This window comes from Chrysoperla carnea, chromosome 3 (genome assembly GCF_905475395.1).
Source record: "Chrysoperla carnea chromosome 3, inChrCarn1.1, whole genome shotgun sequence".
In the NCBI taxonomy this organism is placed as follows: domain Eukaryota; kingdom Metazoa; phylum Arthropoda; class Insecta; order Neuroptera; family Chrysopidae; genus Chrysoperla; species Chrysoperla carnea.
In genome coordinates this window covers 45,617,257-45,689,345 of record NC_058339.1, presented here as the reverse complement: position 1 = coordinate 45,689,345, position 72,089 = coordinate 45,617,257, and the positions used below count along the sequence as shown (strand labels likewise).

Below are 72,089 nucleotides of genomic sequence, written 5' to 3'. Positions count from 1 at the left end.
CAATTAGGCCATTCGAAAGTGTCTAGAGTTGAAAAAATTGCACTCTGTGTCTAGAGCTTCAATGGCCCAATTGATAGGGCGCTTGGTATGAATCCAAGAAGTCCCAGTTTGAGCCCTGGTTCGAGTTTTCAATTCTCTTTATTTAAGTAAACAAATTAAATTCGCAATTAAACTGTTGGATTTCTTGTGGACTATTTGATTTGTTTATCAGTGCAGCCTAGCGATTCTAAATACACCATATTTCAAGCCATCCATAGATCTCACAAGTTGACCAATGGTAAAAATTTGTTGGTATGTTTTTCTAGCGTAGATGTATTTACGATGAAATAATAGATTAGATCGAACACAAATCATCTATCAGCTGTAAAATTGACTACTGCTAAAAATAGTGCAGTCATGTGTCGTTTTTCCATCATGCGTACTTAATCTTCATTTTCGCTATCCTTAGTATTCTAGCCAAAATTGTATTTAAACAAAAATGGCATCAAATTAGCTATTCAAAGAACCCAATAACATGGTGATTGATTTTATTTTAATGTGTTTAATCTCGATTTAAAGCTTATAACTTAGTAAAAAACAACCTTTAGTACTTCAGACTTAGTTGGTCATTTTTTGTTAATTCCCGAAAAAACTGAAGGTAGTATTGGTTTGAATCGTCTGTTTTTCTGGTTATGTTTCTGTGCATTCATGTTTCGGCTTTTAATCAGGGTTTGAGAAAAAAATAGTTGGCACTATTTGAAAGAACATAAAAAACATGCAATTTAAAAAAAAGTTAAAATGCGATGATTTGCCAGAACTGTACGAACTGTTGAAATTTTTCAGAAAATTCGTTTTTCTCAAAATCGAGTTTATGTATCGGGCTAAAATTTACCACCCTATTTTATGATCATAAATTATATATTTTTTCCGAAACTCAACTCATTTACTTTATTTTTTGAAAAGTTATCAGAGAAAGTTGCAAATATAAGATTACACCGGTTTTCTTGAGATTTTGAGATTATTTTGCTATAATCACCAAAGAAAACAATTTAGCAAAATTTTCCGAATTGATGATCAAAAAACGGTATATTTACCCAACTAAGACTCATTTAAAAAAAAATTGTTTGATATTATTATTTGGTGTATTCTTATGTTAGTACTCCCTTGCGCTTCCACCAAATGTTATATGTAGGAAATGCTTCTCGTTCTCAAAATACAATTATTTTCAAATGCGATTCCTTATCACATTGTTAAAAAACTTGTGTGTAGTTTCCTCGAAGATGAAAGTACGACGTTGGAAAATAAAAATCAAGTGACCGGGATGCATTAGCAGACAGTTGAAAAGTTTACTTGCATGTTTGAATTTTCGGATCAACTTTGGCAGTAATAGTAAAACACATCAAGAGTAGGTATTGTGTTCAAAGAAAGCTAGCTATACGGTACAGAAGAGACTCACAGAAGAGAACGATGCGATGATGAAGATGACGATGATGATGTCCTCCTCCTTGTATCTTGTATACCAGTAAAGTGAGTATGTATTTTCTTCTTCTTCTTCTTGTCTATTTACACAGTTAAGAGCTAATATATAATAAGATTCCATTAAGACGAAGGAACGAAGGAAAATAACGTATATATTCAAATGGAGTAGTAAAGGCAGTTTTACTCCTATAATTTCCTGTTAGATGACAAGTTCATTTACTTGATGTACGATTTTACAAATTATCTAATGTATTTTATTATATTAGAGAGAATGATTGTGGGTGCTAGTGGGTGATTGGTGTGAGAATTTGAAAGTATGTATGACAATTGACAAATGATTTTGATATTCTGTATGAAACTAATTCTCTATACTACTATGGCAATTAAATTTGATTTTCTATTTTACAATGTGATGCTAATATATTACAGTAGAACCAAATTCTGTGTTTTAACAGCAAAAACCGTAGACTCCTATCTAAAGTACTAGTCATTCGAAAAAAGGAAGAATGGTTCGATTAAATCCTTAAATGTTTACCGGAAATTTTACTCAGGTGGGGCTATAATAAAATGCTACATATAGTACTTGCAAAATTGAAGACCAAATATGTAAACAAAATATTTAAGCGAAGCCACATTGAATTATGTTAAATAGATTTGGCTTAAAAAATAAGGAAAAATATTTATTTTAAATATAAGCAAAATATTATTTACAGATTATATATTGGTTTGTTATTATTTGTTATAATATTTCGGATTTAGTCACCATACTCACGATAAAGTCGATAAACCAGTGTATACTAATTTTATTTTGTCAATTTCCAAACGATGGTTATACTTCTAAGCTCAAAATATTTATACATTTTCATGTAGGTAATGGCGTATAATAAACTTTGGTATATTTTATTCACGTCTATTTCTACTATTTTTTTAGATATAAACATTTTAATTTTTTATTTAAAAGTGCACTATTTGCATTTTCTGCTATACAAATTGTCTTATAGGCCAAATAATATGTTTTAATTAAAAAATAAATAAATGAAAATAAATCAAAAACCCGACTGCGTAAAATAAAATCTGAAGAGAAAGAAGCAAGTGCAGTAGTTTACATAGCAACTTTAACAGTCGGGGCCCATTACAGGGAAGATTTGAATCGTTATAGAATTTAATAGGCCCCGACCGTTAAAGTCGCTGCTAAGTATGTAAACTACTGGAATAGTTTCTTTTTTTCTGATTTTATTTAACGAAATAGGGTTTTTGATTTTTTGAATTATTTATTTTATTTTCGACTTTTTCCAGCACTAAAAACCATCTTTATACTATATTAAAACTTTAAAGCCAATTTATTATTCCTAATTATAAAACAGATAATTTATATATATTTTTATAATCCCCTTTAAATTTCCTTTAATTTGAGACCATACTCGAAAGGTTTTGTTAATTTGTTTTATTAACGTAATACTATTTCGCTCCAAACTTACAAAAATCCTCCTTTCTTTCAAACACCTATCTAAGAAAACTTGGATTTTTGAGATAAATATAATGATACCTTAAATATTGAAATCCATTGAGCCGTTTGGAAGGTACGAGGTTATATTGAAATTACCAAATATACTTACATACATACAAGATCCTCACGGAAAACAGAACCAATCCATGACAGTCGAGTAAAAAGAGAAATAACCAATATGACTATGTATAATGGGTAAAATATTTTGTATATATCAGATGGGAAATCAAATTATGATTCTAGAAAAAATTTTTTTGTTTTGAAGTTTCCTATAAATGCTCAAGACTTTTGCTCTTGACTTGTAGAATTTTTGAAATGCTCTACTAGACCATTTTGCTGTACACGATTGAAAATAAGAAGGATGGTGATGTGTGATTTTTGTGTCGAGAATTTGAATTGAATTATCACAATCAGACTCTGAGCTTTGTAATGATGATAATAAACTTCTGTGAAGTGACGATGTCAAACGGAATTTTGGAATGCATGGCAAGATGTAATAACTGCGGAAATCTTAACATGATTTCATTAACTTTTATTTACAAGATTTTACTGTAATAATTTTCTAGACGTAAATTAGATATGTGTACTCGTTTGTTTTCGATGGAAAGTTTAAACTTGTTAAGAATAATTTTTTTCAATCAAACAAATTTTGAACAAATTTTTGAAGATGATGAAGGTATTATATATAATATTTTAAAATAATAATGTAATGTTATTTCTCTATTGACGCCTTTTTGTTGTCAAATAATAATTTAGATTGAAAATAAACTTAATCGTAAATTTAATCATTCTATTTAATGAAGACATTTTTTCTCATTGTGCAGCTTCGTAGTTGGTAGGCTTGAAGGAGCTCAATAGATCCGATGATGTTGAATACAGTATTGTTGAATTACGCGGGCGACAAAATGCTAATAATTAAGACATTGTATTTTCTTCGCCTAGACTTCTTCTATCATGCTATTTTAGCAGCAAGTGAAAAGTTTTGATGCCGGAATCGGATGCTTTTTGCGCTAAAAAGTAATGCTCATATAAATCGGACTTACCAGACGTCAATCGATAGGATTTTTGAGATCTATAACTTTCCCATTTAATATTTTTGCATTGGATTTCAACTTTTATTTTATCGCAAGAAAACCGTTTTTTTGACTTTAGCAATTTTTTTGGGTTATATACAGTGTGTTAGGTTCTCGATTGCTTATAGAGATATCAATGTTGAAAGGCCGGAGCCTTTGGGCTGTTATTAGAGTACTAAAAATTAAATATAGAATTTGAGTATACAGCAACGCTTCGAGTTATACTTCGTCTACATGGGAATCATAATTTTTTAAAGATTGGAACCTTAATATTTCTTCGTTAGATTAAATATATCAGATGCAATCAATGTATGTTTTAGTTACTAAATTTGTTTTAAATTGAGACATTTTGGAATATGGGTGTTTGAAAGTGTTTAAAAAAAATTAATATACTAATCGTGAACCATGTTTTCAGTTTATTTACAAAAACAGTAAAGTTGGATTTTTTGTTATCTAGACAGGCTGAATCTGAGTATTTTAACTACAGACTTTTTAGAGATACACTATAAACTTAATTAACTTTTTGCAAAACATGGAAATAAAACTCTATAATCAATCGAAAAGTGAACGTACAGTATATGATACTATGATTGTCTTATCCTGTGGATATCCTGTGTATATCATATTATATCCTGTGTATCTATCATATAATGAATGAACTTTGTATGTGTATGTACACACTATGTGACAATTAGTTCACTCGCAATAATCTATGGATTATCCACATTATTATATAATCATAATTGCTATAGATGTTATATGTACACAAACAGTATTCAATATCAACACCCATATGAATGAATGCCTTGTTATAAGTTCATTATTTTTATTTTCATATTATTTCACTGGAACATAAATTAATAATAAACAACGTTTAATGCGTGGTGTCCCACGTTATGATGTATGTCTACCTGTTATCATAACGCAACTCGATAACATTAAATTAAAAAGTTAAAGAAACCTCTGATATTACATTATGTCTGGTCGATTTTTTTGTGACTCTGTAGATCCTAAACAAACGAAACGATTTTGATTTTTTTAAGGAAATTTATTTGAGAGTGTTTCTAGCTATGTTTCCTACTCAACCGCTAAAAGATCATCGCCTCTTTTCTAGTTATTTCCTGTATGGAACACGAAACTGGCATTTGAACAGTGGCGTGCATTACATATAGACAGAAAGATACTGTCTACCCTGGATAATTCAGAAAAATATAATTTTGCTCTGATATTTAATATTATTTATCTACGAGTACTATCAATAAACACAAAATCTTAACGGGTATCATCTATAACACTATACGGCATAATCTATATGCCAACTCGTTCAACGAATTAAGGAACATCGCATTGCACTGCACTAGCGCTTCTGAGTGTCTCCAGGAAAAGACACGAACTATTATTGTCTTAATCTTTATGTGTATGTGTGCATTCATAGGCATACGTGTACTGTGTGCGTTCGTATAAATACAATAAAATGCCACTCATACGAACGCGAACGCTTAAAAGACATTGTCTTTTACAACACGACAAATTACGACATTTATCGAAGTAGCTTCGTTTCTTTTTCATTTAATTACATCTATACTACAAGTTTGATTGGTCAGTTGACCACCTTAATTTATGTAACGATTAGTGATCTACGCACAAAGAGCACTATTACTTTTTCGTATCTAAGAACACCGCCGAATAAATTATTTTCAAACAAGTGAAATTTACAAAATTTTAAAGACCGCCGATAAATATTTCGGGTACGGAGCCCTGAACTTCCACTTGAAACGTACCTAAAACACTCTTCATTAAATTACCTTTGTACTTAGAGCCTTCTTCAAATTGAACCGATTTTAACGATCATAGTGTTTCACTATTTACACTTAGTCTTTGTTAAATGATTGATGCATACTTGAAACTTCGTTAGTGGCTTCCTTTTGACGCGTCTATCAGAATTTCTCTCTACAATTTTACTCGAAAGTTTTTCGTTTTCAAATAAGTATGATAACGACATATTTAAGTTATCTGTCTGAAAAAAAGTAGCAGGGAATTTGTCGGACACTATGACCACTTGATAAAATTATTAATTGGTCTCTATTCCACCCTATATATTTATTACAAAATATTGTTTAAAAGACAATCTGAATTCCTCGCTCATTTAATAAAAAACAAAATAAAATTCCAACATAAAATAGGTAATAACTCTGACAAACATTCATTGAATATTTGAACCTTTGATGTTATGTTGTTTTTCATCCTAAATTTGTTTCTATCCCATATAATAATAATAACTTCAAATATGAAGAAGATATACACATTCAGCCATCTTTTAAGTAGAAAATAACAATCAAGCGAAGTTTGTAAGTCTTCAATAAACTGACGAACATGATCACGAGCTAACCATTTAGTTATCCTTTTTCAAGGATTTTCTTACAGAGTAAGTATTTTTATAGTTCACGGATATTGTTGCTACAACACTAACTTATGGATTGCACAGAGAGATAGATACTTCTGTTTGAAAATTTTTTTTCTTTGACCCCCATCTGTACTTTTTAAGGATAAAAACGGTAAAAATGGTAAAGGAAAATTTTGTTACTTGTTTTTTGTTTAAAAATAAGAATTACTTTGTGAAATTAATCAAAAATTTTCTTGCTGGGTATTTTTAACTTGAAAAAAAGTTCGTAGCGCCGGAGCTACGTTAGCTAAGCGAATTCCCTCAGAGATTGAAAAAATGACATATTTCTCTCAAAGTCGAATATTGCATTTTTAATTTTTCTAGAATTTTTATTTCGAACTTTTTTCGAGTACTTTTTTGCTTTAAACTGAACAAAAATACAAAAATATTTTCAAAAATTAAAAACTTTGTACTTTGCACGGCTAATATCTGAAATCAGTTATCAAAAACTGATATCTAGGAGAAAAAAATTTTTAACAAAAACCATGGCCTTATAAAAATAACTAAATAGTATATTTTTGTTTCCCCTTTATTGTCAAGTCCGTTTCCGAAAAGTAGGGTTGGAGAATAAAAATCACCCTGCGTCTATTCTCAATAAACCACTTCTTTTACTGGCAATATTTTGGAACAATCTTTGATATAACTTACATTTCCTCATAGATGTAAAAGGTAAAGAAAACTTACTTTATTTGTTTTACTGAATTTATAGACAATACATATAATTTCACAGATCTACGTTTTATTCTGTTGCTAGTTCAATGGCTTATATTCGATTATAATATTCTCAAAATCATATATAATCAAGAAAATTACAATATATAAATATTTGTATTTATTTCATTATTTCGGTTAAAAAACCAAATCGCGAGTTTATTTTTCATCAATTTCCAAATTGTAGTCAGGAAATAAAAGTTTCCCACACAAAAACTATATGAAAAATTTGTATACATTTAACTTAAAATTTTTAAATTCAAAATGTAAATAAAAAACAATTTTAAAATTTAGCGTCCTTTTTATATAACAAAACTAACGACAAAGTTTATATAAAAAGTAAGAAAACTATCTACAAAAGATTCGGGGACCAAATTTGGCACAGTACATTTAGATGTATACTGAAGTAGGCATCTTTAGTCTTTTAATTCAATGAAAAAATTAGCTGAGGGTTTAGAGTATGGTTTACATTTTTTATATACGTGGCGCTGAAATCTTAGCGTTAAGATAAAAATTTTGATATTTTGAACTGTTTATATTTTTTCAGCTCTTCAAATTGAATTTTTAAAACACAAAAGCATGCTTAGACGTCTTCTTAGGTTTCATTTTCATAACATGTGATGAAGTCTATTCCATGATACTCAATGGGTCAACAAAAAGATATTGTTGATTTTTCATCTGGTTCTCTTTTCACTTCTCTCATTTGCAATATATCTTCGAACGCTATTTAATAAAAACTGTCGCTGTTATCAAAACATCGTATAAATTTTCTTCTTACAAAGTAAAGAAGTACATTTGTTGATGGTAACCTCGTTCGCTAGTATTCGTTGTGTGCGTAGTCATGGTAGGGATAATAAAATCGATGCCAGCGCTTTAAGTGAAAAATTTTGGAGATAAAGTGGGCTGTTATGACTAATTTGCAATTCTTTACATGTTAATGATATAGAAACTGTCAAATTAAAATTATTGAAAAACACTAATTAATTAAACTTAATGCATTAAAAATTGTGAAAATAAGAAATCAAATTGTACAAATATTATTTTTCAAATGTTAATTATCGTAATTATTTATTTAAATTTGTGAAACAAGAATATTAAATTTTAAATGTAAGTTTTCAATGCAATCCACACAATTATATATGCATCCATTAATTCTATAATTAAAGTAGTGTATCGTTGTCATGGAAACGAAATTCACGCTCGGAGCGAATATGACAATATGTACACTGTACTGTACAACTTGTTACTTAACTAACTTGTTGGGTCCACACTCGTACATACATTTTCTAGTAACTAGTACTACAAACATATATCTGTTGTATATTAAATAAGATTTATGTAATAAGTTACCGTCCAAAATACACAACAAACATTCATACATGAAAAAGAAGTTGGGAAATGTGAGTTTTAGAGGCCAAAGTCCCACCAACTTTCTGATAATATAAATATTGATGGTACGGGACGAGTGTATTCGCACCGTGCGTGAGTTTTTTTGGAGGCGTTTCCATGGTAGCGACACACTACTTTAATTATAGAATTGTATGGATGCATACATAATTGTATGGATTGCATTTATGACTTACCTTGAAAATTTAATATTATTGTCTCTCAAATTTAAATAAATAATTATGATAATTTACATTTGAAAAATAATATTTGTGCAATTTGATTTCTTATTTTCACAATTTTTAATGCATTAAGTTTACTTAATTAGTGTTTTTCAGGAATTTTAATTTGACATTTTCTACAACATTAACATGTAAGAACTGCAAATTATCATAACAGCGTCCTTTATCGCCAAAATTTTTCACTGGAAGCGCTAGTATCGATTTTATTGTCCCTACCATGACTACGCACACAACGAATAGCAGGTCTGATGTATGTATTAGTTTAGACTCACTATAGTTAATAATTTTTTTTGCACCACAGCAACTAAAAAGTCAGTTTAAACACTTCTTAAATTAGTAGAAACTATAGAAAAAATTACATAAATGTCAAACTGTTTTGTGCTTACAGAATTTCTACATTTGAATAATCTAATTGTACAGCTGTAGAGTATCAGAGAAAATTCTCATCATTTTTCTCTAGAGTATTGAAAGTCAGGATTTTAATTTCCATCTCGTAAATCTCGTAGGTTTTTTGTTGTTTTTTTTTCTCTTATCTATTGCGGAATCACTATTTTCTACGATTTTGAAATTTTTCTTATGGTCAACATTTCGCTTTACTAATTTAAGCTTAGAAATTGTAAATTTTATGCTTTAGAACATTCCAATCGTAATTGTGTAAATGTTATCTCATAAATGTATGTATCTGTAAATCGTATCGTTAAATTTATTTTCGACAATTTTGCTAATCGTAATAATATTTCCATTTGATTTACATGGATCGAGAAACTTCAAGTTTTCGTAAATATTCCGGTAAACATTAAGCTTACAAAAAAAACAAATAATAAATCGAGTACTTATTGTAGTATTCATTTTTGACAGCCTTGTTTATGATCAAACTATACTCAACAAAAGTATTAAAGAATAATTTATTCCACAACAAAATTTTACTGAAAATTCAAATAAAAAAGTGTGTCGGAATAATTTATATGTCCCACTTTTTTTACAAAATGGAGGTCATTGCTGAAAAAATGTATTATTTTTAATTTTAAAATAGGAAACCAATCTTCACATCTTCAAGTATATTTTTTTATGTACCTACAATATTTTTAACCCCCGAACTAAAAAAACGGGTGTTATAAGTTTGACCGCTATGTGTGTGTGTCTGTCTGTGGCATCGTAGCGCCTAAGCGGATGAACCGATTTTAATTTTTTTGTTTTTTTTGAAAGGAAATTTAACAGAGAGTGTTTTGAGCTATAAAGCTATTACCTGAGCTATTCCAGTGCAAGTTTAGGGTTCAATACCCGAAACAAAAATTTGTGACGGAAATGTTTTAAGGAAAAGGGTAATTTTATGGAAAGTGTTCTTATATATGTTTCAAGTGCAATTTGAGGGTTCCGTACCAAAATTTGTACTCTTTTGACTCATATATTCAGCTTATAATATTGTCTTGAATCTTTACTATCCTTAATGAAATTCAGCATAAAACCTTGAAACGTAACGATGTATTCAAATCTATGTTATTTTTAGTGTGTACGTTTTCGATTTTCGGTGGTAACACAATAATTTTGTGTGGAGTAACCTAAATTTGTGAAAATGTTTTATAACATGAAACAAAACACACATATAAATTAAATGAAAATGTTTTATACAACATCCTATAATTTTACTTAAACACATGTTGGCATCACATACAGTTTCTTGAATTAATGTCGTACAACGAAAACCATGTTCGAAAATAAAAATAATAAAAAGACAGTGCCATGTTAGAATGCAGTGCTGTGCAATTATATTTGCAATATTTACCTTTCTATATCACTGTTATTGTAGAAACGTTAGTCAAGTCAACAAGTTCAAATTGGTGAAATATAGAAAAACTGGTTAAAAAAATTCGTCTGATAGCTCGTTGGATTCGGAACGATGTTTAGAAAAATGTGCCAGCATCGTTTTTCAAGACATAAAAAATTGCTAAAGTTATAAACAATTAAAGGTGAGAAAAATAGTATTTCGTTTTTCGCCAATACTCCATAAAATATTAAATATTTAAGAATTAAAAAAAAAAAGATTTTAAAAGCGCAGAAAATTTCCAATAAAATTTCGTACTGCCTAAACTCTATCTTCATTATTTTTAATTTAACGCTGAAAGTAGGTCTTTTTACGTAATTTTTAATCAAGAACGAGTATCTCACACTAAATAGTTTTTTGGACATTAAAAATTAATTTAAAAATTTGAAAAAATTATGGTTGCTTCTGAATACTTGAAGGAATTTATTTTTCCCTAATATAATTGTTTCCAAACCTTCTTAAGACTATTACGAACATATTAATAAAGAATTATTCGAACCGGTCAAGCCGTTTTTAGAGTATTAGCCAGAAAACGAACAGGTGAATATTTTTATATATATATAGATTTAAAATTATCAAAATTATTTTGATTATAATTAAATCATTACTCAATATAGTAGAAGCATTTATTTATTAAAAAAAAAATGGATACTCTACCCTGAGTTCGAACAATCACATTCTACCTAAATCGCTCTTTATTGGTGGGTATTTTGTTCTGCTATATAGTAAATAAGCAAGATGGTAAAGTTTTAAAAGACACACCTTCATGCAAATCTCAAATGCGATAATTGCTTTTGTAATACGATTAATTAGGTAACTTTACTAAAAATTTAATATGTTCTAAAATCGGCATCTTATTTGGTAATGTGCTCTCATGCTTAATATGAATAGCCTGAATAGGCTACATTCAAAAATTTTTAACTCTTTCAAAGAATCTGTGGTTCTGAAATCAATATAATTATATATATAAAAAAAAAAAGTTAAGTAATCTAAGATGAGTGCTTTAAAGAGTGACCTAATTACGATAGTATATGAAAACAAACCTTGTTTAACATAGGATGGATGTGTATTTCAGTTCAATGAGCTTTATGTATGTATATGCCCATATACTTCTATTATTATTAAATGATCTCATAAAAGAGTTTGGAGAATATTTATAACGCAGAATAATAATTGTACATTGTACATAGTTTGTTATATAACTCTATGAATAATTTAGTATTAACATAACAAAAACGTTTTAATTTATATATTATGTTGTTATACATATAATATTCAACCGCCGAAAACAGTCATGAACTTGTTAAAAGTGACAGCAATACGTTAAGACATAAAACTAATATTTAATACACTTGACAAATGAGTTACTTCAGTGTTTACCGTAAACGGTTAAATACACGGTTAAAAACAGGCAGAGGTGACGTGTGTTAACGTTGTAAGAAAACTCTCAAGAAAATTTTTGAAGTTATACTTCTTTTGGCGCGTTTGGATGAGAGTGAATTTGTGAGCTGCGCGCGCACGAACGACATGATGAAGTTAGCCACAGAATTGAAATAATAAAAAAATATATCAACACTGAATATAGTTACAGTACAGTGTATAGTTACAGTGTTTTCAAATATTAGAGGTTAATTTTGTAAGTATAATATATAGATATATTTCTAAAGAACTTATTATTTTTCTAACAAATAATCAAATAATAATAAAATTTAATTATTTATTATTTATTATTTATTACTTTAGATAATAATATTTTATCATTTTGTGAATCGAATCGAATAATTTTAATCATCTCTTTTTAATTTATATTACAGATTACTTGACAAATCTTTAACAAAATCTTTTTGATTGATTTTAATATTTATTGTCGATTACTACTGCATTTGAGTTATTTTAAATTTTTTTCATACGCCAAAGAAGTATAACTTCTAACGCGTGTACATAAGTACACACACTCTTTTTTTTTTTTTACTTTCTGAAATTTTTTAGAAAAATTTGTTTTTCTCAAAATTGAGGTTATATATTGGGTTAAATATTTACCAAACTTTTTTATTATCAAAGTTACACCTTTTTCTAGCATTTCACCTGAATTATTTCATTTTTGAAAAGTTATCTGAAAAAGCTGAAAATATGAGGTTACTGCAGTTCTCTTGAGATTTTGAGATTATTTATTATATTCAGGGTTCGATACAATGGAAGGTCGAAGCAAAAATTCATAAACCAAACAATTCTATTTTTTATTCGTCTCAATCCGATTAATAGAAGCAGAGATATTCAAGAAAACGTCACCAAAGAAAATAACGTAAAGATAGACTGTCTAAAAACCACGTGCAGAAGGTCGTGCGGAACGTTGCGGAACCAGAAAACTCTTTTTCTCTGTTTTTTACAACGAAAGAAACAATTCCTCTCGGCCGGTGTCTTGTTAATCCTGTCAATCACAACATTGGGTTAAAACAATGTTTCTCTCTTGAAATTTTTCTTTTTCTCGTATGAAATATGCTCGGCAACTTTATTGAAAGTCAAGAAACAGGTACTTTCATCTTGGTAAGACCCTAAAACCTTATTGTCTTCTTTAAATTATTTAATCTGAAAATAATCTACCTGTTTTGTGCATTTATGTCATGGTTTGTTATTTTCGGGATTATATGTGTATAATATACCATAGGCTTTGTGTATGATGCACTAGTTTTAATAATAATTCATAGAGCTTTTATTAAATTATAAAAAAAAGTACCTACCTACATAAAAAAAAAGCGTAATTTATTCTCAGATTACGTTTGACAAATATAACAAAATTATTTTCAGTCAGTAAACCAGTAGATCGTACTATCCAAACCCAAAGTTTTATTATTTTCAACTTCAATCTGACAAGTATGAATTACAAAATCTTAATAATTCTCTTAGCTGTTGGCTTTTTGTTGCTAAGTTTGTAAGTTTGTGTAGATTTTTGTTAATAATTTGGAGACCATAAGTCAGAAAAATAATAATGTTTAGCTAATTCTCTGATGATTACATTTCAGTTAAAACGCATGTTACAGGAAAAGTTGACTCTCCTTTGGTAAAGTGGAATGTTACTGGTATTTTCAGTAAAAGGTTATTCAAGTCGAAAAGTATTGAAATTTAAACAACATGTTCTAGTCAGAGTTGACTATAGAAAGGTAAAGTATACTCTTACTGACTTGAGGCAGTAAAAGTTTAGTTTTTGCAAGGAAACGGTCTACTTAGGTTTCAATTTTTAAATACAAGGTCCGTCACTATTGCTAAGAAGATATCGATCAAAACAAACGCTTATTCACCAAACAAAATATGTCTCTGTCGAACTTCCAAGCGAATCAACTATTACTAAGCCACAGCAGGAATAGTTATGATATAATCATCTTAAGGTTCCATCTCGGAATCTAACGGAATAAGAAGTGTGCTCACTTATTTTCAATTAACTGTTATTGATGTTCTTAGTAAGAGTTTGCTCTGCCTAGGCCAAAGCCAACTCTTACCATCAATCGACTTTTCCTGTAACATATATAAAACAATGTGTATGTAATATGACATTATACTACAATATAATATTATTATTATGCATTTAAACACATACTTATAATAACATATTTAATTACATAATATGAATATATGGTGTTGTCAAATAAAGTGTTTATATCTCCACATAAATTATGATAATTATGAAAAATTAACTAACATTATTTAATATTATCATAGATGATATTACGGGTGTTCAAAAACTTCTACACTACCCTGAATTTTAGAAAATAATCTTAGAAATAAATGACCAACACAAAAGTTGTAGGATTTGAAGGTACAATATAATGGCACTATGTAATCATTTTTAACTCCCCGAACTAAAAAAATTAGTGTTATAAGTTTGTACACTATGTGTGTGTCTCTGTCTGTCTGCCTGTGACATCGTTTGAAAGGTAATTTAATGGACAGTGTTCTTAGTTATTTAGATATTTAGTTAGAGTTTAAGATATTAATAAATCCCTCAATGCTCGATTTACAATAAGATATTTTTAGTTTCACATTCAATTGTTTTAGATACTCGATGGGATGTAAACGTAACCTGAAACACTCGGTAGTATATATGCAGATTAATATAGATGACTCTCATATAATTAAATTTATTAGTGGGTACTTATTTTATTTAATGAATATTATTTTATTTGTTTATGAAATACCAGCTTTTAGCCCATTACTTCCTTCTCGTGCACTAGTTCACACACTTTATTCAGTTTAAACGAAAATCCAAATCGAAATCGACGTAGAGAGACCTAGCCTATATAGACATAGCATATATAGTCTTGGTTTCAGTCTTGCGATTGTAACCTAGCCTTGGTCTTGCAAAAGTCTTGATCTTAAATGCAATCATAAATGAAACTTTGTTGTTCGACTTTAGACGTTCACTGATGTCTTTAGAAATCAGTACATATTTTTGAAACTGCATTGTATACACAATATGCCTCATAAGTACTTGGTCACTCTTTAATAAGATATGGTATTCAACTACAAATATTTAATAGGACAAGAGTGAAATTTAAATTTAAATTTTCCTTTTTACATTCCATAAAAATATAATTATTTTTTGAAAAATTAAAAAAGGCTTTGAACAAGAGTGAGGAATAGCGCTCCCATCAGAAGTTAAAATATGGCCTAAAAGTAATTGAAAAATAATTTACAAGAAAATTGAATAAAATTACAATATCAATAATTTTATGCTAAATGTGAACAGTTCGTTAAAATCCAATAAAATGTCTCTATATTATTCTATAACTAAATACCCGCCTGCCTCACTGTGCTGAAAAGTAAAAACCGCTATATAGCCTCCACCCTCTCTTGATATACACAGTTTTCAATTTTTTTAGCCATGATTTGTTTCACATTTACTATTTTTAATTTTTACAGAATTCTTTAATTTATGGTTCAAAATGATGATCATAGATATACTCCATCTATAATCATCATTTTGAACCTTAAATAAAATATTTCTGTAAAAATTTAAAAATGGAAAATGTCAAATTAAATTTAATTTTTTAATTTTGTTTAATATATCTTTATAAATTATAGTTCATGTGTTATTCTAATATATCAGCTATACTGCAGTACAGTTTCATTAGAAACCATTCGCTAGTTTTAGCGTGAAAGCGTAACAAACAAACAAACAAACATGCTTACTTTCATATTTATAATATATAGGGATTAAGCTTCATATAGTGAAAAACAGATCTTGATTATTTGGCGAAATGAAACTAGATATACTATATATACCTATATATATATATATATTTTTTTTTTGTAATAACACTGCTGCTGTACGCATATAGATAATTTTCACAAAATTAAAAATAATATAATAATCATCGCACAATCATAATATGTCAAAATATTCACAAATATAATGACACAAGTCGTCATCTGTTGACTGCTGTATGTATGATCTAATAAAAAAATTATTATTACAGTTTTTTTTAATACTAATTTGAAAAACAAACAGTGGCGAAACATATCATTTTATTAGTTATAAATAAATATGACATTCAAGATAGTACGAGCGCCAAAGCAAGTTTAGACATATGGATGAAATTATTTGTACCTTATTTTCATTTTTGATGATGAATTTTGTTAAAACTTCATTAATGTAGACGAAAAATTAGAATAAAAATTGTCGATATCTGCCTTGGTTTTCGAAATATCGAAAACTAAATAATTTAACAAAATTTTCTATTTTCGATATTTAAAAATTACTCCAGATATCGAAAATTGTATTCTTACTTTTCGTCTTATATTATCTTCAATAATTTATTAAAATTTGAACTTTAATTTAATGGGTTCCAAAGCCCCTTCCTTCCCCCCTAAAATTTTTCTGGGGCTAATACATCCTTAATACAACCTCCTCATCTTAGAGGTAGTATGTTTAATATGTTAAACGTGAATAATTTATTTGTGAAAATCAGTTTAACATTTGCGTCAAAATTTATTTATCACACGGAAATCGTGCTGAAGAAGAGTATTTATCCTACAATGATAATGAAATAAGATGTTAGACATACCTATAGAAATCAAGAATTATTATTTTTTTAAACGGAGTGTCTGTGGATATTTGGGAAAAATTTTTAAGTTTAAGTTTAGTCTCAAGTTTGTAACGCTTAAAAATATTGATGCTACCAACAAAATTTTGGTATAGGTGTTCATAAAATTATCTAATTAGTCCATTTCCGGTTGTCTGCATGTCGTCTGCCCGTCTGTCATCACGATAACTCAAAAACGAAAAGAGATATCAAGCTGAAATTATAATATATAGCGTGCTGAGGACGTAAAAAGTGAGGTCGAGTTCGTAAATGAGCAGCATAGTCCAATTGGGTCTTGGATCGATAGGACCCACTTTGTAAGCCGTAAGAGATAGAACAAATTTTAAATGTAAAAAATGACCCTGATAAAAAAATCAACAAAATTTTGTTGTAAATATTTTTTTGTAAACATCACTGCTTATTCACGAGGGCCCAAATTAGGTGCAAATTTTATAGTATGTATTATATGGGAATATCAGTTATGAATGTGTGGCTATCTGAGAGTGGATATCTTTCTTTACTTATATGACGTAAATAAAACAAACGATTGCCTCATCAACACATTCTATACATGGTATTTCATTAATTAACTCAGTCAATTGTTTTTTGCACTTGTTTGTACATTACAATCAGCCTATGCATTGCGTGCAAAACCTACTTAAGCATCGCTAGTTGATATATTGTAAATTATATATCGTTTCTTCATATTATTACCTACTTTGAGCTTTAACACAATGTTTGTATTATTTATGTAAAAATATTGCTAGCATTTTTAAATAATGATTTTGTCTATTTATACTTATAATAAGCAATATCATTACATAAATGATGGAATCAAGCGGAATTTAAAATGATTGTACATACAACGAATAATTCTATTACACAAGTAGGTGTATCTTGTTTTAACAAAATGGCATGTCGCCACTGAAAATGTTATTAAATTTCGTATGCGTTTGCAGAGTAAGTATGAATATACAGTAAAAATATTCTAATTACCGCTTTTTTATTGCAAATGTAGATAGTAATTTTGAATATAGAAAAACTAATTATATGAATATTGAGTGTTAAAGCGAAATATTCAACAATTTAAAAAAGAAGTAGTAGCATAACCACTCACGAGTTATTTGAAATACCTTGATCCCATTGCGAATATGTTAAATAATATTCTATCACATGATAAAAATCGATTACTTAGAGAAAAAAAAAATTATTGAATAATGACAGCCACTCTAACCTAACCTAACCTAAATGGCTTTTGAAGAGGAGAATGTTTTAATTAAGAGAGGAATTTCTCAAGAATATTAGCTGTTGGAGCAATTTGTATCTATCACGTTAGAGTAGTGATGAGCGAAATCAAAACAAAACCAAAACCATAGTTACCTTGGTCTGTGTCTTGATCTTAACGACTTTAATTTGATATTGGTTACCTATACATTTTCTAGTTGAAGTTAAGAATTGGTTTTGGGCTTGGTCTTGGTATTGCAAAAGTTATCTCAGTCTTGGTCTTGGTTAATCGAGCCTTGTTATTGAATTATTTCAGAATTTTTGGAGGCTTACTTTTGATAGTCGTTACAAAATTAATTAATTTCCTACATATATAATATTATTTATATAAAACGATGAGAACAGATAATCAAAGTCTGTCAACCAAACTGTGTTATACCGAAAGTGAGTAGACTAGTTATTGTTTTTTTCTTTATTTTTCTGGTTTTATTTAAAATGCGAAGTAAAAACTCAGGTATAATAAAAAAGCACATAAAAAAATTCTCTAGGAGAATTATAAATTATTTTGAACAACGATTTTGGTAAAAGTCTTGCTTTGAGTCTTGGGCTTGCGCAAATAAATCTTGGTCTTGTAGAATTTTGCGTCTTGGTTGCTTGGTCTTGGCATTGGTCTTGCCGAGTGATAGATAGATTGATCTTGGTTTTGCCCTCCTCAAGACCAAGAGAAATTTTGCTCATCACTATGTACAAAGTCGTATTTAACGCGCCAAAAATTATCCAAAAGGCAAACATGAATTAGGGGAAAATTATTGCCAGTCGGTGTAACGAGACTGAAGAAAGTTGAAAGGCAGGTTTAGAGCCAATTTTTAAGCACCCTATTTCTATTTGAAAATTTTGTTTTTACCAAGCCTGTAGTATTAAATAAATTATTATAAATAATCATAATATAAAATATCACCACCAATTTTAGTATAGTATAGTAATATGATTTTAGTAGAAAAAGATGGATGGATACTCATTTTTATTTATAAATGACATATACTTTATCTGATACTAAAAATGTCATAATAATTTCATTTATTTGATAAATTTATTTTAATTGTTATAATATTTTTGAATAATGTACTTCGACATTTGCTTTGTTTAAATGATGCTTGTTCATTTTTCGATTTAAGCGAGCCTTGTTTATATGCAGTGTGTTCCGGGAAACACATTTGATATGGATTCAATATATTCTATATAAAGCTTCTTAAATTTTTAAGCTATATGACAAAGAAAAACGAATCGTTTTTGGAAAAAACTAATCAAGTTAAAGTTGTCCGCCTTAAACTTAAAATTCACAGCCATCTTAAACTTAAAAACACGCAGGCTGATAAGTTATTTTTAATAAAATAAAAAGAAACTTTTGTATTGGAAATATTTTTGCTTAAATTTAGTGAAACCGACGAAACCAGTTTTCACAACCTGAAGGGAGTACCTTATCGCACCAGTAGCGTAAAATTATCGTAAATACAGGAGAATAATCGTACTTATTAATATATATTTATTTTGTTTAATGTAAATCCCTATATCCTTATGTATATTATAGATGTGAATGTAAGGATGTTTGTTTGTTTGTTTGTTACGCTTTCACGCAAAAACTAGCGAATTGATTTGAATGAAACTGTACAATAATATAGCTCATACAACAGAATAAGACATGAGCTGTAATTTATAAAGATACATTTAAAATAAAAATTACAAAGAATTACATTGATTTTTTTGACATTTTACAAATCAGGGTGAAGCAGAAAACTTATGGACATCTGTCAATCACGGATATCAGACATACTTTCAACATTTAAAAAAAATTAAAAACTGATTAATTATTTAACATTTCGTAAAACATTAAAGATACAATTTATAGCCTTTTCCATTTTTATGTTCTCTTTAAGGCAATAAAAACAATTTATATTATTTTATTCACTTTTTTAAGATCTGGCCAGTTTTTTACGTATCAAAACGCGTGCGAAGCCGCGGGTAAAGGCTAGTTGATTATATAATATCATGCCAATTAGTTTGAAAATTTCTAGTAAAGGACACATGCATTGTGGAAAGTATAACATCCTATACACACAGTATATATATTTTTTTATTGTATGGTTTTTGTAATATGATTTTTATTATAAATATGGGTCATTAAAAAAAAATATTCATCTATTTTGTACCTCTATATTCAAAATTTACCTTGGTAACATAGAGATTTTGTTTTGCTTTTAATTATCAGTGATACATACTTAGAGCAGAGTTGGTTATTTCCACGGGTGCAGTGTAGTAATTATAGTAGGAATGTATAGTATAAATTCCGATTTACGACGAGGGTAGTGTAAAACTCAAGGGGGAACTAATGTGCCTGCTTTTGATTGGCTGCGGCTGTGCGCTCTCTTAGTTGCGGGAAAATTCAAATAGAACGAGTATTCTGCGCGTGTTAAAGATTGCCCCGAACAAAAAATATTACTATTTAAAATAAAACCTTTTATCCTAGAAAAAAACATTTATTATTATTCTTCTTTTTTTATACCACTTAGAAATTATTACAAATATAATATTAATTTCCCTATATCCATGGTTATTTTATGCCTCTTACTTTTATTCTTTTGCGATTTTGCATTTTGCACCACACCAAATTTTATCAAAAGCGCGCTATCTGGTTTAAAGTTATGGAAGAAAAACTATTTCAAAATTGTAACTTCAAGAACAAGCAAAATTGCAATTTGAGCTAAGCTATATGTGGTAGAGCGTTGTAAAAACATTTTAGGGACATCAACGTATATCATTTTGTTGTTGAAGAACCGGAAAGCATTCAAAACACTTACATTTCATTTTTTTGAGTTTATGTTGAAATGGTAAGAAAAAAGTCACATGAAAAAACAATATTTTCCGAGAAATAACCAGGCATAGAAACTGAATATAGAAATGGAAAATGGACAACTGCAGCAACAAATGACCTCCGTACAAAGTAATCTGCCAAGCATATTTCGAGTTTATCGATTAATGTCAGAAAAAACAAACATGGTGTGTGTCATTTTGAAAAAAAAAATCACTTTTGTACTTTTCGTATTTTACATTAACTTTTATACAAATTGCTAATGTAAACCTGAAATAAAAGGTTTAGTAACTGACATTTTAATTTTGAAAAAAATCAAAATGGCACAAGCATTGAATGGATGTTTTTAATGTAATTTTTTTAGTTAAATGTATGCCATTCATACTGATTTTATGTTGTTTAAACAAGAATTTACTGTTGACAAATTATAAACATGCATCGTATTTTTGACTTTTATGTCAATATTTGTCACAATATAGATAGAACTGACCTTTATAGTTTATAGATACATTAACGATGTAGTAGTGTATATTTATTTGTAAAATTTGATTTAATGGGATATCTATCAAGGATTATTATATTTTAAATTGAGTTATTTTTCAAAGCATATTAGAGTTATACGCTTTTAATTCAAATAAAAACAAAGCGGTATAAGATATCAATAGATTTTAGATTTAGGATAATGGCATTTGTATTTTAATATGATTTTTATCTGTCACCATCTCCAAGTGTAAGTTTTTTCCATTAAGTCATTAGATGAGCTATTGTGTAGTATAGAATAATTGATTTTAGATTACTGTTAATTATTGAATCGAAAAATTATTAATTTTTCTTATAAGATAATATAACAGCAGAAATGAATAAAAAATGAATAAGTAGATATATATCAATGAGTAGGTATTAAATAAAAGAATAAAAAAAATATAAATACTAGAAATAATTGAAATGCTTAGTATCAGAAATAATTTGAATTGATATTAATCAAGTGAAGATAAAGACTAACTGATTGAATTCTGTAAATACCCTACATATACTTGTGTTTCAATGTTTGGACAATTTATCATTTTTAAAATTCTTAAGGTTCAGAAGTTTGACTGAAAGCCATTTCATACAAGAAAGGCTTTAACTTTTACCTACTGTATAGATTTAATCTTGCAGTTCTTGCAAGATCAATGCCAAGGCTGTAAGATCAAAACTAATTTTCCTAGTTGCATATATCATCACTCTGAAATATTGCTCCCTAAGAAAGCACTCGACCAAAATAATTTTTAATAGAAAGGCTGTTTAATTGAAATCATACTGTATGTAGAATAAAAACATCATGGACATTTAAACGTAGCCCATAAAAAAACAATCAGTGTGCGTAACAGTAATAATAATCTATACAAAGACTCTTTTACCACATAAAAGCTAATATAACAATTTTAAAAATATTTATAGAAACTCTACCACCAAATAAATGGTTGCTCCAATGTATTTAGTGTAAGAATATAACGGCACAACCAAACATTTATGAATCTGTAATCCTCTGGGATATTATATATAACACCTAAAAAGTAGTATTATTATGATTATTAAGGACACACGCCGAAAAGATTTATGTAACGATAAGTAAGATGCACAGACTACAAAGCTATTCTGCACCGAATTTACAGAGCGATATATATACGGTGTAAACTTGGACTCAAAAAAGTTGATTCTATCTACATTAAATAATCTTCATCATATCTTCAAGCATATTATTTAAATTTCGTATTTCATTTGTCGAAATAGTCAAACTTTTTTTAAATCATTCAAATTTAGTGAATGAATTCTATGGAATGATAAAACCAAGCAGTGGAAAAGTATAGGCATTAGATATGAAAAACGGAAAGTAATTGCAAATAGCAATAGTGTTGATATTTTAGAAATCAACGATGTATAAGTGAAAACTGCAAGGATCACAAAAAAGTATACCTAGTCATAAGAACCTGAAAAATAGAAAACATAATGTCTAGTTGATATGTTTGTTATTCTTGCAGAAATCTCGGATCATTTTCCTCATTCTAGTCAATATTGAAATATTTTTCAGTTCCCTATTCTTTAACTCTTATATGCGTTTATTATTTTAAGTATTGATGATGATAAGAGTTTATATTTTGAAATCTCTGTAGCCGTCAGCTAATTAAAAATTAAATATTACAAGGTTTACGTACTTAAAAAAAGTATCAATTAACATGTATTATCCAATTTAATCATTTTAACACTTTGCAATAATAGTTTGTTAGTACAATTATGTAGTTTTTGATTTGATTAAAATTAAATCTATGTTAGAAATATACTCCTGAATGAGAGTTGAACACACGGTTTCTGGATTTCGGAACCATTGCCAGATATACCAGAGCAATGTATACCAGATATACCAGAGCAATGTATACCAGATATACCAGAGCAATGTATACCAGATATACCAGAGCAATGATGGCTATGGAGGAAACTGTAATACAACAAAATTCAAAATTTTCATTGATGTGATTTTTAAAGCCATTTATTTTGAAATATAATTGTGGAAATTGTCTCTCCTTATAACATTCTTCTTCTATGCTATCATAGACAAATAATTATGATATAGATGCGCAAGTCCAACAGTTTTTATCATATGAGCTATAGAAGCTCCAAAAAATTGACTCGAAGCAATGGATGTCACTACAGTACACTACAGTTGTTGGCAGGATAACATCACACATTAGGAAATTAAAAATCGAGATTTTGGTTTTAGATTGGCTCACAATCATATTATTAACCCCAAAAAATCAAAACATGAGAGGATTTGGAAAATTTGCGAATAATTTTTAAAATTAATTTCGAATAATTTTTTAATTAAAATTTGATCACTATAAAGTATATTAACAACTTTGTTAAAAAATGCCTTAAAATATGTTGCCACCCACATTCATTGTGATATTTCAGAGGAAATGGAAAAAGAAAAACAAATTTCCGTGTCTCATGATTTTTGTTATTTAAATCAATATAGAGTTTACATATAGTATCTGTTTTAATAGTAAAATATAAACAATATTCCGGTATTTTATGTAAGTCTTATTTCTTTAATAAAAACACCTATTTTACGATATATTTGCATTTTTCCCACTTTAATCAGAATTTTCCAAACTTGCCATTTTTAGCTTCGTTTATTTTATAGGAAAATATAACTATCTGCTGGGCTCTGTAAATTTTTAGAAATAAGTAGTACTTACTTAATACCTGAGCATTTATGCATGTGTTTGCCTGACCCATCGGGAGGCATCAGGTACTGCGCATAATAGAAAAGTGTAAAAAAATATGGCCCAAAAGAAGTGTGTGAATCATAGGCAAACAAACATTAATCGAAAGTTTAGGTTATTTTAAAACTAAAAATAAATAAAGTAGACACTTTTAAGGGGGCTAAAATTTTAGAAAATCACTTCAAAGTAAAATATAAAGTGCGTGATTCTCGTTACCATGAAACAGCGTGTTAATTATATATAATAAAAATATTAACGAAAAAGCAGACACCTTTGTAGGTAAATTTTTTTTAAGTTACGCCTTTACTAACGGAGGTAACTTTGACTTTAAGTGATGTGTCTTAAGTTATGCAATTTTTTTACACTTATAATTGGATCCATTTCCCATCAGTTCAAAGTTGTTATACTTAAGTGTATGTAAGGTATGTGCCTACTGTACAAATAGGAGAAATATGGGTGGTACACGTATTCCTTTAATTGTATCACGTAGACGAGTCTGTGTGAGCATACACATACCGGTCCTATTTGTGGTTTTGTACTGAGAGCAAGAGCTAGGTAGCGAGGACCTACTAGCTGTACATTATTGTGTAGCAGTAGTCGAAACATGAAGTTACTTAGACTGACGTCAAATCATGTGGTATTAGAGATATTGAGAGGTAGAGATGGAGATGTGTGTCGTGTTTTAAGGTACTACCTACAACTACTATACGGTACTATTATTACTTTGGAATGATGTCCATAAAAGAAAGAGAACATTGGTTATATTATTTTATAAAGGGTGTACTTCTAAGAAGTGGATAAACTTGTGGAAACACAATCAAAGTCATGTATTTGTTAAATTGACTATTCCGTCAATTAAATCGTACCACTAGATTTTCGATTAAATAATCAATTTTTTACTCTGGTAACACTAAACCATTCTCTAATGATTCATAATTACGTTTTAAGGTAGTACCAGCATGAAATCACTTTTCGACAGATTTGGCCGAATTTTTTTTCTCGGGTTTATAATAGCTTTATTTATGAATTCCTAAAATTTCATAATTTTTGACCGTTTAGATCGCGAGATATTTAAAGACAAAGTTCGCGATTTTGAGGGTCATGTCCCATTTAAAGCATGTAAAATGTCCGGTCTCTCCAACTATTTTTTATGATATTATTATATATTGAAGAAAAAGTAGAAAAAAATGTTTATACAATACAATTCTAAAAAAAAAATTTAGAAATTAATTTTCACTTTCGAGATATTAATTTTGACGTAAATTGATCGAAATTGGGACGTTGGCATAATTATTTCCCATTTTAAACGGTCAAAATTTCTGAAACTTTGGGAATTAATAGTAAGCATTATTAAATTCTTAAATTTAATTTTTCGTTAAATTCTGTCGAAAAAAAAATTGTACCATTGCTTTAACATAGAAACTGCAAATACCATGCTGGAACATCGTTAAGTAGAATTCGATCAAAAATTTATGTTGTCTTGTAACGAGATATCTTTCAAAATTATGCAAGTGTAGGGTATTTTTCTACAAAACCATGAAATATTTTAAAACATGTACTCTTTAGTTTTGGAATCTATTGCTCAAAAATTGTTATTACCCAATGTCGCTTTGTAGTTTAGAAGTTGTGAAGAAACCAAAATTTTAAAAACTATTTTACAACAAATTTGTTATGTCCACTCGAAAGCTTGTTTATATTTCTTGAAAATGAGGTATAACAAATTTTCGAAAGAGCTTTTTGGACAAAGATATAAAAAAAGTGCAACAAAAAAGGCAACACCAAAATCGGACCGTCTTCACCTAGGTCACCTAGAAAACTAAAACTTTTTTAAGCGACTCAGATTGCTATGAATCTGAGAATATGCAATCATATTTTTATAATTTGTCAATTTGTATTTTTTTCAAATTCAAAATTTTATGTTTTTTTCATTTAAAAAATGTGGAGTTATTACTTTATCATGTCAACTCCAGTAGCTCAGTTGGTTAAAGCGTTATCAATTCCGTTCGCGCTATCTTTAAGGTAGCGGGTTTGATTAACGCCGTCACAACAAAAATTTACAACATAAATCTATGTTGTTTATACTTATGATCCAGCTTTCTTGATTCTGGAAAAAACTCACGCACTGATAAGATAAATGCAGTTTCCCAGTAACTGTACCTCTATTGGGCTCAAATAGAGCGCTGATCATATAATAGGAAGTATTATATGTATGATTTTGGGAGACACTCTTTATAAATTCTCTAAAAGTTATGTTTCGTTAAATGTGTACATGGGCGGTTGGAGGTGGTTGATGATTACTGGTTGCCGTTTTGTACGGATGTTTTGAATATTAATTGATGATCACTATATACCAATTTAAAAACGCTTTCTATGAGTTATATTTATGTACCTACACATAACACAGTATCGAATGAATGGATGTAGTATTTATTAATATAATGCACATTTTATGAAGTTTTCACTATGATTTTATGAATTCATAATTATGTATGTTTTTATTTAAACAAATTTTATTTTTATTTTTAGTGTATTCTGCAGTTTGTCTTAATTAATTGCTTGCATGGATCGTATAAATGAATAAACAAAATGTAAAAAAAAAACACTGCTAATTATTCTATACAAACTTCGTTAAATGTAAGGTAATGCACTTTATTTCGTTAACTACGATATACACCAATATATGTCATGAAGAGTCCTGTTTTGCAGTGTATGTTTCAGTTTTTCATGATAAAAAGGCGTTCTTTAAAATGAAACCTAGCTAGATCGACTTGTCTTCCCTAAAAAACCCGGCATACTGATTTTTATGAAAATCGTTGGAGCCATTTCCAAGATAGGTATATATATAGAAATTCATTTTTTCACAGTGTTATAGTCAGATTTGAAGAGGACAGAAAAGGGTAGTAATAAACACGATTGTTAAAATGTTAATTTATTATTTGATTAGATAAACATTAAGCCGGAGTAATAATAATAAAAAATATATAACTACAGCATTTAAGTTGAATATCAGAAATATCGATGTCCTCTATCCAAGAATGTGAAGTTACTAAATATCAAAATATCACATGTTCGTCAATTTTTCGAAAGTGATACAGTTACAATAAATATAAGCAAGTAGAATGTCTTTGATGGATAATACTTTGTTGATTGTGATGTCAACGAAACTCTTATAATACGAATTTTATGTAATATTTCGATTCTCGAAATGAAAACAAAGTCAAAAATTAAGGTGCTTCCTTAAAAGTTGTTTGTTAAGTAGAGTAAAGAAAACTTATAATAATTAATGTTTAGGATTGAAAACACGGCGCAGGATATGGCAGAAAAATGAAATTGAGTGGGAGGTTTTATTTAATATCCATTAATAATTCATGCACCATCCTTAAACCAATAATATTCTGTAAAATAAAAATTTTTTACGTAAAGAATGTACCCTTAGTTTTATGGCATTTATAGAAAAATTAGACAATTATTATTTATATTAATATAATTAATGTTACCTAATTAAGCTAATAACTTAACACTATTAAAAAATTAATAAGCTAGACCGATCTATTGCCTTAGCAATATTCTTGTGTAGCATTAAATACTTAAAACTAAAATAAAAAAATCAAAATAAAACCAAGCAAAACAAAAAAAGATAATGAACAATAAACGAACAACATACAGTTCATTCGTAAATTAAAGTAAATCCAACACCAAATACTTTCTTTTACTATAATAATAAAAATTCCAAGCGAACTTGTTTGAGAGCCACAGCTTGTAATAAGATTATATGTTATAAATGGGGAGTGCTTTATAATCTATGATAGGAGAGACTATGATTTTAATTTTTTTGACTTTATCTTAAAATGCATATAGGCTAGTCTGTCCAGTAAAAGACGAATTTTGTAGGGCCAAGAAAGAATAAACGAAGTTTACTCACTATTCCTTAACGGGTTTTCTTATTCGATATGAATTGAATGATTAATAACAAAACCATGAAAGACCAAAATTAATTTTAAACATAAACGGCGTGTGAAACGGTGTATTGTACATGTTCTACTCAGATATGACTTACATGTATCCATCCAAATTACATTGTTTTAAAGTGAAATATTCACATCAATATTTGTGTGTATTTGCAGGTAAATTATCTTAAAACTATATCTTTTAAAAAATTTGCGATTTTTTTATGTATTTCGTCAGATTATTGCCGCGTTAACACTTTTTTTACATGATTAGTGCATGTATTAAGTAGACTTGTTTGAAGTGTTTGGAAATATTGAATCTTGCTTGATAGTTAATATTAATGGAGTTTTACTAAGCAAATTGTAAACTCAGCGCGTCAGAAAGCCAGATAAAAATTTCAATCAATATGAACATTTGCTGAAACATTTAATTTTGACAGTAAAATTGTCTTTCTTATATTTTTAGAATATCAATATTATGCATTATTCCATTCGACCACTCATTAGAGTCAGAAAAATTCTGAAAAAGTCAGAAAATATTAAATAAATTATTAATCAATCATTTATTTTATGGCAGAAAATGGTATTACATTGAGACTCTTTCGGATGAGTTACTACTACTTTGTTACACTTTTCTGAGATAGTGAAAAACTTTACTTTTCTGAAAAAATTTTTTAGTAACTCTAAATATTTATTCTGAAAGAGTCTCAATCTATAACCATTTTCTGTCATTAAATGATCGCGTTCAAAAAAGACGAAAATAGTAAAGATGACATTTGGAATTTCAAATTTCAGGTGGCTGGGGGTGAAGGGATAAAACCTAAAATTCTCTATGTACCATTTTTGAATTTTTCTCTTGATGTCTAAATCGACATGTTTTCACTCAAAACCGTAATCACATCAGGTCAAGGGTTATTAAGCGGTGGATACTTTTGAAATGGCTGTATGTGCCGTTCATTTAATATTAATTCTGTCGGTTTATATTTTTTTATATTAATTACAATTTTACGACCATATTTCTTTAGTTATTTTAAAATGATAAAAGTATGGAAATGTACTTGGTTCCTATTGTGTATCTGAAAACATCTCAGGTACTTTTTTTTTGTCAAGAGTTAATTACAAATATTTTTAGGATGTGTATCTCATTTTTTAAATGGATATCAGTGGGGATATTTGAGCCCCGCTCTGGTCAAATTAGGAGAAAATGGATATTATGAAATCCCACCACTATCTTCAAATGCTCAATCTTGGATGGTCACATGGCTTACTATAGGATTTAGCCCTGGAGCATTTTGCGCTTCATATTCAAATGATGTTATTGGCAGAAAATATTCCTTAGTGTTGTTATTTATACCAAATTTATTGGCACATTTATGTACATATTTTGCTGTAAATATTAACATGTTTTATTTATCACAATTTTTACGCGGTTTTCATACTGGATGGATATTTGTGTCTGTGCCAAATTATGTGAGTGAAATTGCTTCTTCAAAACTGCGTGGGTCATTTTCAGCTTTAGGTATAGTATTCAATACTATTGGTGCTCGATGTGTTTCAAGCTCAGTCCAAGCAGTTACTTCTATTGAAACCACAGCTTTAATTGGAATTGTGATTGCATTTATCGATCTACCATTTAACTTATGTATCAGCGAATCGCCATATTATTGTCTAATGAAAAATAATGACATTAAAACTATGAATATTTTAAGAAAACTTCGTTCGACCCAAAATGTAGAACAGGAATTTGAGGAAATGAAAACAGCTTTTAACAGAAATCGTCAAATGAAAGAATCAAGTTCATGGAGTAAACTAATGACTGTATCAGTAAATCTTAGAGTTTCACTAGTTACGGCTGGAGTTGTTACAATACTTCAACTAAGTGGTCATTTACCAATGAGTCATTATGCTCATAAAATTATTAATGATTCTGGACTTAATATACCATTGTTAACTATTTCATTAGTAATGGGTGCAACGCATCTAATATCAAATCTTCTCAGTACTCTTGTCATAGAATCTTGGGGTCGAAAACCATTATTTATTACACTATGTGCTCTATCAGCCACTGGCCATTATGTTATCGCATTATCGATGTTTTTATTAGATAATACGGACGCAAACAAATCAAAATTATTAGGTATTTTTGAATTTATCGGGATTCTATTCTTTGAAACAGCTGTGGGATTTGGTTTTACTCACATAGCCTATACTTTAGGAGCAGAATTGTATCCTACAAACATTAAATCAAAAGGTGTTTCGTTCTTAAAAATTCTTATGTCCGGTGAAGGAGTTTTAGCTGTGCAAATTTTTGAATTATTGACAAATATTAATCCATATATTCCATTTTGTTGTATGGCTGTGGCTAGTTCATTTGGTGTTGTTTTTGGAATTATTTTTGTACCCGAAACTAAAAGTAAATCTTTAGCTAAAATACAAGAAAGTTTGAATTTAAAATAATTTTGTGTATCATATTAAAATTGCGATGTTTTGCATTTAATTTTTAAGTAGAATATGATTATTAGATTGGGAAATAGTAACGTAAATTACACAAATTAAGTCGTAGTGGCACAGGCGTACAATCCACTATATGATGCTGTAACAAGGATATGGATTTTCTGAGACTCTTAACCCCCTCAGAAAATCCCAAACCTTAAATACAACTTATTGATACGTAAGTTTATCCTTTATAAATTAGAGGCATTTTAGCCTTTTAATTGACATTAGCCATTGCTTTTCTTTAATTTTCCAATTTTTTTTAACAATAAAGGCACCAAAGCGATAAAAATTTTGAGATTCCACTGCGAAGTGGAAGACTGAAATGAAATCTTCAAACCTGTGAACACTAGACTTTTGGACCAGTATTATTTAATAGAAAAGTCTTAATTTTTTTTTATCTCCAGAAAAAAGAACTAAAAAAATATTTTAAAACCACGGCTAGCAATAAATTTTAAAGCTCTTTAGATCGAATTTATCAGCTGTTGGCGCTTAAAAGATATAATATATTTAACAAAAAGCACCGCGTCAATATGCTAAGTCGGATATAATCGGTAATACAAGTGGTGTGTGAATCAAAATTTACGAAAAAACTAAAAACCAGAAAAAGTAAGGTGCCAGGTGTAATAAGTACGTCGCAGCCTGAGTGCAAACGCACACCAAATTACAGAAAGTATGTATTTTTATGCTTACGCTTGTAGAATCTCTTCTAAAATTTGGTAAAGTTTTTATAATTTCATCTAGTTGTTTATTTTTCGTTGGATTTCATCAATTTTCCAGTCTGCTTGTTCCGATAGAATCTATCTGTAATTGATACACCTTATTTTTTGGAGCATTATCTGCATTTTGATTACTAGGTAGGTGCTCTTAGTTTTTTGTAATGTATGTTGCTGTTTCTTAGACAATATTGTTTTAAGTAGCTCATGTATTCATGTTGCGATAATTATTAAATTCAAATAATAAATATTGTATGTCTAATACGAATTTTTATAAATTTTAGTCAATAAATCCTATAGACCCATTATCCATCTTTTAAAGCATAAAAGATAGAAGAAAAATTACAAAAAAATGGGTTTATTAATTTTAATTAAAACAATCTATAGATTCGTTAAATTGTAGGTATATGTATTTTGTATTATTTTACAACCTCAATACTAATAAATATTTCTAGCATTGGTACCAAGCACATAAAAAGTTCTAATAGAAATGCTTCAAATACAAGACTATACAGAATGTCTTCCCCTACCTAAAACAACAGGACATCATGAAATGATATATTACGTTAAAATATTGAAAACCTCTCAACTCACTTATGGGCTTGAGAGCGTATCTAGGCTAAAAAGCCTAGAAATTTGACGGTATGGTTTCCTTCCTCCCACTTTATATTGAAAAAAAATTGATAAATTCACATTTGTGAATGAGAAATAGAACAACAGAGGGGATACCAAAAGTTTTTTAACATACCATCCTGATAATGTCACTTTTTTACCAATTCACTCTCTGTGATATTATTTTCAACCACTAACTTCATTGCAAATACATCAAGCATTGCCCAATTGAGGGCATTGTGAGCCAAATTTTCAATTTATCTAACTAGCCACTATGGTAATATTCACAATAATATCCTTTTTATCTAAAATTATAGCATCCTGTTTCCCGAATAGGACACTTTTCCGGCTATAAGTGTATGAAGAAACTGTCATTATTCTCACGCTATCTGCCATTTGATGATGACATCCTGCTGTTATAACTTGAGCCATTCTGTATAAATGGAATGCTTGCGAAATGTGTTATTCTTCTTACTCTTATAAAACGAAACTAATTTGTCTTAATTAATTGAAAATAAATACATGATTGCAGAACCCGACTAGAAATTGTCCCAGTACTTATATTGGGGCCCGCTTGGGATTTGTTGGGGCATGTCCCAATAGGTCTATCCCAATTGGGATCCGATTGGGAACCTTTTGGGATAGCCCAATGTAAAAATAGGCGATTTTATAATAGTTTTTCCCAACTGGGGCCTATTTGGGAACTTATTGGGAAAGCCCAAATTAAATTAAAATAGGTCTATCCCAATTGGGATCCAATTGGGAACCTTTTGGGATAGCCCAATGTAAAAATAGGCGATTTTAAATAGTTTTTCCCAACTGGGGCCTATTTGGTAACCTATTGGGAAAGCCCAAATTAAATTAAATGATAAACACAACGGTTTAATTGTTTGAGTGGGACCTGGTTGGGAACACGTTGGGATAGCCCGATGTAAAAATTAAATAATCTTTACTCTATTTTTACCGGATTTTGAAAAATTTGATTGCTTTGAATAAAGCAAATATATATGTTCTTAATCTTAGTACAGTTAATTGATTTAAAAAATTTCCTACTTTATTAAAAACAATCATAATTTTTCAATTAATTTTTTTTGTTTAAGTTATTTTTTTATAGTAAGTAAATAGTTATAAATTTAGAAAAAAATAATTTCCCTAAAAAAGTTTTAATTCAAAACGCTTTACTTCACTTTTAACTCTGTACTTTGAGTATTTATAAACTTTTCGTTTTTTACATAATCTATTTTTAATCAAAAGTATCAGTTCTTCATTTTTGAATTTTCCGCGTTTTATTTATTTAAAACATTTCAACAGATGGCGCTACGAGAAGTTTTTTATTTGTCATAATAAAAACACTGTGATTAACAAACGATCGTGTATGAATCGAAAATAAGTGATTTTTTATAGTTTTTTTTTGTTATTTTAATTTATAAAAATTCAGCATCATACTATATCATAAAATTTTTTAAGTGCATTAACGTTTAATTGAATTATATTATTTTGACATATGTGTAACGAACTTTTGAGTGTAATTGAAAATGTCAATTGTAGATTGAGGTTATGTAAAATGTGAACTTGGACGTCTACGGACCAGAAGTTTTTATTCAAGTATACAAGGTAAAAATTTTGATCACAAGTTATATTGTAATTATTAAAAAAAATAGTTCTTACATTAATAATTTTTTTTTTTAAATTATTATAGATGTCTTTATTAAAAAACTAGCTTCCAGTCCCGAAAACCCACTAGACGATAAAGAAATTTTGAAGGCAATGACAGCAGTGATACAAGGTGCTCGAGATTGGGATGGCCATCGTCTTCTTCGTTTAAAAAAATGATCATTCTATTGACTGAATCTATTGTATTTTTATAAATTTATAAATAAAAAAATTTGCTTGGTAATTTCCAGTTTATTTTTAATTTGAAGCTATAGGCTACATCATGATTGTATTGATTAACAAGGGGCAAATGATTTACAATAAGGTAAATTAAGCGGGAACAGACCGGGATTATTCGATTGGGAATCCATAGGGCTTGCACATTCGGGAACCTATAGGGACTGCCCAATTGGGAACCAATTGGGATAGCTCCACCGGGCCCCAAATAAGTTTCTGCGTTACAGCCCAATTTGGGGTCCCAATTGGGCAACCAAGCTGGGTCCCAAATGGGAGCACGTGAAAATTTCTAGTCGGGAATATATCTAGTCTATATGTTAGTAGGGTACGTACACGAAACATACCAATACACAGAGAATCCAGAAATCAATTATTACCCATGTTTTATATAGAAAATACTAAATTACAGTCAAACCTGGATAAGCGAGAATTCAAGGGAGCACAATCTCACTTTCGCTTATAGAGGTTTCTCATTAACCCGAGTTTCTCGCTAATGCAGGTACATGGGTAGCGTTTCTCTCTTATAGAGGTAATAGCAATAACAAGTCACAGCAAGTACGAATGTAGTAAATATGTCTCCTAAATAATATAAATAAATAAAGCTCGACTGTCGCTTATAGAGGTATAGATATGCAGCAGTCTCACTTACGGAGGTCCATGAGGGAAAAACGACTCTCTCTTATAGAGGTTTCTGTTTCCGGCTAATAGAGGTTTTGGGAGCTTAAAATGACGGGTTCTAGCTATTACTCTCACTTATAGAGTTTACTCACTTATTTAGTTCTCACTTACCCAGGTTTGACCGTATTTCTTATAATATAAGTACATAACATTTAAATCTAATCTTTACACTGTTTAAATCCGAAAGCTAGCAATGGAGTTGGGTATTTCACAATAAAAACTCAACTTCATTGCATCTGCTGGTTTCGGAATTATTCATAAATTATTTTTTTTATAATTCATGAAGTATCCATCCAAAGGTTATATTACTAGCTGGGTTAGGGCTCAAGAACCAATCGAATATAATTTTCTTCTTGATATAATGTCAAAAATGTTGTACAGGCAAAGTGTTCAGACATATTAGGTTATATAGCTACTACGACTAGCGTTTAAAGTAGGTACAAATAGGTAGAAATTGCGGACGTGATCCCGTTTAAATACAGGTATTTTTTTTAAATCTAGCATTTATGTCAAAAATGTAAAATATATTTATAATAATTAGCAATAATAACTTTGTTATTGTCTATCTCTTGCATTATATGATTCAACGAAAACAAGTAATTTTCTATTGGCTGACGCTACCTTGGTAGTTCCATGATAAAAAAAAATAGAAAAAAATTTTGATATAATCATAAATTTTAAACGTTAATATCAATAAAATCAATCCAAAATCAATAGAAAAACAACATAAAAAAAGAAAGTTTGATTGCAAATTGAAACAAAAAATAAACCCTAAAAATCTATATAATAAAAAAAGAAAAAACCCAATAGAAAATTATAAATAATAAATATAAATTGCAAAACCTTTTTGCTCCATAGCAAAGTAATCATAATTTACTTTTCTGTTGTTACGTTTAGTATACAGTGTGATTATTATAACGATGTTACTGAGTAAAAAATTGCAAATGAATGAGGAATGTCTTGAAAAAAGTAAGCGTATTTTTTGTTATTGTTAAAAACAGAAAACTAAAAATATAAAAATAAAATTTTAAAAGATCATTTTGAATTTTTATGTACTAAAACTTTGCAATATGTTGTTCAAGTTTAAAAATTAATGCCTTACCGTGTAGCTCTGAAAATCAACTCGTGATTTCAGGTAGTGATGAGCTTGGCTAAAATCAACGCAAAGACAACCGTTTTCTTGGTCTTGATTTTGATGGTGATTAAATCTTGGTATTGATCTTGCATTATTAGTTTTAATCTTGCCCTTGGTCTTGAAAAAAATATGTCTTGTCTTGCAGAGTTGAGTCTTGGTCTTGCAAAAATAATCTCACTCTTAATCTTGGTCAATCGAGTCTAGTTTTTGATCTTGCATCATCCATGTTTTGAACTTTTAAGTTTCGATTGAGTCATATTGTATTATTTCAGAATTTTCGAGAATTTCTCGAATCTTAGCCTTGAGCAAAAAAGTCTTTTCTTGCAGTCTGGTCTTTCAAAGTTAAGTCTTTTCTTTGATCTTAATTCATATAGATAGGGTCTTGGTACTAGTTTTGTTGAAGTGATACTATAAGTGGTACTGTCATGGTCTTGAAAAAGTTGCAAGACCAAGAATAAAACTAAGACTGCAAGACTGAGACTAATTTTGCTCACCACTAATTTCGAACCGTAGTTGATGAAATTTTGCCTGGTTTTTCTATTGTTAGCTGATCAGCTGCCATTCACTTCTATGGTAAGAATCGTACATACTTGGATCTACTAAAGAGACGCTCTTAATATAAAATCGATAACAAGTGATTCTATAAAAAATGTTTTCCATATTTTGCAGAACCAAAAGTGTAGAAATGTAGAATCTTGCAGTATTTCAAAATTCGCAAACTTACTATATTTGATACTTCGGACTGGAATTATGTATCAAACATGAAATTACTGGTATTTGGTTACATTGGTTCAAGTTCTTAGGAAGGGGTGGCTTTTTAAGTGCTCTTACTTGATTCTTCGTTGTCGATGTCTTTAGATGAAATCGGGTAGAAAAAAGTTGAAGAGCCCTCTTTGTATATATGTTGTTAAAATATTATTCCTTAATAGAAAGTTCTATTAATATTAATTATTTATAGTAATAGAATTTATTTCCAGGCTTATACTTCTCCAGACTACTTGAACAGTTTGATCGTGGTTTAATAAAAGTATATATTTATTTTATTCAAATGCAAGTAAATAGACACCATGTATAATCGGAAAACTATAAAATAGCCTACCCACATTGAATCCACATATCCCTATAATACTTTTTATCGACTAAAATGTTGTTTTATTTCAACCTCGAAAACATTTCTCTTAATAGGTATCCAATAATTTATGTAAGCATTATGTCCATAATACAAAATACTAACCCTATAAAGAACATTGTTTTATACATGAATATAATATATTTCCCATGAATGGAATATACATAAATCGCAAATCCATAAACAAATTTCGAAAAATAATCCTTTGACCAATATTTTTTCGAAGAAAATTGAAAAAAAGGCAAGCTACTGGTAGTACATTATAACAATTAGCACAAGAAAGAACAATTTAATCAAAGTATGCGTAACCAATATATTTTCCTAGTTTACAGATCTGCTGGACCCTACAGCGGATAGAAAAGGCGTGGAAATCAAATTTGGCTTCTTTTTTTGTAATGAAAAAAAGCCAGTCACAACAAAATACTTCAAACAAAAATAGTTTCTTTCAAAATTATATGTAAATTTTAACGATCTGGTGATTCTAACTTATTTCTAATTCATCTTCAAGATCAATTAGACCATACCGAAATATTACTTTGATTACACCAACAACCGTTACCCTCAAATTGTGAACAAGAAACATGATACTTTGGTTGTTTTATTTATTATCCATTATTTATCTTCACATGTAAGGACAAGCCCTTAAATAATTGGTATCGGTATCGGAAATTGAACCCGAATCTTATCTTGGTGGTTTTAATTATGCTCCACGATTTATTTTCATATGTAAGAACAAACCCTTACAAAGTTTTTTAAACACCATCCAAGTATAACTACTTAATGTAAAAAAAAAACCGTAAAAATTATTCAAAAATTTGTAATTCTGTCACAATTGCAATTATAAAACACAAATAAAGCAACAGTTGACTGAGTTAACTGTTGAAATACATTGTAAAGAAAGAGTTCATCCAAGACCTTGATCTATGTTGCTCAATTACAAACCTTCCTTTTTACCTCCTGAGCATGCTCTAAAAATTTCAGCTTGATATCTCACTCGTTTTCCAGTTATCTTGCTTCCAGACAGATAGACTGACAATCGGAAATGAACTAATTAGATAATTTTATTAACATCTATACGAAAATTTGGTTGGTAGCATCAATATTTTTAAACGTTACAACTTGGGACTAAACTTAGTGTCCCTTGATATATTTTATATATAGATGGTATAAAAAGTAGAATCAATTAATGTAGAATCAATACTGAAGCGTTTTAATTGCTCGGAGAAAGCATTCAACACTTTTAAAATGAGCTTTGGTAGAATTCAAGTAGGTTATTTTATTCATAAAGTTTTTAAAATGTTCAGTTGAATGTTCAGCACAATTTAAGTAATACCTACGACGCGACGCGGTAAATATTTTTTAACTAGCTCGATAAATCACACATATTGTATTCAAAAATCCGCTCCCTGTTAATTCATTTCCTATATTTAACCAATGTAAATATTCTACTCTATCCACAATGAGTGTGTTGATACTTTATACCTCATTCGTACGTTATCAATACAAAATATGGCTACAGAGCGTTAGGTATATTATTAACAGTAATTTACAGAATATACGGAAAAATATTTGAAACAAATTAGACACAATATATTGCACATCACTAACCGTTGCCATTCTACATATACTGACTGATGCTATCTTAGACTATGTCTAAGATCTTTGAAGACACTGAAGCAAAAAGGCACCAAAACACCGATATATCTACTTTCTTTATAACAATAATTTTAAAAGGAAGTTATAAAATATGAAATTATAAAATATATAATTTGATAAAAAATAAAATTGGTACAAGTAAGATTTTTCATTATTTTTACCTTTTTTTTGTGCATATTTATTTGTTTTGGAAAAGTTTTTCTTTTGAAGTTGGTTTTCTTTTTGTTAAAAGTTTTTATGATTTTGTGATTTTTAGTGAATCTGAAGTACACTAACTAATTTGCCACTAAAAAAAGAATCGTCGAAGTCGGTTGGCGTGATATTGAGTTATTCGTCCTCATGTCCTGCATACTTAATGCCAATTTAAGACTTTTATGGTTTACTCATAGGTTCCGTTGTCAGAAATGGAACCAAATGGGAAGCACCAGCTTTCAAATAGATAAAGAATCATCAAAATCGATTCAACCAGTCGAAGGTTCTGAGGTAACACACATAAAAAAAATACAGTCGAATTGATAACCTCCTCCTATTTTGTTTGAAGTCGGTTAAAAAATGTTGACGATTTTGATCGATAATAACATTTATCCAATTTATTTATAAATAATGCAAATCGTTTCTTAACTTTACTTTATCAATCCTAAGAAAATATTCATTTAAAGAAATATTGAAAAATGTTTAATTAACAACTTATCTGTAGCTAATTTTCTACACTTTAATAATTCTGTATATTATTTTCCGAACACCCGATATAAATATTCAAGAGTAAGTGTATACACGAATATATAAATGTATAGAAACAGTACTAACGGGAGACCGGAAATGAATCGTTAAACGTTCGTCCCGGAACATTGCCGGAACATGTTTCAAATTGCAATTCCTATAACAACTCGACTCTTCTCTCCTGTATTCATTAACAAATATATATATATAATGTATATATTTGTATGGATATTAATTTATAAAATATATCTATTTTTCATGAACGATTTCTTTTAGTTGAAAATCAATTTATTTAAATGGTGTTCACAGTCAGTTGAAGCAAAAATTTATTTTAATACAATTTTATCGAAAAACTTCATTTGAGGTGTATCCATTTTATTTCGTTCTTGTTATTAATCTAAAGCATTGAATCTGTCTTCATATAAGCTTAAAATTGTAAAATTAATTTTTTTTTGTGTTCTCGGTAGAAAATGGTTAAGAATTTAGAAAACCTGATAAGAACAAAAAAACTTTTAACAAAAAGAAAACCGATTTCAAAAGAAATCTTTTCTAAAACAAATTAATGTGCACCAAAAAGTTAAAATTATTGTGATTTTTGGTGTCGGTGTCAGGCAAGGAAATAACTCTGACAGAACAGTTTGCTACATTAGCTTGGCTAACACCAATTAACAAATTAAAATTTTTTTTTTTTGTGATTTTTAGTGAATCAGAAGTACACTAACTAATTTTTCACTAAAAAAAGAATCATCGAAATCGGTTGGCGTGATATTGAGTACTTCGTCCTCTTGTCGTGCATACTTAATGCAAATTTAAGACTTTTATGGTTTTCTCATGGAGACCAAAATGAAATGGGACCACACAGGCACCAGCTTGCAAATAGATAAAGAATAATCAAAATTGGTTCACCCAGTCAAAAGTTCTGAGATAGCAAACTTAAAAAAAAAACAGTCGAATTGTTAACCTCCTCCTTTTTTGAAGTCGGTTAAAAATAAGAAACCTGATAAAAAAAGTGGTTAAAAATCTACTTTACCACCTTTTTTTAATAAAATTTGTTACATTTTTCAGTAAAAATAGGTTGAAGAAAATATTTCTCTAGAAATTTTGAGAGGATATTGCTTTGTACACTTTTTTCAACACTGAATAGTTAAGGAGCTATAAACCAATTACCTTAAGAGATGGTTGATTATAAGCAAACAATAGTCTGAATAAATGTAAATGTGTAGTTTTTCGAATTTAACTCTTCGATTTTAAGAGTATCCTACTGAGCCTATTGAACTATTGAGCTGAGGAAAAGTATAAGAAGATTTCGGCTTCAAATTACAGGAATACACCCTTAAATTTTGACCAGTTATTCATGTGTGCTCTATACAAATAGCTATTTTAATAGCTGTATGGTAATTGTTATATATAAAAATTAGCCATTTAAAAAACATCAGATCGCTTATCTCTTTTTATAACAAGCTTGAAACAATTAAACTATTTTTCAAAATGCTTACTTAAGTAATTAATTGATTAACTTAAATAATTAATATAATATAATTATTTTATTTTGATTATATGGAATTTTTAAAACTTTTGATTATTTCAAAAAACTATTAGAATTTATTAAATTGTTACTTTAATTATGTTTTTTACTTTACTTAAAAAGAAGTCATATAGAACCCCGTATATTTAATATTAAATTTGGTTTTTGGTGAAAATTTTTTTGGGGGCCATCCATAAATTACGTCACACCTTGAAGGCGGGAGGGTATCATTCGAATGTTACATTGTGTGACAAGAGGCAGGGGGGGTCAAAAGCTTTGTGACATCACATTTCAAAATTTGTGATGTTCAAACGCGAAATTTATAGGTAAACAACAAGATATTAAACATTTGCAAACGCAATCTTTATTAAACATCTTTATAATAAGGGCGTAAACATCGTAACCATCGGGTGCAGCTGTGGCTCAAGGAGCTTAATCTTCAAGCCTTCACTGTGCTTGAGTCTCGATTCTGTGGTTACAGTGTAGGGCCTGAAATTTGTGTGACGTAATTTATGGATGGCCCCTTGAAACTCAGGACGATATTGTCATCCTGATCAACAAATAAAAATAGATGGAACACTATAAAACTTGTTTTCGAAATACAACCCTTAAAACGGACTTAAGAAAAAATAAACCGGCAAAAATAGACCCGGAAAAGGTAGACCGAAAAAAACATCTGCAATATTGTCCCATTTTTGAAAACTAGGACTAAAAACTTCAAAACTCAACCAACTCCTCTATACTCGACAAACTCAACCCAATCAACTCGTAATTACAACAATTCCCCGTGTCTGTAAAATTTTCGCTCTATTTTTCCGGGTTCCTTTTTTCCCAATTACCCCTTAAACAGCCAAAATCCAAATTTTCTGTTTCCATATTCAATTTCTTGCATTCAATGTTCAATACTGACGTATAAAGATAACAACCACCCCAAACCACGTTTAAGAGTTCATTTTAATAAAGCTTAAACCATTCCTTGAACAAAAAAGTTATCAGCCGCGAGGAGGCAGCGGCATCGCTATCGGGTGTTTTTGTTAATTTTGAAGATTACAATTAGCTCTTATAATACAACACGGCTGAAGCCGGGACGTGTCGCTAGTTTTAAATAAAATTGTATTATCTCTATCTCTATATATTATAAATGCCAAAGTAAGAATGTTTGTTTGTTTGTTACGCTTTCACGCTAAAACTATCGAATGGATTTTAATGAAACTGTACAGCATTATAGTTGATATATCAGAATAACACATGAGATATAATTTATAAAGATATATTAATAAAAAAATTTAAAAATTAATTTAATTTGACATTGCCATAAATTACAGATTTCTGTAAAAATAGTCAATATACTATATTTCACGGTCATCTTCTCTGATATACTCAATGAATAATTACTATTATACATTTAAAAAAATAGAAAACCATACACATATTTTACCTGTGTAAAACAATCCTTACCATTATTTCGAGTGTTATAGAAAGGGGATAAGTGAGAGCAATCTTTATCAATCTTTACTTTTAAACCCAGCGAAGCGGGTGGGTATCACTGTAGTATTAAATAAAATACTTTTTTAAAACAATAAATCGACAATTGAAATAAAATTCATATTTAATAAAAACATTCTCAAGTAGAGTATAAATACCATCGATGTTATTTTACATTAAACACTTGTATCAGCATTAATTCCTAATAATATATAAATAATATCGATTTGAAATGAAAAACTATTCAATTTTTATATTAAGTATATTATTACAATACCATTTAGTGGTTTCGGTAATAGCAAAATTGGATTTGGAGGATCCTGATGAAGGTGAACTTATTCAAGGCTTACCACCAAAGTGTAGTTTAACAGATCATAAATGTCTACAAAAAGGTAAATTTTTATCCATTTTATTTATTCTATTTAGAACAGGCATGGCCAATTTTTTTAAAGTCAAAATCACCATTGTTATAACTTTATTGTGTGTCTCTTTATCCGAAGTCCGCATTGCTCATAGAGGAGGAAGCGAGACGGGTATACGACTCTTTTACCTATCTCAGTTTCTCTTCTTTCTTATAGTAATGAGATAGGTAGAAAAAAATGTTGTCTCTTTGTCTTACTCGTATTTTTGGTTGTCACTGGTTAGGTTGTCGCTGTCTTACTCGTACTTTAGATAGAGAAGTCTGAGGGACTTCTCTAAGCCACGTTTGCCCATGCCTGATTTAGAATCTCTTATTTCAACTATGAAAGCACGTGGGTGCCTGCAAGTGCATGAAACTCTCAAAGGCTTTAAAACGAGTGCCCATATGAATTCTGTATCTTTACAACTCATCAGAAAATTCCAACTTTCTACCCGGGTTGTACAAACTATTATTTGCCAATGGCTTCGTTGATAATCGGAATTTAGCATACATAAAACTTCTTATCTTTTTTACAGAATGTCCAAAGCGTCCATTTGAAAGATTTCATCGTTGCTTGGCTGCATGTCCACAAACATGTGAGAATTACGTCAAAATAGGTAGTCAAGTGTGTAATAAATGTGTTGCTGGTTGTGTTTGTATTGATGGATTTGTACGTAATGAATATGAAAGATGTGTTCCTCATAACCAATGTAAAAGAAATTTTCACTGACAATTACAAAGTACGTAATTTAACATATATGAATAAAGTTAACGTTTTCCATAACAAATTTTCCAAAATTATGGTGTTGGTTCGTTTAATCTATGACAATATTTGACCGCCAATTAGATTTTTTAGCGACTGTTTTTTGCATAAATAAAGCAAACGGCGATTCTTAAAATTTTCAGCTCACAATTTTAGGTCAGTCATTGATACTGGCGAATGTCTTCTATCGCCCTTGACAACTTTTGATTTCTTTCGATTAAATGCAATAATGATATATTTTTAAGTCGCAATTTAAGTCGGTATTTCAGTAATTAAGTCAGTCAATTGTTTATTGTGACTTGTTTTCAATAATTTTTCTGTATTTTAGTTATTCTACAAGATTTTTCAACTTATCAATTACAAAAATGGTGCAGTCTGTAGCGTAGAAGAGAATCGAATTTAAGTTACATACACCCATGTACACCACTGTCAAATGTTTATATGGAGGGATAAAATACTACAACTGGGAATTGTAATTAATCTATATTAGTTAATAATTTTCTGTAGTAATATAAGTTTTACATAATATAAAGTATGAATGTATGTATACCAAAATATAAAATGATATAATCAAATTGGTTTGGTATGTCATGTTGGTATGTTGTGTATGGTATGCTGGTTCACTTCAAGATGTAAACTTTCAGTAGTTGAAACCGCATCGCACTTTAGATTCATTACAGTTGCTTTGTGGGAATATTAAGTAGTACGTAAATTTTGTATGTATGTACATGATGATCATTTAGATAGTTTTGGTGTCAAGACAATTTTTGTACCCGTTCGAGATACCCGACGACATCAAAGTTTTCTTATATTGTATATTTTTATGCACTTAATTTTCAAAGCAACTCTGCTGAAATATGTTGACAAAAAGTGTTATTCGGGAAAAAGATGTGAGCAACATGATTCATTCAATTGAAATTATAGAACGTCAGGTTGCCAAATGGAAAGATAATGTGCTTGTGCAAATATTAGTATAAATAGCTTTTTCTCGAAGGAGGCTGGCTTATACAGTGCAACCTCGATATAACGAATCTGAAGGGAACCAGTAAATATTCGTTATATCAAGTAATTCGTTAAACTGAGGTTTGTTATATTGAGGTTAAGTTGGTCTAAAATTCGTTATAAAGAGGAAAAAAGTGTCGGAACCTCTCGCGACATGAATTACATACTATGGAGTATACTAACTGTCATATATTGGTGGGACTTTATACGTTATATAAAGGTTTTGAATTGACGAATTTCGTTATTTAGAGGTATTTAAATTTTTTATGTAGTTGAAAATTCGTTATTAAGAGGTTGTACGCAAAAAATATTCGTAATGTAGAGGTATATTTTATATTGACTCTTATGGACAATTCAAGGGGATTGCGAAAAATTTGTTAAATCGAGGAATTCGTTATATTGAGGTTCGTTATATTAAGGTTGCACTGTACCTACGATATAACGATTAGTCGTATGAATTATTTTTTGTGAGAATATGCTAAGTGTGTACACATATAACCACATAGAATCTAATATTAGATTAGATTCAAAGTGGTTACATGTGAACACACTTAGCATATTCTCACAAAAAATAATTCATAGATATGAGACAGCATAAAAGGTACAATTTTTACATTTTGGAAGTTATGGCGTAGGTCTATTTATGATGAAATAACAGAACAATTTAAGCACAAATCATCGACCAACTGTTAAACCTCAACTTACCAGAAACCCTTGCAAGAAACAGTCATTTGTATAATTTTTGCATCCACATTTTCGATTTACTCATTGCAGCCACTAAGCTTGACTCGCATTAGAAACTCTATAGCATTTTGTATCGTTTTCGCATCATACACACTTTAACTTTCATTCTTGGCAACCACAAGATAATTTAGAAAGTTCATCAGTTTAATTGAATTTTAATATAAACACTTATTAAAAGCCAAAAAAATCTATGGAAAGTCTACGTCCAGGTGGGTGGTAGTTGGCCTGAACTACTTCCTTTTGGAACGCACATAAGTTTGTGCCCCTCAGTCCAAGATTAGTTTAGAATATATTGTTACACCATTGTTCCGATGATAATCCGTGGATTATCAGCTTCTCAATTATATTGGGCTTAGCACATCTCCTTCATGCATCATTCACTACACCAGCCCATTACAACTGTTAGTTAAATTAATTTTTACTGTAACGTCGCGAATTTAACCCAATCCGTACGCATGCCGCGTACGGATTTGGCTACGCTTTAATCAACTGAGCTAATTGAGTTGTCTTTGAGTTTAACTTTGATTCAAAGTTATATCTTTATAAAAAAACACCATTTATTTTCATTATGCACATACATCGTATTACTTTCTTGTAAATTAGGTATATTTGAAATTGGTTTATATTATACCTAGACAACTTAACATATTCAGAACAAGCTTTTGGGTAGTAGATTTATTTTGTAGGTATCTATCTACATATGTAGAGTAATGTATATGATTTTATTTATGTAACCTGCAGTTACTTGTTACTTTATAGTTTATACTTTGAAAATGATGATTTTTATAGACCTAGAGACGATCGTTCGAAAAACCAAACTATTGAAGACATGAATTTAACCGAATTAAATTGAATTAAATTTTGCAAATGGTTAAATTATGTAGTGCGGGGTCTTGACATAGTACTTGATGCGGTAGCAGTTGTTATCCCGTAATCATTAGTTCCGCAATGAGAGATTTGCTCAGGCTCTCTGCATATGTGTGAAACATTTCGCTCGTTAAATATTCTTTAATTTACTAAGTACGAATTTGAATAATAATTTTAATAGAAAAATCAAAATAATAATAATCATATTCATTAATTGTACTGTGAGTATTTATTGAAGAACTAATGCTTCGCTTTAAGAGCCTAAGTGGCCGAGCGATCTAAAGCGACAGACTTTAATCGTTTGTCTACTTAGACTTAGGTTGCAGGTTCGAATCCAGGCAGCGGCAGTCAGAGCATTTATCGTCGCTTGGATAAGAACAAAGTAACCGACTCCACTCACATCATAAATGTAAATGTATATATGGATGTAGTTTAATAAATAAAGATTAACCAATAATGATATGTATGGTCTCTGTTATAGGCGTACATGTCAGAGAAATGGAGATCAAGCCCCATTATTATTTTTACCATTATTTAATGCTTTGCATATTAAAAATGACGATTTTATATAGAAAATAAATATATTTATAAGTCCATGTACCATTAAGAATACTTTCATTCAAATAATAATTATAATAACGATTATTATTACTAAAATTATTACACAACTGCATATTAGGACATATAAATTTCAAGAATTTATACCGTACAAACCCATGAATACACGAATAGGTCCGAAAATTTACGCAGGTAATATTTCTTTAGAAAAAAATATATTGAAAAAAACTGTAGATACGTTGAAAAAATTATAATTCGAAAATTGATGAAATTTTAATAACAGTAAGACAGAAAAAGTGCAACCACATATACACCATTTGAAAAATTAATAAAAGCTATTTATGTTTTAAATCTAGCATGAACAAATTGCTCATAACGGGAGTGCTGACTGGTTATATAATTGGCAGGGTTTTTTACATTAATTTTTGTTAATCTAATTAGTGTTATCTTTTAAATTAAAATGTTTAGCTTTCTGATGGAGTAACATTCTGATGGTTGAATAATCTTGAATTCATAATTCCATTTTTCATGTAAATAAAAGAACTAAACAAGAGAGGTAAAAAATATTATTTTTTTTATATTCCATGATAAAATGCTTTTAAATTTTCATATCACTCAAGCTTTTTCGTATATAAACAAACAAAGTAAATAAATTAAAAACGAAGTTACTTTTTTGAAATGTTTCTAATGTTAACGTTGTAATAGGTGCAATTACAGAGAGCTAAAATATATATGTGTATAATTTAAATTAACTTAATTTTTTATTCACTTTATTTAATTATTTTTAAATGAAAACCCGTTAAAGCTATAATGGTACTTATTATTACATATTAATGGTACATACTAATGATATTTAATTACCTGAGCATTAACTTACAATTTTGTTGTGAAATTATGCTGCAAAAGGCAAACTATAAAGAGTTTTTTCAACTTGTTATATATGCTCAAAAGTTTTGAGTCTAAACTGTCTCTCGAAAAAAATATTTTATCAAGCAAAGTGCTTCCAACAAAAAATGTTGGGTTCAAGATCACAAAAGCTCATTTTGACCCATAACTAGTAAGAGATAATAGAGTTAGTCAGTCATGTGGACTGTCAACGGCAGTGAAAACTTATAGCTCTGGAAAAAGTGGACTTCGGTCTAGCTCGCTGCCCTCGCATAGAGCTCTAATTAATACCGAAATAATAATAAGAAATATCCGCACATATTCAGGCAACTATTAAAGAAAATTTTAAGCACAGAAACGTTTATAATAAAGCACGCGTATATGAGCTATTGGAATTTAAAGAAAAGCGGTTTTTGCCCAAAATTTTCAATATTTTTCAAATTTGCAAAAACGCACTTCTTGGGCATATTAAAGACTAACTTTTCACTAAGGGTCGTTTAAAAATATATTTTTTTCAAGGAGATATGGGCGTTTCAAAAAAATTCTATTTCTTACAGTTTTTTCAATAAATTTTTTATTTGATAATTTTTTGACATCTAACTGGGCTAGATCGATCCGAAATAAAGATTTTTGGTCGAAACTTTTTTTGATACAAAGCTTATTTTTTTGAAAAACCTAAAAAAACTGTTTTCGATAAACTTTGGCAGCCATTTTGAATGTCATCCCGTACTTTAAAAGTGTAAAAAAATAGTGCATTGAATTCTACGGAAAATTTACGACATTTACATGGACTGGTTTGCTGTATCTTGACTTTGGCTTGAAAAATGTAGATTGACCAGTCTATTGTATGATATTGCATCTCTCTAATCCAAAAATTTAACAGTAAATTATCACTTACGGAATTTTTCCATTCCACAACTACTGTGTAAAATGAACACTTACCTGAAAAAAAGAAAATAATTAATTTCTGAATAAAACATATGCCAAGCAAAACCATCGAATATTTTAGACATTCAAGATTAAGATTTTTTTGTAGTTACAAACTGGTAAACCATTTTTGGTACAAAAATGTAGTACGTTCCTGTTATGTTTTAAACAACGTCTGTATATTCTTAAAAGATTAACGTCAACGTTCGAACTTTTTATTGCTAATTGTGAGAATTCTCTGCTGGTTACTTATTCTTTCAAACTAAACAGTGGCAATGATAACAACACATAAGACAAGCTAGTAGCATAGTGTAATAAACTGTACCAACGAAACATTCTTTATTTAGTGATAATAATATCTTTTTATATTTTATTAAAACTAGTTTAAGAAAATTTGCTAGAAACGCGTTAACGATAAAATACCATTGTTATTATATATTATATGTTTTAAGAACAGAAAATCAAATTAATAATTTCTAGAAATAGTTAAAAATATTAATATAGTAAACGATTCTTACAAAAAGAATAATGGGCTACAAGAGCCATAATAAAGGTTTGCAAGTGATAACTCTCTTATTTATGACGAACACCAAGACTAGCTTATTTCTGTTTTTGCTAAGTGAAATCTAAAATGAAATTTTATTACTCCAATTAAATACACTTATGAGTCTAAGGAAGGGAAATTTCGATTATTATTTTCGTCAACCATTTGGAAAACTGAAGAAGATAAGAAAAATGAGTTTTTAATGGTGACATGTACGACGAAGTTATGGAAGTCAACATTTTTTTTGCCTGGAGCATTTGTTAATAAAAAGCCACTGCCACCACAATACGTTCAAACAAATAGCTCCATTTCTCAACTTTATCCAGAGAAGCAAAATTAAAGCCGAAATGAACGACTTTCTTTCATAAAAATTGTCAACAAATATGAAAAGCGAAAAACTCGCTTTCTATAAATTCGACACACAAAACAAAACTTAAAATTTATTTTTCTTTATTATCAAACTTCCATTTATCAATTACCTGTACAAATAACATAGAAAAAGAATCACGTTCTATAATAATAACTCACGGTTACTATATTTGATAAATATCCAATCAATTAAGACTAAATTAAAAATTTTATGAATGATCCCTCATTAAAATGTAAAATAAGATAGCTGCAACCATTGGTAGGGTAAGGTGCTTAAGTCTGCGCGGTTAAGGAATATAATGGCATTAATCTAATAAAAAGACATACAATGATATCAAAAACAGTTTAATATACTGATCAACAAACCAACTTTTATATTCTATGAGAAAAATTAAGTTATTCTCTTCTTAATTATGAGCCTTATTGGGACTATCATGCGAACGCGCATGATAGTACCAATGAGTACGCATGGAAACTCAAAAGTGTGCAAGCTTATTCACACACATAAATCACTCTTGTAGATTCCAATTCCGATGTAGGATGTGTATTTATCTTGAAACAATTCAGTGCACAAGCTGCACTAAATTCAATCTTTGACAATAGACTCATTACAAAACTGGTTGAAGAAGGTAAACGAAATGATATATCTTGGTAGCGACCCATTAATTTCAATAAAACTTTATGAATACATTTTTTGAAAGTTTCCAAAATCCTAGGTCACCGGGCTTTTTATTATTATTTTATCGTTCAAAGTTGACTGAAAAAATGATGAATCATATTGGTTATCCTTTTCAATTGGATATTTCTATATCAAAAAATTTAGAGAGTGTGATAAAAAACTATCTAAAATAAATATACCATAATATAAAATAATAATACCATCAAAATATAAGGTTGCCGATGATCTAAAAACAAAATTGTAATTTAATTGTGAGTTCACCTAAGGTCCATCATGTGATGAACAAAGACGACTATAGTAAGAGTATTGATGATTGAAGAGCGATATCTATATTATCAAATTTATAAGCATCACTTGCACACAATATATTATACATTTTTGTAGTTGCGTGGTATTGTAAAGCCAAAAATAACTCATTACTTGACTACAAAGCATGCATTTGGTTTATATGTATGTACCGTGCAATAAACCAAAACTATTTTTCAATACTGTAGGTTTACATTCACCTTAAAATTAATGAAGTAAATAGTAAAAGAAATATTTTATACCGTTAAAAAACTCTTTTGAGTAAGAACAGGATTCAGAAGAGTGCACGCGCACTCTTGCTATGCGAATTCTTACGGAAGGGATCGGGCTGGAAACAGAGGAAAACAAAATCAACGCACACTTGTGGCACTTTACTCTACTATTTAAATAAAACAAACTACACGGTAAATTAAATTTATATTTGAAAATTTAAATACAAATAAATTATTTATCAATTTCGATTGAAGTGATTTTGCGGTAAAATACTCTTTTGATAGTTAATTGGAATATAATAATATTAAGGCCATGCCATGGTATATAAATATAATATAATAAATCAAAGGACTAATAATAATTTATATATTTTATTTTATATATTGGAAAAGTATTGTACCTTGAATCTAAATTTACGTTTGTGGGTTGTTCTACGAACTAATTGAGTAATGGTGCAGTAAGTTGGTTTGATTCAAGGTATATGACGGTGTATATTATAAAAACTTCACCTCTTCGACATTTTTATCTTACGTTTAAAACTGAAATTTGTGGGCACCACAAAATATCTATTAATAAGCCGTGAGGTAGACTCCGCCTTAAAACACGAAAGACAACAGTAAAAGCCAAATTTTTTACTATTCACACTAAATTTATATTTTGCACCTTTATCAGAAGCACATAATTCTCTCTCTGCTTAAATAATTATCTCGGTTGCCTTCCTTCAAGTAAGTAAACTTTGCCTAGCTATTTTTTTGATACCGATATCTCTAAGGTATAGTACACTACCTTAAATATAACATTGACAAGAGCCTATAAATTTATTTTATATATATTTAAATTTTGTGGTGAGATCACCGTCAATATGTATTGTATAACACAATCAGAATGTGAAATATATTAATAGTTTGTTTTGGTTGAAAAATTGATGATGAAATGAGACCTTTCTATTAACAAAATATATATGTATATTCTTCTTCAACTTATAACATCCAAAAGACGTATACCATAGAGTAGGTACTCAGGAGGTACTACAGATATAATGGGCGTTTGCCCTAAAACTTTTTTACTGCTTCAAAAGACGTTGTTATAGAGCCATAACATAGTGTGAAATCAATTTTTGGATAACATCAATAACTACGAAAATATGAAGGATTTAAATTATAAATAGAAAGAAAGGAAAGTAACACTTGGGCACGTCATACCCTGCAATTGCCATAGAGACTATATATAAAAAATTGTTTTGCAAGAGTAAGATAGAAAAAGTTATTTAATTGCTTATATAATTCAAATTTTAATGACATCAGGACAACGCCTATTAGGTATACTCTTTTTGTTGTGTACATGTTGTGTAAAACTCAACAGTTCAGGAGTAAAAAGAAATAATTAAGATAATAGTCTAAGCCAAATTGGCTAAGGCGCTTGACTTGAATACAAGAGGTCCGCGTTCGACGTCCGGCACAAGTGTATTTTTTTCAATTCTCTTTAATTAAGATTAACTCGACAAGTTATTTGTCTATATATGCTTACACCATTTGTATCACAAAAAAAAAAACGTTAATTATAATCAAGAGACTTAGACGGTAAATAAAAATTGTATACAAGAGTTTAATAAAGAAGACATAAAAATAATAAATTTAATAATCAATGGTGTACGAGCGCTAGAACATTTATTTATCGTCAACAATAACATAATAACATTTAAGGTAGTACCAGCATGAAATCACTTTTCGACAGATTTGGCCGAATTTTTTTTCTCGGGTTTATAATAGCTTTATTTATGAATTCTTAAAATTTCATAATTTTTGACCGTTTAGATCGCGAGATATTTAAAGACAAAGTTCGCGATTTTGAGGGTCATGTCCCATTTAAAGCATGTAAAATGTCCGGTCTCTCCAACTATTTTTTATGATATTATTATATATTGAAGAAAAAGTAGAAAAAAATGTTTATACAATAAAATTCTAAAAAAAAAAATTAGAAATTAATTTTCACTTTCGAGATATTAATTTTGAAGTAAATTGATCGAAATTGGGACGTTGGCATAATTATTTCCCATTTTAAACGGTCAAAATTTCTGAAACTTTGGGAATTAATAGTAAGCATTATTAAATTCTTAAATTTAATTTTTCGTTAAATTCTGTCGAAAAAAAAATTGTACCATTGCTTTAACATAGAAACTGCAAATACCATGCTGGAAATACCTTAACATAATCATAATAAAAATAATATTTAATTTGTATAATAATGTTTACAATTAGTTTTCAATTTTTTCTAGTTTTCAATTTTTAAAACCAGAATATGGAGGTTTAACTTTAAGCAGAAGAATTATGTAACATTTAAATCTTCTTGTATTCTAGCTAATGATTTACTTTTAGTTTCAGGTACAAAAACAATGCCAAAAACTATACCAATTGAACTAGCCACAGCCATACAACAGAATGGAATAAATGGATTAATATTTGTCAATAATTCAAAAATTTGCACAGCTAAAACTCCTTCAACAGACATAAGAATTTTTAAGAGTGATACACCTTTTGATTTGATATTCGTAGGATACAATTCCGCTCCCAAAGTGAATGATATGTGTATAAAGCCAAACCCTACAGCTAATTCAAAAAACATCACCCCAATAACTACAAAAATACCTAATAATTTTGATTTGTTTGCATCCGTATTATCCATTAAAAACATAGACAATGCGGTAATATAATGTCCAGTAGCTGATAGAGCACATAGTAAAATAAATAATGGTTTTCTACCCCAACACTCTATAATAAAAGCTCCAAGAATGTTTGGTATTAAATGCGTTGCGCTCAAACCTATCGAAATAGTTAATAATGATACATTCAATCCAGTATTTTTCAAAATTGTGTGTACATAATTACTCATTACTAAATCTCCACTTAGTTCAAATATTGTTAAAACTCCAGTGGTCACAAGTGTCACTTTAAAGTTGACTGGTGTTGAAAATAGTTTAATCCATGAACTGGATTCTTTAATTTGAAGATTTCTAATAAACATTGATTTCATTTCCTGGAATTCTTTTTCTACGTTTTGGGTATTACGAAGTTTTTTTAAAATATCCTCACCTCTGCTATCGTTATTCTTCATCAAACAATAATATGGAGATTCGCTAATGCAGAACAAGAATGGTAGTATGGTTAATGCAATTATAATTCCAATTAGAGCTGTAGTTTCAATAGATGTAACTGCTTGAATTGTGCCTGCAACACACCGACTACCAATAGTCATGAATGCCATACCCATGGCTGAAAATGAGCCACGAAGTTTTGATGTGGCTATTTCACTCACATAATTTGGAAAAGTCACAAAAAGCCAACCACTATTAAAACCGCGTAAAAATTGTGATAAATAAAACAATTTAATATCTGCAGCAAAATATATGCACAAATGTGCCATTAAACTTGTTATAAACATCAATATTAAGGAATATTTTCTGCCAACTAAATCATTTGAATATGAAGCACAAAAAGCACCAGGACAAAATCCTATAGTAAGCCATGTAACCATCCAAGATTGAGCGTTTGATGAAAGCGGTGGGATTTGATAATATCCATTTTCACTTAATTTGACCAGAGCAGGACTAAGATATCCCCATTGATATCCATTTAAAAAATAACATAAACATCCTAAAAATAGTTTTAATTAATTCTTACTGTGTATTACTAGTGTAATGGGAAATTAAAAAACTGATGAAAAAATTATTATTTTATCTTTAAATTTGACTAATTCTTTAATTAAATTTCGATTTTTGCCTTAATTTCCTAGATCAGTTTTTTGTATTTTACAAATACGTATTTCGACTACCAAGTAGTTATCATCAGTAAGAATTAGCTAGTCGTGATTACCCTTATTATGAATGTTACTCTTTGCTAATTTGGTGCAGTCCGCCACCTTTTGCTAATAAGAGTAATCACGACTAGCTAATTCTTACTGATGATGACTACTTGGTTGTCGAAATACGTATTTATAAAATACAAAAAACTGATCTAGGAAATTAGGGCAAAAATCGAAATTTATTTAGAAATATCCGAGAGTTCTCATTTATTATCTTCGATAATATTTATATTTCTTTAATGCTTTTATATTTATACCTCAAATATAGTTTCAAACAATGTTCTACGGGCGATTTATAGCGATTTACGTCATAGACACTTGATAATAAAAATACACATTCACCCTGAAATAAGGTACAGGAAAATTTTTAAAGATGTATGAACACGGTAATTTTCAATTTTGATGGAGAATTATGTTTTAACTTGACGATATAAGACGATAAGTCAGAATAAAATTTTTCAATACCTGGCGTAATTTTAAAAAATTCAAAAATTTAATAATTTAATTTACTTAATTATTCAGCTTTCGATATTTCGAAAATCAGATATCGAAAAATTTTATTCTTATTTTTCGTCTACATTTATGCAGATATAACAAAATTAATCACCAAAGTTGAAAATAAGATAAAAATAATTTCAACCCTAAACTTACCCTGCTCGTACCTTATATGTCATTTACTATTCTATTCAAAAGTTTTTTTAATCTAATTTCATTTATTCCAAGTGAAAATTATCAAAAACTTTCAAAATACGTTCTTTTAGATTTTTCCATGAAGCCACTGTATTTTATATCGATTTTCAATGATTTTTTGCAAAATCTTGAGCCTTTAAATCAAATATTTTTCATGCTCATACATCCTTAAGTACAAAACTGATCTTTGTAAAATAAATTATGTTGTGAACTTTTTATATGCTCAGATTTTGCAGAAATCAAATGTTTAATATCTATTCAATTTCCCCAATACTGTTTCCAAAATATTTTGGTCTTCGTAAAACGATTAAAGTTCACTTTAAAAGTAGGTACCCTTTATCTCATATCAATTACGAACTTAAATTTACTTTTTCGGTATTTGAATGGAAAGATGCAATCCACGAAAGGCACTTACATTTCCCGTAAATGTGTAATTTTTCCACTTAACTTTAAAGTGACAATATAACAAAAATTATTTACAAAATGTATATTAGTTTAATTTACCTGCAAATAAACACAAATATTGATGTGAGTATTTTACATTGAAACAGTGTAATTTGGATGAATATAGAGTCATTTTACAAAGTCATGTCTTTGTAAAATGTTTCCGCATCGCAAAACTTTACACGTTTGAGCACGAAATTTAATTTGGCCATTTATTGGTTTATTGTTTTAAAATGTTCTATGTAAAGTACGATAGAAAACCCGTTGAAAAATCAGGTATTCAATTCTTTATACGAATAGGTTGAAGTGCAAATTCAATTCTTACCGAGTTCTCCTTTTTATGAAAATTTTTTTGATCTTCAAGAATAAATTATTGATCGCGAAGTAATTTTTACTGTCACTTAAAAAATGAACATAATATTTCGTAGCAGACTCTTAAAATATCATGTAAAAATATTGCACGCATTCGTAAGTGATATGGCCAGTTTCTATTCGATGCTACGCTTCTACTTCTGAAGACGTACAGATTTGGGATCATTTTTTGAAAGAAACATCGGGCATTGAATATAATTATACTAATGATTTTTTTAATTACTAAAACTTAATGTTTATCTAATCAAATTACAAATTAACAATCGCGTTTATTATCATTTTTTATTGTTCAAATGTAATAAAATTATAATAAAATATTAATGAAGCAATACATACATCAGTTACTTTTTTGAAATTTTCCGACAGTTAGTTTTTTTTCTATAAAAAGCACATTAAAAAGCATAACCTCTCCAAAGCTCTTCCTTTGTTAATGATCCGAACTTTAATTAAGTTTATCTACAGTTAGAGACTGCCAATCCCCTTCAACTTTTGAAGATAATTTTATTATAATATCCTTAATAAGAAATTTAGAATTTTCTAACACTATGCCCATAGCTAGATAATTATTACCTTAGCACAGATAATAAATTTTTTTTGTTTAATACTCCCTGTAATGTAAATTTTTTATTATTTCATTTCTTTCTTCTTTTTGTTTTTAGTAATTTCTTTAAAATTCAAAAGAATTTATGCAAATAAGTTACATGGAAGAGAATTTGTTTGGAATTTTAGATATTTATTGAATAAATATAATATTATTGTTCGTTAATTCTCTGATAGAAAGCTATTCTTTCTATTCTGATAAATACAATTTTATGAAGTCTCTTTATGCTTTGATTGTATTAGATGTTTAATTAGGCACATTTAATTGGGATACTCTCCTTCGGTACTTCTTTATATGTAACGGTATCGAAAATTTTGCTATTTCAGATCCAAGAGCCGCAAAATATTGACCAATACTTGATGTACTGTTGTAACATTTAGTTATGCAGGCATATATCTCTTTTTATACTTGATTAATTATAGTCGTAGAAAAACTTTATGCTATTTCAGTTAAAATATATTCGAAATTAGTCTCTAACAGAAAGAAAAACAAAAGGTAGACGACAGTAGGGTATGATATTATAGTACCTAGATTCAAATAGATCTACCTTGAAATATTTTGCGTTTCTCAGCAGATATTGATGATAACTGAACACAGATTCTGATTTAGCTATTTTGCTGCTTCGGGCAAAAATAATATTTGCTGCCCTTTACATAACATATCGGGGTGTTTTAAATGGACATATGCTTGAAACTCGATAAATAAATTTAATCGAGGAAAATTCTTCAAACGAAAAATATTAGTTTCAAGGGAACACTTCTTATGCCGGCATCGAATTCGATCTAAGTTTTGAGTTTTGAGTTTTTTGGCGGTTGTCCGGGCCGCACCTCTCCTGGATTGGACCGTGAATGAACAATATTTGTTGCTTAATATTTAATACATAATGTTGATGGATAATAGTGTTATAAACAGAGACAATGATATTTTTTTTCATTGATTTTAAATACACATAAGTGTAAATTTTGATTCTACCTCATGATAAAATCACTCTACTGTAGTTTTATTTTACCTTTGGCTTAAAATATTTTTCACCACTTTATGCTGTAGGTAGGTATTATTTTTATTAAATACTACGTAGGTACCGACAACGATGCTTATACCTCTTATCTTTACGTGTGTATATTATGATACCACCATAAAAAGTTAAATATTTGTAAACAAAAGTTTATTTTTTTTTGTCATAAATAATAACTAAATTTTAATTAAGGGTTTATTCCAGTGAAAAGTTTTTAGATAGATAGATACTCGTTAAAACTTTTCACACAATATATTATGTTGTAAATGAGTGTAGCAATTTGAGATATAAATTACAGTACACCAACCGGCTAACAGAATCAGATATTAAATAAATATGATCACATATTAAATAAACACTACCCACGAAAGTATAATTTTAATAAATAAAAACATGATGACCCGTGCAAAAATTTCGTACCACCCAGTATAGTGCGTTTTCAACGAGAACGTATTTAATCATAATTTTGGGACAACTTGTATACGTAATCAATTATTCACAATTGCGACAGAAAACTCAATCGATTAAAGTAAATTCCAAGTTGAATTTGGTTTGAAAAACGAATATAGGCATTGAGAATGAATTATTATTAGTTTAAATTGCTACTACATTTTCAGAATATAAATTTGGAAAACTGTGAATGTGAAGTGAAGCAAACCCAAATGAATCTAAGTTTTATTTTAACTCTAGAGTCTGAAAATAAAATAATATACAGGCCGCTTTTTTTATTTTTAAAAACACCAATTTTTGATGCTTTTCGTTTTTTTGGACATGTATATAATAATATACATGTATGTATATAATCAGCATGCGTCTATCTCAGAAAAAAAAAAATTCTGAAAATCAAGCAGTTTACATAATCTTTCATGTCGAATAACATGAATAGCCCTGTATAGGTTTTATATTTTTCAAATTAAAAACGTATCTCCAATTTTATTACCCTGTATTACTGAAGTAATATAAGTGTATAACTTAATAATTGTTAAGTATAATGACCTTGGTGAAAAATGTGCCACCACATTTTTCAACAAAGCCGTTTTACTATTCGATAAGTTTGTTCCATGTTTGATTTTCTCGGGTTTTCCAGCTAAAAGATTCTCTAACTAGCGATTTTAATTAGAGCCCACGTTGTCGACAACAACATTAATACTTACATCAGTAGTTTTTGGTAAGTTAAAATCTAATAATATTTGGTAGGTTAAAATCTTATGGTTTTGCGCCAGCAAAATGCTATGAATATACTTCGATAGTACCCATGACTGACTATCTTATTTTTAGACACAATTTCCTAATAATCCGACTGAATAATTTTAGCAATGTTAGTTATTTTTTGTTTCCAAGGAATCAAAATTGTATTGTTTGTCAACAAGTTAAATACTTGTTTTATTGTTTAAAGAATTTAATTTTAGAGCTACTTTTAGTTTTTACTGTATTAATTTTAATATAAGTTTAAAAAAAGGCATACTTCTGATTTATTAGTCAACCCAATATGTGCGTACATTACCCACAATATGTTTGGCCTGAAAATGACATAACATAATATTTCATTGTACTTACTTTAAATTATCTCTAGTAGGTTTAACTGCTAATAATTCACAACTGATTTTTTTGAATGAAAAAACATAAATATTTGACATAAAATACTAACTATCCTGGTAAAATATTTAGCATATTTTCTAGGTAACCTACAGGTCTGATTTTGGGATAGTTTTAAATTGTAGCACTTTTTTTGGTATTTCCTCCCAACCAGTAAACAAATCATAACGTGCGATAAGGAACATATAGTTCTAAAAATAATTATTTGACAAAAATTAATAATGATTTTCAACTTTTATTACTTAGTTTCTATGTTCTTAAAAAAATTAATATTTAGTATTAAATATACTTACATAGAAAAACTGCTATTTAATTTAAAATTAAATAAATTTGATAAAAATGATTTATTTATAGCTAGACTCACAAAAATTTGTAAATCCAAGTGAAATTTACAAAATTTATAAAACATCCGACAAATTTTTCGTTTACGGAACCCTGAACTTGCACTTGAAACATATATAAGAACACTCCCCATTAAATTACCTTTTTCCTTAAAGAATTTTGAAGATCTGTTAATATACCTAAACAAAAAAATTAAAATCAGTTCATCCGTTTAGGCGCTACGATGCCACAGACAGACACACACACACACATAGCGGTCAAACTTATAACACTCTTTTTTTTAGTTCGGAAGTTAAAAAACAGCTGCGAAGACGTTGATTGATAATTGGTGACATTATAGCGATAAAATCCTAATTGAAAAATCCAATTGGAAACGTTGACACACAACGAATGAGTCACTCATTATATCAATCAGTGTATATACATAGGTATGATGGAATTAATCCTATTATATTGTTAATAATTAATACATAATTATGTATCCATTATATTATTATTAGCATATTAATGAAAAAATAATCTAATAAAATTTTCATCAAGCAGAATTAAATACCGACACATATTAATTAATAATAATTTTTTTTTTATAATATAATTTATTAACTTTCATTATTACATTTTTTGGAAATTGAAAATGTCTGAATTATCATCAAAAATCGAGAAAAGAGATTTTTGTACTAGCCTCATTTTACTTATACTTTGGATTTTGTTTACATTGTTTTTTAAGCTGAGGTAAAACTTAAAAACAATGGGCACAAAAGGATAGATCGAAATATACTATAGAAACTTCAACTCGTCGATATAGGTTGATTCTTTCCCCCCTATTTAGCATAAAACTTAAAAAAGACAGATGGGCATTTTGTTTCATTATGAAAAACTAAATAGAGCAAACCAAAAGCAATCCAATATTAAATAAACGACGTCTTTTTTGCAAAAAATAACTCACATGAAAAATATAGAGAAAAAAATTAAATTTTATAAATGAAGAAAATTATCAAAATTAAGAGATTCAACCTTCAACTGTCAATTAAAAAAGATAAAAACAAAAAAAGTAGGTTAAAATATTTATTTAAAAAAAAATCGTATAAACTCCACTCAACCTCCGTATATATAATTGGAAATTATGATTTATGAAATTGGTAAAATAAAGCTCAACGCTACTTTAAGCTAATGGTGTTAACTCAACTAAACTAATTAGGTATTATACCTTTATTTGCTGCGCCTCTTTATTTATTCTTAACTTAAAGGAAGGCAAATAGTAAAAAATTCTTAAGCTTCATCGACCTTTTTAGCAATATTTTGCTCCCAAAACCTTTCAGAAGGAAGCTACCCTATAGTCAAATCGTTCAACTTCATTCACGTAACTTTTTTGAGAGAATTTTGTAAAATAGTGTGTAAGTTCACTTTTATTGCTGGTTACTTGAATCTAGGAAACTTTTAAATTCTCCAAATCTAATCTCTTAATTACTTACTACGTTATAATCTGTGCCTACATAGAGGTGACAAAAGAGAAGTAAAAAAGAAAACAAGATTTGTATAAAATGTCACCCATTTATACATAGAAATTTTTTTCTTTACATTATATTTGTAGATAGTCTCTCCGCGTGTTTGTAATTAGGTACAAATCCAAGTACATCAACTTAAATTGTATGTACATTAAACATGCACTGAAAATAGCAACAACAAAGGTAAAAAGGTTCAACATTTTCCACTTATATTTTATGTAAAAGCAAAGTATTATGTAGGTATATGGTGATGGAGGTTTACAAAATATTGGTAGTGGAACTACAATTAATTCTAGGAATGCCGTAATATCCATTATCAATCCTGGTAGCTCAGTTGGTTAAGGCGTATCCAATTCCGTCCGCGGTATGCCTAGGGTAGCGGGTTCGATTCCCGCCTTCAAAACAAAAATTAATTTACTTAGGTTGTGATGGGCTGGTGTAATGAATGGGCTGGTTAAGTTGTGGTGGGCTGGTGTAATGCATGGTAAATGCATGAAGAAGGTGCACTCAGCCTCTGAAAGTAATTGAGGAGCAGATAAATGAAATTATCAGCGTAAAGGTGGTTATGAGCATTTTGCTTACGCTCGATTTAAGACCTTCAAATAATTTTTCTATCTTCAAATAATTTTATCTATTTCGAATAATGAATTTTTCAGATTTTTTCAACCTATGTACAGTTATTTTAAATATATTTTTGTCAAGCCCTTTAGAAATTGTGAGTAATTTCCTCATCACGAGACTAAAGATGTAAGTAAAAAATATTACCTTCAGAAATTTTCGGTCCATTTTGTGCAGTTTCGTTAGTTTACGAATATCGATTTGTAAGGTATTAATCATTGAAAAATATTTGTCAAAAATATTGTAATGTCATAATATTTAAATGTGTAATAATTTTAGTGATAGTAATGAATAACTATTAACTAATTTTAATAAATGCTGATGACGTTGTTGTAAATTTTTTATAATTTATTTATATTATAATTTTTGTTGAAAGCATTCTTAAACCTCTTGTTAATAATCAAATCACTGCTTAGTTCCGAAATGTTTCTTGAAATTTTCATTCCATTTTTTCCAAAGCTCTCTGTATCTTATATCTAAAAGTAATAGTAGAATGGTGTTGGTGTAGCAAACAGCCAGTATTATGAACATAAGTAAGTTTCTTGTAAAAGATAAAATACATACCAAGAAGATACTTCGGGATTTAACCACCATGCCATCTCAACCAGTCCTACACAGTAGTTAACCACCATCTCATATACAAGTGAAAATATCTTATATTTACATAGCTTTACAGCTTTCATTCATATTATATATGTATGCAGAATGATGAGCTTTAGTGGTATGTACTTTGATTTTCTAAACTTCCATTATTTTAAATAGTGCTTTTCAAACAAATATTTGTCTATTTGAGTGGTTTCTAGAAAAGAATATTGCTGTTCCCAATAACATTTATATTTCTCAAAAACATTAATAAATTTCAGATTTCCCAAGGCATTCAGATGTATGTTTTCGAATTACAATAACAATTGCCGGCGATACTTTTCTAGTTTTCACTAGATAGATTGTGGAGTTGGATATTTTTGATTAGAGTTGAAAATCCTAACGCGGGCTAGAGGCTTCGTAGAAAGTAAAACCGGGATGCGTAGACGCAGTGTTTTCTAAAGGTTTCTAGATCGTTGTTTACGAATATGTGCTCAGATTTTTCGTCAGGTGAGGCAAACAAAAGTTATTAACAATTGAATAACATACAATCTAACTTTCTCACCTAATTTTCATCTTCACGCTCAAACTATGATGCTTACGAAAAAATAATTCAAACGTAAGTTGTTTAATATTTAATTTTATAAAACATTTTTTACTTTTAAAGTTTTGTTCTATCTCTTACGGTTTACAAGACGGTTCATACAAACCCAATTGACCTATGTTGCTCATTTACGAACGCAAACTTACTTTTTACGTCCTAATTATGCTCTAAAATTTCCGCTTGATATGTCTTTTCGTCTTTTAGTCATCGTGTTCTCTGACATTCGTACTCGTAAAATTATTATTCGCGATTTTCTCATGAAATTTGAAGTTATGTTTATCTATTTTTTACTATCTACAACTTTTTTGCAGAAAATTTTTCGTTAGAAGATCAGTTTTGGCTCAGTCAGGTAAAGAGCATACCAAAAACCATATGCAATTTTTCTTTCGTAGCATGTTCAATTTTTGATTAGTGACGGGCTAGTATGAACGACATATATCTTATATTATGCACCACACCTCTTTAAATAAATGATAAACTTGAATGAACGTCGAAAAGTTAATATCTAAGTGTCGGTAAGTCTTATAATTCAAAGCAAAGATGCATAAACATTTTCCAAAGCCAGCATCTGTAATACAATGGAAGTTATACGACGTTCGTTATAGCAAACATTTTCTAAAATATTTTTTTACACATAATAAGTTCAAAAAAAAGGTCGAAAATGTTCTCTTTTGTGTTCGCGTCTGTTGAAATGATGGTCGTACAAGTAGCATAATTTGAATAAATGTAAAAATGAATCTAGTTATGTTTATACAGAGAGAAATTTACAGCATGAAACAATGCTCTTGTCCACATGCTTATAATACCTACACAATTTATTCTGCACTTACTAATCGTTTAAAAAATGTAAAAAAAAAATAAAGCACCATATGTAAATGATTTTTTTTTAAATAAATGAAACAGTTTATTTCAAGATAAATTTAAATAAAAATTGAATTAATTTATCTTTAGGCTTAGTACAAGCATACATTTATCTTGACCTCAAAATTTTTAGGAACTCTGAAAATTTGGTTATAGATAGTTGAAATAATGTGCAATAGCATATTAAAGTTGCGAAACATCTGAAAAATTGTGAAATGGAAAATGAACAAAATCAGGTTTCCACAAGTAACATGAAACATGTGTTGAAAAAAAGAAAGTTCCAAATTTTACAGGAATGAAAAACAATCAAATGTCTTTTATGAGATTTATTGGGATATCATAAAAGACATTTGACTGTTTCATTCCTGTAAAATTAATACTTTCCAAGCATGTCTCACTGAATTTAGTTAAACACTTCATATTTCAAACTTAAATTCGGCACTTTAAGTTTTTACTAAATAATATTTCTTCTTTCCATTGAGCGTTGATTTGACAATACAATAATTTAATTAGTTCGTGTCATTATCTTGATCAGGATTTTCAGAATTAACGATTAACTAAAAATCTTTACGGTGGAAGCGCAGATAACATTTCATAATATTAACAAATACTAGTAAAAAAAATTAAAAAACCGACTTTTTAAGCTAGCTGAATTAAACAGGAAAAAATAAATAATAGTTTAAGAAAAAATAATAAAAAACCCTCTTTTATAACTAGCTGAACTAAAAAGTAAAAATAATTTCTATAAATTCAAAAGAAAATAGAGTGATTTACCTACCGAAAAAAATTTACCGAATGAAAAAAAATCATTCGGTGAAGTACCTACGTAACAAATGACGGAATTTTATAATTATAACCAAAGCGTTGAAAAATGAATTGCGGTTATCGCAACGGGTCGAGAGCAAGAGCTGTTTTTAATATATACGGCAAGCAAAAACTTCGTCAAGAAACTTAAAAATTAAAAGGATTTCTCTAACTTGGCTCACGGTTTAAGCCGAGCTTTCTTGATTACCCAACTTGAGTAAGTAAGGAAGGAAAGAAAATTATTATTACACAGTTTTACTTCGTTATGGGCTCTCAGTACACAATAAGTTTTTCGTCCCAAAAGAAGCGAAAAATGATAAATATTTTTAATATTTTTAAGTTAAATACTGTACTAACTTCAAAATCTCTTATTTTCAATCATCGAATTACCTAACAACTTATTCGAATGGTCGATCAACTGAGTCAATCATATCGCTCGATGCGGACAAAATTTCGTTAAATTATGCTTATACGTTCAGAATTTTAAAAAAATTTTATATTTTGAAAATAATAAATTCCATTTAATATCTGAAAGATGAAATCTGTCAATTTGATAGTTCACATAATATTTGTTTTCATTATTGCTTTTATTATACCATGTATATATGAAATATACATAGTATATTAAGTTTAGTTCAAAGTTTGTAACGCCTGAAAATATTCATGGTACGAAAAAAATTTTGGTATAGGTGTTCATAGAATCACCTAATTAGTCCATTTCCGGTTGTCCGTCCGTCCGTCCGTCCGTCCGTCCGTCCGTCCGTCTGTGGACACGATAACTCAAAAACGAAAAGAGTTATCAAGATGAAATTTTTATAGCGTACTCAGGACCTAAAAACTGAGGTCAAGTTCGTAAATGAGCAATATGGGTCAATTGGGTCTTGGGTCCGTAGGACCCATCTTGTAAACCGTTAGAGATAGAACAAAAGTTTAAATGTAAAAAATGTTCTATATAAAAAAATAAACAACTTTTGTTTGAAAATTTTTTTTGTAAACTTCACTGTTTACCCACGAGGGCGCTTATTAGGTGCAAATTTTATAGTATGCATTAATATGAGAATATCAGTGTGTGTGTAGCTATTTAAAAGTGGATATCTTTTTTTATTAACGTGACGTCAAAAAACAAACGATTGCTTCATCAACACTGTCTATACATGGTTTTTCAACAATTAACTCAGTCAATTGTTTGTTTTCACTTGTTCTACTTAGTTTTTTCAGGTGATACTAGGAAAAAAATTTAATTCGACTTATAACTTTTATATAGGAAGAATGTATTTTTTACTTTAAATTCTTCTTTTTAATAAATAATTGGCTTTCAACACATAAGAACTAATGTTCTAAGAGCATGATTTAATGTTGTCGTCAGATTTCGTTTTCACCGCATTTTCTACGAATTTACAGTCACAAATTCTTAGAGAATAAAACCTTTCTTTGACCAAAGGCTATATACCTATACTTAGTACCTTCCTCTATGAACATACTTAGATCACCTTATATTTAAAGATATGAAAATTATGTATTTGTTTTTTCATCTTAAAAAAAAAGAGTGTATTTCTTGATTCAGAAAATGAACTTAATTTAAATATAATACGTGTTTTGAGTAAATAATATTATGAACAAAGTTAAAAAAAAATTAGACTATTGCACTGCGGTACAAGTGCAAAATATATTTACATAGCATATAGGAACGACCACTTCACCAATCTCAAGATTATTCAAAACGAAATATTGTGTTAATATTTACAAAAATTTCTTTACGTTAGTTAAAGATTCAAAAATCGAGCAAAAGGCACTTTCTTTTCTTTTCTCAGAATTAAAATTTTTGAAAAGATGATTGCCTACGTCTGAGAGCTGTATAATGAATCTCTTTTTTTATACATTCAAAAATTAAAGAATAATGAAGTTCAATAACGTTGAATAAATGAAATTTTTTTTGAAAAAATAAATTGGATTAAAATTCTTGATTAAATTATTGTATTTTTTAGTAAGTATAATTTGAATTCTTTTTAATATTTATGAGCTTTAGTACATATAATTTTTTTTAAATAGACTTAGTAGTCGAAGAAATGCTTTTGTGTTTTTCACTCGCTTCATAAATTGCTGATTTGAATTTCTTTTTAATTATATTTGTTCTTAATTAAAAATGGTTAAAATATTAAGAAAAAAAAATTATAAGCTGCATAAAATATTTAACAGCAGTTCAAATTATAGTTTTCCCAAAATATTTTTATATATGAGCAATAATGAAGAAGAATACTCAAAATTTCATATTTCTATGAAAATTATAAATAATGATACTCTTATTAACTTCCCAGAGGAAGTTATTGTAATGGGGCCGATTTTGGAAATCTCCAATTTAACATATTTCCGCGGTTTTAAGGCCGAAATATCCGAATCAAACCTTTAAAATGTGATGTCTGTGTGTGTGTGGTGTGTACGTATGTGTGTATGTTCGTATGTTCGTTCGGATTCTTTCGCCTCGATTATCTCGCGAATCAGTTATGACATTAACACGTGACTGGGCTTATTCGACGCGTAATTGCGTATTTAAGAACTGAAAGAGTTTCAGCAGAATTAGTTGAGCCGTTTTTTAATGGTAATAAAAAAACTGGAAAAAAATGAATAAACAGAATCAGAAAAATGGGTAAAACACATCATTTATCTATGGAGATAATGATCGTTCCAGCATAAGCTGCAATACATGTTCCGAGAATAATCTATAAAGGCTAACAAGAACTTTTTTTAATGTTCTTTCCCCCTCTGGGAAGTTAGTCGTGTTGACTACAGGGTCGCACTCACACGACTTCAGTACCACACCGACTATGTACTGCCAATTTATTGTATTTTTATTATTATTATTGAATAAATAAATTACCAGTACCACAAATCTTCAAGCTCAAATCACTGGCATTCATTTAAGCCGTTTACGTACAAATAGACAAAGATATAAGAATGACTACATACGTGATGATGATGATGTAAGTAAGATATTTTTATAATAAAATAATGTTTTATATAACTGTCTATTATATTCATTCATCTTTAGATTATATTTTTCATAAAAATCAACACCACCTAAATCAAATTAAATAAGTTTCACTTGAAAAAGTTTTATTAACTTGACTTTCTCTCTCTCTTTCTCTTTTCACCATCGCACGGTCGCCACCATCTAAATCTAAAGAATAACGGCGGTACCTACTTACAGTGTATCATATATACATTATTGTCTTCAATTTCCACTGTTTGATGTTCTCCCATATCCCAAAAACTGTAAAACCTATACCTAATTTTGTAAGCGTTTGCTCTAACTTCAAATCTGATCACTTAGGGGACTAAATTAGAATTAGTGTTATCAATGACATCCATTTAAGGTCGTTTAACATTTCATCGTCATGCGCAACATAAGCCATATTTGACATTTGTTATAGAAAAGCGCGTCGTTGCGCTTTGTACCATATTTGGTATTTTAAGAGTATGATTGATAAAGATGACTCACGATTACTAATTGTATACTAAACAGTAGGGAAAATCTCTGGCTTATTTCTACCTATTATGGCCACTAGTTTCAATCTGCAAATGCAAAGATGTTAATTTTAGAATATAATTCGTGTTGCTTACATTAAACACAGCAAACAAAATAATTGTTTACAACAAATATCTGTTCAAAATTTAATAGCTACTATCGAACATGCGAATAATTGTTGCATTAAGCAAAAAATTCATTGCTAAGAGTAGTATAATAAACATATTGAAGAATGACTATTCTAAACAATATTAAGAAAGCTTTTCCCTCTTTTACAGAATTGTGAAAGGCTACTTGGAAACGGAGAGTCTGACAAAAGTAGCAGCAAAGATTATGAACTCACCGCTACTCGCAATTAAATCTCAAGTAAGACCAAGTGAATACTGAACCATTAGAGGAAACAAATGCACATAGCTTTAGGAGTAATTACCGAAAACTGTGTTTTTTTTTGGATTAGCTCTAATAAATAAAGGATCGCAACTTACAACAATTGCAGCAAAGGTGATGAAAAAAGGGAAATCATTCCAAGATGTTCTAAGTTTTCTGGAAGAAATAACAGAAATGGCCAGCGACAAAGTAATGAGAACTATAAAAATCTAAAAATGCATTAAAGCGAAGGTTTAAAAGGAGTTTTAAGTTCCTTAATACAGAGCCGCGTCATCCATAAGCATTCAAATCTGATTGCCTTAAAAAACCAAATAAACTTTTTTTTTCACGTACGACTTGTTTCTCAAAACAGGTAACGTATGCGTTTCAACTAGTTTTCCCATCTTATAAAGATAACAATAAAGCCGTTTTCTACGTACAAGAAGCACAAAGCTTATGCGATACCTACATACAACTCTCTTCAACACAACACACAAAATAAAAAAAGTGATGTTTGCTGAAAGAATTTCTTTCATTTAAGTATATATTATTATTATTTCTTTTACAATATTTCCATCTTATTCTTCGCCATTCTCTCTTTCATCACCGTCATCTTCATCATGTGAATTCATTAATTAAATAAAACATGTAATTAAGTTATAACACTTGAAGCGATTGGCCACTTTCAACTTATAAATTGTTATATTAATACTATATAAATATATACAGGGTGTACTCAAAAATGTCAACGCTCTGCCACGTATAGTCCACCTAAAAATAAGTCGGTTTAGCTAAACTAACATTAGTGAATGCTACAAATACTGGAAATCAGAGTCCCCGTTTCTGCTTACAACTGAGAGTGAAGCACTGCTTTGCCAGACACTTAAAACTCATATAAAAATCAAGATTAATATGAATTGTTTTGCGTCGAACTCGGAGATCTCTGCTTATAATAATTAATTTATCCTCCAATAGAGATAACGTATTGAGTATGAAATTTACATTAAGTTAGCTATTTAATATAAAAAGTACTTGGTATGACTCAATCTATGGTTTACTCGACATTTCTCTTATGGTTTGCTCGACATTTGCAATTTTAAGTATTGACAGCAGTTTCAACTCAAAAATGATATGTAATTGTTTTGTAAATCTAAAATATCAGTAATATAGTACTTAACTTTTACACGATTTTTAAATACGCTCAGGTTTTTGTCGATTTGTTTAGATGTTTTAGATTTATTCAGATGTTTAAATGAATTCTTTTGAGGTGTATGCTATACATGGTAGAGCGTGCTATACACGGTTTACAAGGCCACCTTGTATATGATAATGTATAAGGTATTTACAGTGAAAATGTTTTATTATATTTATCTGTCTGCTTTAAAGTATGTCAAGAAAAATTTTTAACGAGTAATTTTCATTTAATATTTTATTAGGCCCGTTTTCGATTCAAATTTATAAAAGTAGATTTATAATAGCTTAAACATAGAGTACATTGAAGGCTCTCATCTCAGGCCCGGAGTATTGTTGTAATTACGAGTTGATTGGGTTAAATTTGTCAACTATAGAGGAGTTGGTTAAGTTCTGAAGTTTTTAGCCCTTGCGTTCTAAAATGGGATACTATTAGAAAAATTTTTTTCGGACTATTTTTCTGGGTTTACTTTTTCTTAATCCGGTCTTCTATATCCCATCTCAGACACTTACAACACAACGTAATTCTAATCTTTTATCATTTTCCTCAAAAGTAAAAAAATTTTCAGATGTAGGTGCTTCAAAAGCTATCACAAATATCGTTGTTTTTTTTTTTCTTCAAACTGAATACAATTAAATTTTTAACAAAAACTGCTACTAACATTTGTTTCATAATCATTCATGTTTTCGAAGAACAAAAGAGTCTCCATCCAGCAACTGCAGTTGAATTATTTATTGCTAACATGAAAGTCACTTAACTTGTATATGATCTTGTTCCTAAAGAATATTGCAAATCAAAAACTACCAGGTGCTAAATACCAGCCAATAATAATAGATTTAAAAGTCTAGGCAGATGTTACTTTATTTTGCATGCACGTGCCAGCCTTCTATTGATTGTTTACAATTACCTTTTGATTTCAATTTACGATTATCTTTAATTGTCTGTCGTTATGACAAGTAAAACTATAATAAAAATGTGTTCAAAGTTGAAAAAAAGATATGAATAGGGCTGGTTTAACAAAAAATATATTAATAAGAGGACACGAAGAAAAAATTTTGTACAATTATTTGGACTTCTGTTTTAATTTGGCATTTTTGAAATTCATTTTTTTCAAGACTTCTTAATGCATGATTACAAACAAACTGAGTCATAACGGACCCATGAACACTGTATATGAGAAATAGCATTCGGTTAAATGTCATTAGAATTTGGAAAAATTGGGCACATATTACCATCAATACGTCTATTCATGGCGATCTCGTGCCTTGAAGCATTCTGTTCACCGTTTATTCGTTCTCGCCGACCAAGTGCGGTGTTACAAATATAAGACTTAACCCGTTCATTCGAATTGCGTTGATTTAACACAATATTTAGATTAGATTGATTCATAGCAAAAGGTTACTCTTGGTCCATATCATTGTTCTAGCTACCTTCACTGCCATTGATATCTGGCATTGATATGGACTTGGCATTTAATACCGACATTTGAATATACTAGTATTTTGCTTTGATTTTTGTTCAGAATCGCAAGAAGAATATTTACCCAAATTCTGGTGACAAAGTCATTTTCTATATACAAGTGGTCAGGGGTCCTTTCTACTCCTCCAAAAGAGTATATCTTCGAAAACTTATATTCCGTCTCTATGCCAAGAAGAACCTAAATCAAATGAGACATCCTTAAGGCTATGTATTTTTTAATATCAAATTTGGGGGAGAAAATTGAGAGACCTTCGGTAGCGTTTACCTTTTTCGGAATTGATTTAATAATATACTATTATCACTTAAAAGTAAAATAAAAAAACAATTTATGAATTTTGCATAAAAATTATTTATTTTTGGCAATTGTTTCGAGATCACAGTCAAAATGTTCGATATATTTTTTATAATTTTGCCGTAAAGAAGAGACTGCGGCATCGAAATAATTGTAACCAATAAATAATTTTTACGAAAATTCAAATAATGATTATTTCAAATTGAAAATGGATTTTTGTAGTATCGATCCAATCAACACACAGATTTTACTTTAATTTTCTTTTTTTTCGAAAGTACTTGATGAAGTTTTGTTTTTTTACCAAAATCTATATCGTAAGTATATCAAAGTTTTACACAGGTAAAAGTAATTGTAATCGAGTTTCGTAAGAAAACTTATATTGTTAATAAGTGGAAGTTTTTCTAATATAAAATATCTTGGATTAAATTCTTATATACGTACTTAATAAATAAGCTCTCAAAGTATAATTAATATATGTCATAAAATGTTTATGATAATTCTGTAGGTAAAATTCAAATTGTTAAATTATAAGAAAAATTATTTTTTGTCATATGTTAAGAAGATTCATTTTCCGTCCGAAACAAAAATACAATTTTCATGATTACCTTCTTATTTATTTTACACAGGTTTTAAGCCATATTTCTCCGGAAAATCTGGGCTTATGCACTATGTGTCAGGTTGATGGGGAGGCTTAGGGCTGTTATAAATTCGTTGTTAGGAATACTGATGTATATATAGAGTGTATCAGAATGAATGGTCAATAATCTAAGGGGTGGTATACAGAACACATGCATATATCTTCCGTTGATTTTACGATTTTGGCACTGCTTAGAGCTTCCTGGTTAATTTCATACTAATTCATTAGTTTCAGCTGATTGACTAACAAACATATACATCTAAACATCTATACAAATGCTTAAATTTAACATGAAAGAGGTAGGATTTACGAATGGAAATATTTTTAAGAAAGTTCTAATTTGAAAAATAAAACGTTTTCGAATTTAATTATGTTGAGGAAATGTTTATTATT

The 72,089-nt window shown here is 29.1% G+C and overlaps 2 protein-coding genes across 2 annotated transcripts; one reads left to right on the top strand and one right to left on the bottom strand.

The window, feature by feature from the left end:
* The first annotated feature begins 28,120 nt into the window (after nt 1–28,120).
* Nucleotides 28,121–43,646, top strand: LOC123296400. Its single transcript, XM_044877865.1, has 4 exons — nt 28,121–28,196; nt 42,343–42,450; nt 42,995–43,198; nt 43,550–43,646. The coding sequence occupies exons 1-3, from the start codon at nt 28,121–28,123 to the stop codon at nt 43,186–43,188; spliced, it is 378 nt and encodes a 125-aa protein (XP_044733800.1). The 3' UTR covers nt 43,189–43,198; nt 43,550–43,646.
* An 8,945-nt stretch (nt 43,647–52,591) lies between these two features.
* On the bottom strand, nt 52,592–55,459 carry LOC123295798 (sugar transporter ERD6-like 14). Its single transcript, XM_044877256.1, has 2 exons — nt 55,368–55,459; nt 52,592–53,965 (listed from the first exon to the last, which is right to left on the bottom strand). The coding sequence occupies exons 1-2, from the start codon at nt 55,438–55,440 to the stop codon at nt 52,641–52,643; spliced, it is 1,398 nt and encodes a 465-aa protein (XP_044733191.1). The 5' UTR covers nt 55,441–55,459; the 3' UTR covers nt 52,592–52,640.
* Between the last annotated feature and the right edge of the window lie 16,630 nt (nt 55,460–72,089).

Excerpts from the sequence above, each read along its gene's own strand:
- LOC123295798 (XM_044877256.1), bottom strand. The coding sequence starts at position 55,440 with ATGACTCTATATTCATCCAAATTACACTGTTTCAATGTAAAATACTCA. Across the intron at positions 53,966-55,367 it reads ATATTTGTGTTTATTTGCAG|GATGTTTATGTTATTTTTTA; the intron begins GTAAATTAAACT and ends AACTATTTTTAG.
- LOC123296400 (XM_044877865.1), top strand. The coding sequence starts at position 28,121 with ATGACTTACATGTATCCATCCAAATTACATTGTTTTAAAGTGAAATAT. Across the intron at positions 28,197-42,342 it reads ATATTTGTGTGTATTTGCAG|TGGTTTCGGTAATAGCAAAA; the intron begins GTAAATTATCTT and ends AATACCATTTAG. Across the intron at positions 42,451-42,994 it reads TCATAAATGTCTACAAAAAG|AATGTCCAAAGCGTCCATTT; the intron begins GTAAATTTTTAT and ends TCTTTTTTACAG.